The sequence below is a fragment of the Equus quagga genome, chromosome 18 (genome assembly GCF_021613505.1).
Source record: "Equus quagga isolate Etosha38 chromosome 18, UCLA_HA_Equagga_1.0, whole genome shotgun sequence".
Classification (NCBI taxonomy): domain Eukaryota; kingdom Metazoa; phylum Chordata; class Mammalia; order Perissodactyla; family Equidae; genus Equus; species Equus quagga.
The window spans coordinates 22,068,181-22,119,557 of NC_060284.1; the positions used below are offsets into that span (position 1 = coordinate 22,068,181).

The 51,377-nt window shown below is 36.6% G+C and overlaps 1 protein-coding gene across 5 annotated transcripts; it reads right to left on the reverse strand.

The window, feature by feature from the left end:
- Positions 1-2,232: 2,232 nt before the first annotated feature.
- Positions 2,233-40,375, reverse strand: ODF2L (outer dense fiber of sperm tails 2 like). 5 transcript variants are annotated; one of them, XM_046645783.1, is made up of 16 exons: positions 38,451-38,577; positions 33,199-33,368; positions 31,192-31,309; positions 28,602-28,661; positions 28,405-28,476; positions 27,721-27,837; positions 23,918-24,103; positions 21,280-21,389; positions 20,176-20,311; positions 15,331-15,441; positions 13,922-14,026; positions 11,614-11,772; positions 10,181-10,266; positions 9,934-10,096; positions 7,508-7,633; positions 2,238-5,178 (listed from the first exon to the last, which is right to left on the reverse strand). In XM_046645783.1, exons 1-16 carry the CDS (start codon positions 38,502-38,504, stop codon positions 5,050-5,052), a joined length of 1,902 nt encoding a protein of 633 aa, XP_046501739.1. In that variant the 5' UTR covers positions 38,505-38,577; the 3' UTR covers positions 2,238-5,049. The 5 variants fall into 5 exon arrangements, with proteins under 5 accessions (XP_046501742.1, XP_046501739.1, XP_046501741.1 ...); XM_046645785.1 differs by lacking the exon at positions 38,451-38,577 and adding an exon at positions 37,722-37,981 and having other exon boundaries at positions 2,239-5,178; XM_046645784.1 differs by lacking the exon at positions 38,451-38,577 and adding an exon at positions 40,218-40,375 and having other exon boundaries at positions 2,240-5,178.
- Between the last annotated feature and the right edge of the window lie 11,002 nt (positions 40,376-51,377).

A 51,377-nucleotide genomic window follows, 5' to 3' on the forward strand; every position in this document is an offset into this window, starting at 1 on the left:
ATGTGAAATATATCAAAGACACTAAGTTACACTTAGGATTTAAGCAACTTCCCCAATTCAACTGGATCAAATGAAAAGAAGACAACACATGAGATTTTTATTAATTCTTTAGATAAGAAAAAAAAGGGAAATTCCTCCTAAACCATCTGAAGCCAACAGCTGTAAAGTAACCCATTCTACCTTCCTGATCCACTCCCAAAGCCAGCTCCCTCCTGTTTCCCACTGTGGCATCTGGAAGCCGGCTGATTATAAACAGGTCCCCTGCACCCTGCATCTCTTCAGTCCCCAACTCCACCTGAAAGGAAACCCAACCCTTCACCCAGGAAACTGTTTCCCGCACAGCCCTCAGGAGTGAAAGCTACTCATTCTCCCAGACTCTCTATTTCCCTACCTTTCTTAGGCAAATCCCCTCTCCCTACTTGGAAGCTCAGAACTAATGGCAATATCACCATCCCTCCATCTATCCATCCAATAAATTTGTACTTAATGCCTGCTATGTGGTAGCTAACAGGCTCCAGAACAGTAAATCCTCATGGGGTTAAAATCTCCCGAGACAAACATGAAACAAATAATCACACAAATAACTAATTGCCAATTATGAAAGAAAAGAAGAGGAAGGTACACAAGATAATGAGTAGGATTTAGTTAGGCCATGAGTAGGGGAAAGAGCATTTTGAGATGCGAAAAATGAAAGGAATGAACTCGTTCTCAGGAAACCAGGTACAACTGGGCATAGTGGGTGAGGGGAGCGGTATGAGAGGGCAGGGAAGAGGTGGGCAGGGCCTTGAGGCCATGGATGTGAGGGCCAGAACACGCAGGGCCTTGAGGGTCATGGTGAGGACTTTGGATTTTACTCTAAATGCAATCAGAAACCATTGATAGAGTTTCAAAACTTCATTCCTTATCACAGTCATCTACTCCTATGCTCACACTTAACCAGGATGCTTGTTCCTCAGCTCTATCCCAATTCCTTCCACATCCTAGATAGCTTCAACATCCAAGCCTTCTCAGGGACTCAAGCTCCTGGACTCCAGTGACCTCCATCTCTACCTCCAGCACACTTCTCTTCACTTTTTCCTTGTCCGCAACCACTCCACCTCTGAAAATCAAATTCCAATATTTCATTCTCAGACCACGACCTCTCACCAATCCTACTCTTCCACTCCCTACACCTCTCATGCCTGTCCTCCAACCTTTTAACATTTTTTATTATCAGATTAGAAAAAAAAATTGAAAGCAGAGAAACTCATCAAAATAATTGAGAAGTTTTTACTATTTACCCCATCCCTACCACAGTATGTAGGCTTCCCTTTCTCCATGCTCATACCAACATATGTGAACTTACATACACAAATAGAGAGATGCTTGTTTTCATTACAAAAGGTGAACCATAACAAATACAAAATTCTGTGACTTTTCTTCACCTAAAAATAAACATCATGGACAATCTCAAGCCAGTAGATACAGACTGAACTAATTCTTTAAACTGCTCCACCTCATTCAAGGTACAGATGCTCCCTGGGTTCCCCTCCAAAGAGACTTTACTTGTTTTTTGCTACGACAAACTTGCTGATGCCAGAAAACCTTGAAGCAGGTTCTCCAGTGGAATGAAGTGTTTCCAATCTTTGTAGTTGGAAAAGAGCGGCTGCTTGTGACTGAAAAAGTCTGGGAGCAGAGTGGGTTCTCATAGCGAGCACTTCAGCAGAGGGTAACAGGTCCAGGCGCACAAGAACTGAAGCCCTCGTACCTTTCACCACTTGGCCTGCTACTGCCCAAGAAATGTGCCAGGCGGCTGGCAGGTAGTGAGGGAACCACGACCATGGGGAGAGAAGGAAAATCAACACTCACGTATGGGGTTTGGAAAGAAAGACTGTCAGCAGAACAGAAATAGGAGATGCCTAGTGAAGCAGAACCAATGGAAGAAGAATGGAAGAGAATTTTAATGAAAATATAATGGAATTTCAGTTCTAAAAGACAAAAAAATTGAGGACGAGCCCGGTGGCGCAGCAGTTAAGTGCGTACGTTCCGCTTCTCGTTGGCCTGGGGTTCGCCGGTTCGGATCCCGGGTGCGGAGATGGGACCGCTTGGCAAAAGCCATGCTGTGGCAGGCATCCCACATATAAAGTAGAGGAAGATGGGCAGGATGTTAGCTCAGGGCCAGTCTTCCTCAGCAAAAAGAGGAGGATTGGCAGCAGTTAGCTCAGGGCTAATCTTCCTCAAAAATAAAACCCCCCAAAAAAGCAAAAACAAAAAAATCCCACAAACCCCAACACTTTTAGGAACTAAAAAATATGATTTCTTAATTATAAATTCAATATCCAACAGAAAAAGAGAATGACTGCCCTTGAGAACCACATTAGTGGTCAGAAAAATCAGGTGGAAGAAATATCTCACAAGAAACCCTATGACAGGCACCCCGAGGGCAAAGGCAAGTTGCACAGAGGTCAGATCCAGGGGACCAAATGAGAAGGAAAGGAATATGTAGAGAAGTAATAATCACATAAATAATGGAAGAAAACTTTTAGAACTTAAGAAAGTCATGAGGCTCTGAATGTCAAGGATAGAAGGAAAATCCTGCCAGACTTTAGTACTGTGGGACAAGGGCTTTCTGGGATGGTGGAAAGCTGGAAATGGAGACACTCCTCAGGGACACCAGGGCACTGACTCTGGGCTGAGTTTGGTTCACACCCCAGAAGAGCCCAACGTCTGTGCTTAACGTCCACATGGAAACAGTAAGCACAGGGACTGTTAAAGTTCTTCTAGGGTCTAGCAAACTCCCTTTGTTGTCCCATGTCTCTAGCATCTCAGTGCCAACCTTAGGGACTTTGTGATAGCCTTTTCTTTCCACAGTCTATCTAAAACATTGCAAGTTCCAATTTTTAAATGCCATATACACAAATTACTGCAATAAACATTAAAAATATTAAAAAAGAGAAAGTATTCGTAGATGAGGTAAATGCATGATTGTTAAAAGTAACCAATACCTTTATTTATGAAACATATATGAAAGTAGTATGGTCAGAGTTAAGAGCAGAGGCTCTGGACGACTGCCACTTACTAGCTGTGTGACCTTGGGCTGTGTTTTGGTTTCCTGAAAAGTAAATGGAATTAATAGCAGCTGTCTCATCAAGTGTAAAGACTACATGGGTTAATACATGTACCATCCTCAGAACTTTGTCTGGCAAGTAGCGAGGACTCAATAAACAACAGCAATGTTGCTGCTGGGCTGCTGCTGCCACTGCTTGCAACAAGAAAACAGCCTGGTACACAGAACTTTCATTTTGGAGTCAGAAGGCATGAGTTCAAATGCCCACTTTAGTGCAGCACTGGTGGTACAGTGGTGAGCACAGTTGCCTTCCAAATGCCGACTTCTATACCATAGCCATGGTAGTTAATCCCTCTATGCTTACATTTTTTCCTATCTAAAACAAGAATACGAATACCTGCATCTTTCAACTTCTATTCATTTATCCCCAAACATCAATTGAGTCCCTACTATATACCAGGTATTGTGTAGGGGCTGAGATAGAAATATGAGTCAGACACAGTTCTGTCCTCAAGGAGCTCACAGTCTAGTAAGCAATACTCAGGAACCTGTTTCCTGTCACGTGAGTATTTGTTAAGGCTCCTTTCGCCTTAGGAGATGAAGAAAGGACCACAAGGGTCAAGAATGTATGTGTTTCAGTACTACAAGTACTATGATTTAAAAACAAAAACCACAGTAACACTAATATTGTTAGCTAGCAATCATTGGGCAGAAAAAAAATGTGGCCAGTTCCTTACATTATTATTTTGCTATTTTAAGAAAAATACTATGAAGCACATGGGTCATTGGAAAGTAGGCCCCTACAGATGATATAGCAGTCTTCACAGTGAGGGAACCAGAGAAAAGCAGGCCCCCATTTTTGATCAGAGAAGAGGATCAAACATCTTGGGGAGACTGGGTTTTGTTCATAGGCTGGACTGTGTAGTACACAACTTCTCTCTTGAACAATCTTTTGAGACCTGAGTGTTCCTTTGAATAAACAGCTCTCAGCCATTGTCCAAGAGGAGTCACTATTACTTGACCCCTTATCAACTACATCCATTGCCTTCTAGGGTATCCTGCCTTGGCACACAGCATAGGATGGGAGATTACAGGGAACAAGTTCATGGTATCTTCTCTATCTATATCATCCCAATAATAAAGACCTTATCCTAAAGCTTCTTGGTATTAGGAGTGCTTATTTTGATCATCTCATATGAGTTGGCCGTGGAAGGGCTGGGACCAGGTGTTCCCCCTTAAGCTTTTAGTTAACTCAGGAGCTTTAGAACATCTACACTAATTACATCAGATAATCACTAATATAAAATGAAGAACAAAGATACTATGAATTCACAGGAGAGTGTGAATGCCTATCCTTTATAAAGAAACAATGCATGCCAATATATTTTCATCTGTCACCATCAGTTGGCATTTAATAGCTATGACTTCAAATTCTATATTTAAAACCTCACAGAAATTATAATGGCATCTTAGCATATACTTGAAACAAGAGTAAGTACATTGAGACATTTGGTATCTTTATAAAGTATGTAATTATACCATTATTAAAAATTAATATCCAGAATATTTGCCTTTATTATATCTATATAGCACCACAATGAAAAACAATTATATACATTATTTACGATCGTGTATTTGGGTCATAATTGGCCTAGATTTATTACAAATTCATTTGAATGGTGGCTGCAGACAGTCACAAAGAATGATTCGGGCTTCTTTTGTGTGTATGTGAAAAATATTCTAAAAACCAAAATAATTTAAATAGGAATTAAACCAGAGCCAAGTGAAAATTATCCAGCAAAAAGGAATACTAACATCTATCTTGTTTTAAAGTTTCCAGTGGATAATAAAGTATGTTTCAAAATCTTTATATAAAAACTCTAACACTACCACTCATAAATCATCAAGTGTAACAACAGATAGTATACTTGTTTATTTTTTACCTGATCACTTTTTAGACTCATAGTAAAAACTCATTGCTTATAGAAAATAAGTTCAACAATTTATCCAAACATTGTTACATAAGAAGTTTTAAGAAACTGTAAATAATTCTTAATACTCTCATTTTGATTCTCCGACTTTTCAAGAGTCTGTTCTATTTCTTTCAAACATACTTCCTGATGTTGTGCTTTCTAAATAAAAAAAAGAAATAAAGATAATCAGTAATGACATTCTAGCAAAGAACAGAGTCATAATATAAAATTTATATATAAAATAATTTAATACACGATTTTTACTTTTTTCAAAGAATCCTGACATCTGATGTGTTCATTAACTTATCTTACAGTTCACTTGTCTTTAAACCCACAAAACTAAAGCGCATCCACGGCTACCTAGTGATCTATTTAGTGACAGACACATGATCTAGTCTGTGGTAATGCACATTCACTTAGCCCCAAATTATTACATATTTAACATGATTAACTTAACAAATGTGTTTATTTTAAACTGTCATAGTTTCCACTATTTAACAAGACATTTTAATACTAGTTTTTGCCATTTCCTCTGCCTAAAAATTCATATTCTATACCATAAAAATGACTTCCCTGTTTTAAAAATGGACAGACTTCTAGTTTTGATAATATGAACATTTTATTTTTAGAATTCTTAGAATTATAAAATTCTAAGAAAGAATTCTTAGAAAAATAAAAAGAACTCAATATTAAAGGTGTTCTTCATTCAAGGAAAAAGTAAAAACTTAATATATTTTTTAAAATATTCAGTTGCATTTAAATTCCCAAGTAGATCTGTTCACTGAAAATCATACTTTAGATAAAGACAGGCTGAAAATATCATCTGGCTTCCAAATGAAATGTAGGCACCTTATTTCCTTCTCTCAGGTGTTGAGTGATACCTGATAGGTTCTGAAACTGAGTGATGCCCCTCGGGGGAAGGGGGTGGTATGAAGCAATGTGCTAGGCCGGGCTACACACAGTCACAGAATTAATATAGTGAATCTCTGTGAAACATCAATTTTACTCAACAATTTGGAGGGAAAAATATTAATCAAACACACATATTGTAGGGCAGAATGCAAAACCTATATGGACTTTAGCATAATACATGACTCCAAAGACATTTCAGGCTTCAGGAAGGCTGGCCTGGGTTAAGCTGCTGAGGTCACTCTTGGGTCTGTGCATCCACTCTGGCCCCCACTGGGGCACCTGGGCAGAAAATCTGAAGAGGCCTGCTACTGTGGGCAGACACCAGGCTACAATCAGCTATGAGACAGGCCCTCAGAGTGCTTATCGCACAACTGGGCTAAGGCATGTATACAAAATAAATACTGAACTGCTCACTGAGCTAGCTGTTCCCTGGAATGGACAGAACACATGAACTCATTTTCCAGCAATGCCTAAATCTATGCTTAGAATTCTAGATTTTTACTATTGTAAAAATTATCAGGTTTAATAAAACACCAAATCTGAAACCTACGTATTTTGGTAGCTTTGGCAAAGTACTGGTAACACTATAGCAAAACCCACCTGATCTTAGTAAATTTATTTTATTTTTTCAGAGGCTTAATTACACAAAGAACATCACACATACTTTACAACATGAGAAACTGTGATGGTGAGTAAAAAAAAAAAAGTTTAGAAATAAAGGGAAGGCCTGTGCTAAATTAAAAGTGAGAAATGTTTTGTTCTGATTAAACTGCCATGGATCTTTTGATGGTAAATATTAAACTAATGTTGCACGCCAAAAATCATTTAACTTTTGAACCTGGTTTTCAACTTTTAAGACACTTAGGAATGAAAAAAATAGTTTTCATGGAATCTCTGGCTCCTGGAAAAAATAAAGTATAATTATATTCTACGTCACTGTTAAGTAGATAGTTTTAAGTAATTTAGTCACAACTAGTGCTAGATTTCATTGTATCTTATGCCAATTGACTATTTCATGAATATTTAGGAAAAAACATTAGAAGACTAATTAAACACAGCCAATTTGGTATTCTCATTTCATGGCTGAATGGACCAAAGCATCCATCTCATATGCAGATATAATAATACTGAGTATTTACTTAATACCAACTTACTACTTCCTAAAATATAATATTCATTATTCCAGAGAGATAGCAAAATCTAACTCATACTAATAGTTTAAATTGTGTTTATCTTCAAAATTGAAAAGTTCATAAGAGAAAGAAAATAAGTAGATTATATCTGTAATTTTCATTAAGCAGCTGTCATGCAAAAGTAATATGCAGGGGAAGGGCCTGACAAGACTTTGGGGGAAATGTAACAGAAGCAATCAAGGATGCAGGATAATTCTTTGACATAATCCTGACATTTTCATTTTTTATGATTTATATTATTTGTTATTTTTAATACTATCAGTAAAGCAATAGCCCTGATTCCCCTCACTTCGTATTTTAACTGTTTAACTAAGCTACATGGTAAGAATGTTAAATGCTAACTTATTTTTTATGAAAACACATTAAGCCATACTAATACTTACACTGTTCATTTTGCAAACAAGTTGTTTTTGTTCTTCATTTTTCTTTCTAAGCTCAGTTTCCAGATCTAATATTTTAATTTGTAAAGCCCTCTCTCTAGATGACATTTTCTCTATTTCTTCAGAAACCTGTAATTTTCATTAAAAGAGTAAAATAACTAAATGTGCTTTCTTTAAAGTATGATTTAAAGACTTGACATAGTTATTCTGGGCCTCTTTTTTCCAAACACACATTAATTGGATATTAGATAATTTAATTAGAAAATGTTTAAAGATGCTCCATCTTGAGGAAGCACATAGAAGTATGGATACTTCTCTTTGGAGCATAAGTAGCTGCAAAACTAGCTTGAGATAGAAGAGATGTACGCATTTGCACTGCTCTGTGCCAGGTAGGTGTCTTCTCCAATACTATATTTTTATATCCCACTGAGACCAATTGCCATGTTTTACAGTATTTATATTCACCATGGTGTCTAAAGCAGTGGCAGAAAATACAAAGTTCTCATTCAATGCTGATTATAGACTTGGATGGAAAGACTTGGGGGCAGGGCAGGTGATATATACGCTTCACATACACACACACAAAAGAGATTGGTTTTTCATTCATTCACCTCCAAAGTGGACTGAATTCGAGTTTTCATATTTTTCTGACTGCTTTGTTTAGCAGAAAGTCTGGCTCAGCCATGCTCCTCCAAAGATTCAGATGTGTGTGAGCCTATCTGTAGGAATGCTGGGTTGGAGCCACAAGAACAAGAGTGGAGGCAACAAGGAGCTAGTGGGAAGGATTGTCTTCTAACTTCTTTGGACTCAGTTCTAAGTTATTCTAAAGTGATTTACAGAGATTTCTTGTGCAGAAATTCCAAGGGCGATTGTGAGTGAGAGATGTTAGCAGGATCTGAAACTGTGGGAGAAAGAGCCCTCAGGACAAATACCCGTGCCCATGTCAATGTCCCTCAGTGTGGACAGTGGTGACAGTGTAGTGACGGCACTCCTCATGTGGTGGGAACTAAAATTCCACTGTAGCAGGAGAGAAAGGAGAGGGCAGACACATCTCTGGGGACTCCAAACACTTTCAAGAGGAAATCTGAGAGCACTTAGCATTTCCAAAGTCCACTTAGGCTGAAGTCGGGGTAAAGTCACTCTTATTTTCCTCCCAAAGGTTTGTGGAGCTGAGAAATCTGGATTACATTTCTACCACTGGCAGTGTATTTTACTACTTAGCTTTTATTCAATGATGTGTCTTTGAAAGTCTATTTAAATTGGTTTCCCAGAGTTAAAAAAATCAAAATATACACATATGACACTTGTGATGTAAGGAGGCACATTTCAAGGTATCAGATTTTATCTGACTCTTGTGAAATTGCCATTAACAGGCATGGGAAAGACCATAGGTGAAAGAGAGTTTAGAGGAAAAGATTCAGAGTTGGGTGTTGGACATGTTAAGTTTGAGATGCCTATGTTAAGTGGAGATGTCAAGTAAGCAGCAGAATATATGAGTCTAGATTTCAGGGGAGAGAAAAGTCTGGGGTGGAGACACACACCTAACAGTCATCAGGGGATAGATGATCTGTTTTTAGCATCATCAATCCTATGAGAAGACTCATCATCCCCATTTTCCAATTAAGAAACTAAAGTTTAGAGAAGTAATTTGTCCTGGGTCAGGGTATAATGTGTCAGAGCCGTAATTCAAATCCAGTTCCTGTTGGACTCCAAAGCCCACCTCACGTCAAGATTACATTTTCAAATCATTTGACAAATTTACCTCTTCTTTGAGATCTTCCTGAATCATTTCCCCTCACCCCCAGGTTGAACTAACCATGCCCTCTGGTGTACCCTGTACCCTCCCTCTACTGTAGCACCGACGTGCTGGATGACGTCTGTCCGCATGTCATCTCCCTACTGAACTGTGAGTGTCCTGAGAACTGAGGCCAGGGCTTACTCGTCTTTGCGTCTCAAGCACTAGCAGAGTGCCTGACACACAGTGAGATATTTATTAAATGCTAACCAAATGGATTTAACTGGAATTTAATTCTTGCAAATATTTATTCAAGCAATAGTATTTGCCAAAAGAAAAGGGAGCTGAGCTTTACAGCTCACCAGATCCTGATCAAAGCCAAAAGGTTCAATAACTTGCACATTCACTTTGTTTTTATAAAAGAGGGGGGAACTCCTTTAAAGTGTTTTCCATCTCTGCCCTTTACCCTGACACATCATCATTTATCTGGTGAAGTAACTCTGGACCAGTAATATATCTATTTAGCTCCAAAAGGGAAAAGTAGGTAAAAAAACAAAAATGTAATTGCTCCCTTCACCCTGTCATCAGGATAAAAACAATAACTGTAGGTTTCGCAAGATGAGATATTGTCTGTTTAAAAAGATGACTCTTTGGTAAACTAATTAAAAAGTTTCTAAATAAAGGCCATCTGTACCTTTTGTCTTCCTTCTTCTAAAGCAGCTTCCAGCTGTCTGGCCAATGCTGTATATTCTGCAGATTTCTCTTTAAACTTAAGATTGCTTTGCTTTAGACATTCTTCTTGGTTTGCCAGCTTCTTTTCAAGCTCTTTATTTTCCGCATCCATCTGTTCTAATTTTCTTTTCACAAAAAACATATATTTTAAAAGTATTGTGCATATAGAGAAAAGTGTAACACCAATTTTAAGTCACTTTAATACTTACTGTTTAAGATTTTCACACTTCAACTGAATAAGATAATTTTCCTCTTCCAGAGAAAGCTTTGTCAGAAGATTGTGATTTCCATCAACCTAAAAGAGAAAAAAAAAGTTTCCTTGGTTGTTTTCTTTATAATCAACTTTCAAAGAAATCTATATATGTTGTTAAAAAACAAGAGAATATAAATATTATTATTATTACTGATACACAGAGAGACACCAAGAAATATTACATTGTTAAGGCATAAGTTCTTAAATTCTTGGTTAAGTTGAAAAAACTATGTTGCCTCATGGAAAATCATCTACTAAAATTTTTTTGAAAGACGAAAGATGGCAATTAAAACATTCTGAACAATGTTTTATTGAAAAAGGGGATTTAGTAAGTCAATGTGAAGGTTTTAAACAATATTAATCTCCTATTGTTAGATACTTATTAGGGTTTCTCTTATAGTTTTCCGTTTCACCTAAAGATAGGGATTGATAATTGAATATCGGTGAAGTTGTAACTATGAGTAAAAACCATATTTGTGAGAAGCAAAATAAAATAAACAAGTAAATCAACCAAAGACACACTTGTCCATACTGAGACAATATTCTTCCCATTGCTTCAAAAGCTATACATAAATAGTTTTTAAACATCTTTGAAAATAAAAAAATTTTTTCTCATAATTTCAATTAGTAATTTAGGTTATCTATGTAATTTGACATTTTCCTAGAAAAATCTCTTCTCAGGAATTTAAATTCAGTAAAATTTTATTTCCATGTTTTTAAAAACAGGATATAATTCCAAATTAAAATCCAGAGTATGTTTTGTAAGCGACACGGAATCAGTCCTTAAATTGTTTTGTAAATGAACAAAAAGACTGACTACCATCCTTGGGCGCGCTTCTTTGGGAAAAAGTAATTAACTAAAAAAGTACTTATTCAGTGCTTACTATGTGCTAGGCATTGAATTAGGAGATGGCTATGTGGTGACTAACAGGGCACCCAGGATCCCTATTTTGATGAAGTAAAAAAGTGTTATGTTGAAAAACGTAATTTTTGTTCAAATAATAATCCAAATAAACTTGATGGCACAATTCTAATCAAAATAAATTCTAATTTTTGTAAGGTAAATTATATTAATTTACCTTATCTTGACATAAAAAAATACATATGTAAACACAGTATCACTTCTTTCATGCTATTGCCCTGTCCTCAAGTCTCTAAATATAGATTTGTATGGAGAAACTAAACCAGCGATTTTATTTACCAGTTTTTCACCATAAAATACTAGATTGCAAAATATTATTATAGTATCTGCATGAAACTGCTATTTTATCAACTGATTTAGATGAGAGTAAAAAAATCAACCCCTGACATGAGTGCCCTCAACTGGTGAAATCATTCCTAAACATTTCTTTACCACCTCTAGCAAAAATCAGAACGACAGCTGGACACCTGGCCCTGCAGCTCCCTAACGGTGTGGGCCTGGTCTGCACATCTCCCCTGGCAGTGCTGCAGACTCTCCTGACACTCCCGAAGCCTCTGCTCCGCCGTCGTCAAGGAATCGCGGATGCACTCTAACTCCTTCAGATGAGACTCCATCTGGCCTCTCATCTGAGTTGTGGCATTAAGGAAACAAGTGCAAGATCACACATTCAGCATTAACATTTCTACTATCTTAAACACTAGATATGACTGTAATATAATAAGTATTTTAGGTATAATGTTTTTAAACAAAAAGATTCAACTAAATAAATATGAATAAACATTAAATTAGACTCTGCTAAATAAGAACATATAACTCAAAAGTGGGGTGAACTTCAGTTTTCAAAAAGTGTGTTAAGCAAATGAATATAGTAATATTAGCTTGCAGGGAGAATGTTTAACCTACTGAGGAAAGCAAACTTTATTTCTTCTTTTTTTGAGGAAGATTAGCCCTGAGCTAACATCCGCTGCCAATCCTCCTTTTTTTGCTGAGGAAGAGTGGCCCTGAACTAACATCTGTGCCCATCTTCCTCTATTTTATATGTGCGACACCTGTCAAAGCCTGGCTCAATGAGCTGTGCACAGGTCAACGCCCAGGATCCGAACCAGTGAACGCTAGGTCACTGGAGCAGAGAGCACGAACTTAATCATTATGCCACTGGGCCGGCCCCAGGAAAGCAAACTTTTTGAATCCTGTCTTTTATATTCAAGCATAGATGTTACTAATAAAGCTGGTATGGCAGTTTTCTACTGTCCAGCCATCATTCTAAAGTAATTGTCCCTTTTTATCATTCAACCTTGTAACTCAGGTATTTCAATTACAGTAGCCTTGCTACACTCATCTTAGACCAAATCAGTGGGGTTTACTGTATATTATTTCAAGACGGCTAATATCATCAGGCATCAATAGATGTAATTTGATCATTAATGTTACTATGAACAAATCTCTCTAATTTTATCTATATTAATCTCTTTGGTTGCTGCAGTTTCTCAACGTGGCACTTTTGTGGAGATGTGACAAGAAACAACACTAAGAAATGCTTGTGCTGTTAATTAAAAAATTACCAGACATATGGCATTCAGGCTGCTCATGGAGAGGAAAACGAGAGCTAGACTCTAACACCTAGAGCTACTGTGCAACATCTGGCATTCTTGATCCCAAAGACACAACTAGGACAAAGCATCCCTCTGAGTCTCCCAGCACCTAAGAACCTGCGAGAAAACCAGGACTTAAAGGAGCGGAAAAAGGAGAGGAAGGCTTCATTTTAAAAAATGACCTTTCTGGTTGAAAATCAGTAAGAAAATATTGTGACCTCAAAGTATTTAAAAAACACAGGCTCCTGCCCCATCTGCTTTCAACAGGTCTCTTAATAGGCTTTTATTTACAGTGCTGCCTAGCAGAAAAGGGACATTTGCACTGGTATGTCTTCTGAGAAAAAGGGATGAAGAGGCATGAAATGATGCCTCCTCTGGTCTGCTAAGAAGAGGTGAAGAGAAATTCTCAGAAAGCAGTAAGTTGCATGATTGATGGGCTCTTTAGCTTTGTTTAACCAGCAGAACGCCTGCTCCCGCCGATCTCTTCTTCGCTGGTGCCTCACTTTGACTTCTTAACCCCAAGACACGAGGACAACCCAGAGACAGCCACCTCATTACACTCAGTCAGAACTGTCCAGTGACATCCCATGACCTCTCCGGCCGGGAGTTAGCATCCGACGACTTTCACTGCTTCCTTACCAAAACATGAAAAGACCCAAAAAAGGATACGGTTTCATTTAAAAACTTAAAAATATTCACAAAAACATCATAACCTGCCAATACTGGCCTTCCCCTCATTCTGTTGCAATAGGGTGAAAAAAGGAAACAATACTGGGTTTTTTTAAATGATGCTATTTTTCTTCCACAAAAACATTTAGCAGAGAATACTTGGTTTTTTAGACACAAAAGATTTACTACTAGGAAAAAAGGTGAGACTAAAAATGACAGGCACTCAAGTTTGCATACTTATGGTTATTCAAGTCTGCTCTTGTATCACAAAAATTAAACATTTATGCTATTTTCCAAATATTAAGAAAAAAAGTAAAAAACATTCACACAAACAAACAACATTTCAAGCCTGGAAGAAACATTATTTCCTCAGAAAACAAACTCCTACAGAGATTGACAACAGATAATTCCTAGTTCTAAATGAGATAAACTGACAAACATGAAAGAATTTGTGTAATATGCATAAAATACAAAACATATAAACAAAATACTATTATTTAAACGTCAAACTCACCTTCTCTAATTTTTTACTTTTGTTTTTTGTTATTAGCTTATTTTCATGTAGTAAATTTTCACATCTGCTTTTCACCATTTCAGCTGCTTCTTGCAACTTTTGTATCTGAAAATAAAATATATTATTAGAGTAAGATGTATTATTTCATTATTAGGACCATAACGAAATAAAAAGCCAAAAATTTGAATTTTCAATTTTAAACAAATAATTAGTTCTCTATCAATACCTTCCTTATGTTTATCTAACGTTATCCCTTCTTTAAGTATGGGAATCACTCAATGCTCTATGCTAATCCACAATCCTTTTATGATTAACCTGTCTTTTCCCATCAATACTTCTAGACTCTTCACTGGAACTCTGAATATTAGAGATCTTCATCTGCAGGTCAATGTCACTTTAAAGAATCAGACTCCCATACCAAACTAGCTCCTATAGCAATTATTTTATCTTCCATATCAAAATCTGCTCAAAAAATATCTGACAGAGCACTTTATACAAGGCCCAGAGCCTATAATATGGTAACTCATCCACAGAATTCTTGCCAAAGGATTAAACCCAAACAACCAGCTGGAACACCCAGATAACGTTCTTGTTAACACGTCCCACAGTCCACCACAGTCTCCATTCTTACCTCCTGATGACTGCAATATTCCAACTGGAGGTCTCAACTCCATTTTCCCATCTAAACCATCCAGATGCAGCCCCTTCCTATTTACCTACACTATGCCCACCTTATGTTTTTACCTTTAGTTCATTATTCTGTAATTCAAACACTCTCTCCCAATAAAGTTTTATTTATTGACTAGTTTATTGACTAGCTCTTTATTGACTAGTTTGTTACCCATCATTCAAGGACCTGCAAGAGTCTCATCTTTCTCATGAAGTTTTTCTTGAACACTATATTTCCAAAATATAAGCTTTTCTATAAATTAACATTGAACACATGTTCTATTCCATCTGTATTGTCATATGTTCTTTTTCAGGTCTTTCATGTGAGTAAATCTGAATTATACTTTCCTTATTTATTGGGAAATAGGGCATATGGGGCTTTAATGACCCTAGAAGGGAGTCACTGTTCCAAAACAATACCATTAAATATAGAAGATAACAACTTTAACCAAGATTAATGAGATTATGCATAAGGTTTACATTACACCTATATAATTAATTTTAGATCTACTTTTAGGAATATCCAATACATACACAGACAATGTTTGAATAAAGGATCAGCAGAATCATCTATTTATAAAAGTATTTGGAACATTAAGAAATATTTGGGACATATCATAGTCTATCACAAAATAATAGCTCTACTTTTCTTTATTTCTGTCTATTTAGATCATAAGCAAATGTGGTATTTTAAATTGTCTACCAAATTTAACAAACGTTAAAATAAATGCAATGGTTACCTGAGTTTTATACACTTCAATAAGAGTTTTCTGTTGTTTTTCTACTTCTTGCAATTCTACGAGTTCATTTTCAACAGAAACGATCTCGTCCTTCAAAGCAGCAAGTGTAGTCTAGCAAAGAATATATAAATAGATTTTATAAATCATTAGAACTCATTTGTACTTCATGCTATAGGATTATGAAAACATAACTCATTTATCAACAAAATCATAAAATACTTTTTTTGACTGTATACAATTACTAATCTAAAAAAAGAATTTCAAAAAGTAATACCTATGAACAACGTTAATAAGAATTATTCAAGAAATGTGTTTTTGAAACTTTTAAAATTTACTGACAAAAAAAGAGTTGGGGGGCTGGCCCGGTGGTGTAGTGGTTAAGTTTGTGCACTCCGCTCCAGTGGCCCAGGGTCTGTGGGTTCTGATCCCAGGCATGGACCTACACACTGCTTATCAAGCCATGCTGTGGTGGCATCCCCCACACAAAATAGAGGAAGACTGGCATGGATGTTAGCTCAGGGACGATCTTCCTCACCAAAAAAAAAAAAAAAGAAAAGAAAAAAGACTTGGAAAATAGGAAGACCATGTTTCTGGATGGGAAGACTCAATACTATTGACAGATAAGATTTTTTTCCAAATCAATAAAACTTTAATGCAATTTCAACCAAAAGATAACAGTTGGAGGAAGAGGGAATATGACAAAATTAATTTAAAATTCATATGGAAAAATAAATAGAAAAGATTAATAAAAATTTGAAAAGAATACTAAATGGAGAATCTCAGTATGTATTATATATTAAAATGTATAAAGAACTAAAATTATTAAAATACTAAATAAGAATACAGAGATCGATGGAACAGAAAAAGAAAAATACACACACTAAAATTATATTTAGTATATGACAAGGGTTGGATTTTTAAATCAATGGGGAGAATATGGATCAGTAAATAATGGTAATAAGACAACTGTTTACTAGGCAAAAAATAGATTTGCCTCTACCCCACATTATTTTTTTATATTTGTTAAATATAAAAAATAAAGCTTTAAAAATTTTCACAGAAGATCCAGGTAAAATTTTATTTGAGTTTAGGATAGCAAAAACCCTATTAGGCATAAAGCCAAAAGAAGATACCGAGAACTGTACGTGTCTGAGATTTTACCCTCCAAGTTTATAAGTTAGCCTAGCGCAGTTTCTTGGATGCTAGCAGAAGATATGAGACTTCTGGGTCAGAGACGCAGGACTTTATTACTCACTGCAATAGCAGTAGCCAGATGTCAGAATGTGTGTTAGTCTCCTAAGCCCCAGTTCCCACAGGGCAACACAAAGAGGGCCAGATGATACCTGTACATGCAGTCAGATAGATTACAGAAGAGCAACCCTGAGTTTAGGGAACCCAGATCTCTTAAAACAGCCAGTAAAGCACACCTATCCTGCAGTAGAATGAAGCATTGCTACCTTCCAAGGATGTTCATTATAGAAACACCCTTGAAAAGACAGTCTGGCTTATAGGCAGTCAGTGCCTCTGCTTGCAAGATGTGCAAAAATGTGAGAGACTCCCAACAGATGCCATAAAAGAAAAAAAATATGTCCAAAATTTCATAGCCCCCTCAGAAAGTCTGAAGCAATCAAAATGTGAAAAAAGTAACAAATTATGACAAAATATAATATACAGCAAGTTCTTATATATTAAGAAAAAAGACATACAAAAGATAATTAGTAAGTAATTAAAAAAGGCAGAAATGTAAAGGATCAATGAATACATAAAGAAATATGTTTACTAGTTATTAAAAAATGCTCTAGGCACTGGATATTTTCTAGTAGTGAGAAAAAAGCAAAAATTCCTTCCTTCATGGAGCTTACATACTTCATGCATAGACAGAAAAAACAAGGGATAGATGGACAAAAAACAAGAATAAGAAATAAAATATATCATACATGAAAGCAGGCTAGGAATGACAAGCTGGGGCTGGGCCAGGGAGGCCTCCTGAGAAAGAGACTTTGGAGCAAACAGCGAAAGGAAGCATGGCTCTTTGAGAGGAGAGAATTCCTGTAGACAAAGGCAATGGTGGGGAAGGCCCAGCCATTAGGAGAAAACAGCAAGAAGGCCCGTGTGGCAGAAGGGAGAAAACAAAGGGGAGAGCGCAAGGTGAGGTCAGAGAGAAAAAGGAAAGCCAGATGGTGCAATGCCTTGGAGATGTTTACTCTATTAACCAAGATATCACTGGGGGGTTGAGCAGAGCAGTGACACGTCTGACTTACATTTTTATAGGAACTACTCTGGTGCTACACTGAACGCTAACTGCAGGGGCAAGGGCAGAAGCAAAGGGAAGAGTTAAAAAGTCACTGTGACGACGAGAGATGGTGGCTTGAACCAGGGTAATGTAACGGCAGTGGTCCTGGAGAGAGGTGGTCAACTTCTGGATATATTTGAAGGCGATTTGCTGACAGACTGGAAGAGTGTGTAAGAGAAAGGAGTGAAGGATGACATCAAGTAACAGAAAGGATGACTGCCATTAACTGAGATGAGGAAACTGTAGCATGAACCATGTGGGGGCATACAGGAGCTCTACTTTGGACATGGTAACTTTGAGACACCTATTAAATATCCAAGTAGGCAGTAAAATATATGTCTGGAATTCAGGGGCAACGTCTAGGCTAAGAGACAGAAATTTGAGAGCCCACAGGGTACAGATGATATTTAAAGCCCAACATTAGATGAGGTCAACTATCAAATGTGGAGAGATTTGTTTCAAAATTGCCTAGTATGGGAAAAAGTATAGGGACCCATTTATGATAGGTAATTTGGAAATATATACCAGCAACATTAAGAATGGGTCTCCTTTTTGACCATATAATTCTACTTCTAGAAGTTTATCCTCAGATATGCAAGAAGACTCAAAGAAACTATCCACATTTTTCTTTATTAGCAAAAATTGGAAGTAGTCCAAAATCCCAAAAGTTATATATATGCTAAAACAGTCACTTTAGTTATCTTTCAGTTGTGAAGTTACAGGTGATTTTTTACTTTTCCTTTGTGATTTTCTGTTTCTCCAACTTTCTATAATCAACAAATAGAACTTTATAACCCTCCAAATAAACTTTTTTCGTTTTAATAAAGGAGGTCACTCGGCCTTGGAAGCAATATCAGCTAGTTTTTTTTTCATCTGTAACTTTAAAATCTAAAATTAATCTAAAGTAATTAAAAGTAACAAATTAGACCATCTAGGCAATTTTACATTGTAAATAACATATGCGAAACATATCTAGATTTTTTCCTTAAACAAAATCCATAGAATAATGCATTAAAAATACATGTTTCTGAATTAATACAACATGATAAGATGTAAACTTTAACTCAATGATTTTTATATCTATGTGATTTAAAATAATTCCATTAACATGTGATTAAAAACTAGACATAATTAATAAGATATCCTTCTAATCTTTTCTCTTTGAAGGATATCAAGGAAATTAAGAAAATAAACATAATAAATAAAATTGCTTCCTCTTCCTGGATAAAACATTTTAAGGATTCAGTCAATAAATATTCATTGAGAGCTAAATGTATGTCACACCTTCCCTGGCATCCTGTGCCTACAAAGATGGGAGTTTATAAGGAGAGACTCACCCTATTTGAGAAGACTTTGTGGGGAAGCAGCATTTGAGCTGAACTTTAAAGAAAAAGGATTTAGATACTGAGAAAAATAGCATTCTACACCGTAAGAATAGTAAAATTATAGGAATAGATAGAGGAAAACATGAACAAAATGCAGGAAATAATGAACACTCATATTTGGCTAGAGCTCAGGATAACTAGAAGACTATATTCCCTAGTCTCCCTTGCAGCAAGGTGGGGCCACATGCCTAACAAGTAGAAGAATCGAGTGGTATGGAATTTTCAGAAGTTTCCCTAAAAGAGAGGAGATGGAAAAAAAGAGGGAGATAATCCATCTTTTTTCCCCTCCATCTTGTTGCTTGAAACTTGACTATTATTGGCGAGAGCTCCAGCAGCCATTTTGGATCATGAGGATGGGGGTCACAACCTAGGAATGGCAGAGTAGAGAGGTAAAAAGAGGCTAGGTTCTGTGATGCCCTATCAGCTTTGAACTGTCGACTCTGGCCATCTTTTACATAAACAGATTCTTTTCCGTCTTCTATTTACTATCTGCCAAAAAGAGTATTATGGGACTGAAAATGATGCCATGAGACTTTAGTAAAGTCTCACCTGGTTACTTGTATCGCTGATTGAAAACTCAAATTTATCTTTTTTCTCAGAAAGTATGAAAGTTTCTCCCCCATCTTTTCTCTGGTACACATACAAACCAATCACCCCTTGGATTTGGTTAAATTGGAAAATTCTTTCTGGTTATGAAGCAGCCAAGAACATACTTTCTGGTTTCAAACAGATCAGGCCTGAGGTTATATTCTATTGTAACGATGACACCTAGAAATAATCTCATGCATTAAAGTTAATGTAACTGTGGATGATTCACTTAACTGCTAAAATTGGAGTCAATAATTTTTTTTGCATTGAGGTACAGTTGTTCAACTTCATAAATCTTACTTAATGCTGCTGAAAGTAATTTGAAAATGTATCTGTGTATACAACTATAAACATTTAAAAATCTAGTTACAAATGTGTGTATTCATGTGCATACACAGGCATGTACATATAAAGTTTTAGAAGTTACCTGTTATAATGATACTCTAATACTCTGAGAAACATAAAAGACAAAATGATATAAGAGCACTTTTCTAAACATGCTGTTATTTGAAGCTACTTTTACTAAGTAGACTAGGTTGTCATTACACAATCATGCACACACATGCAGACACAAAGTACCTCTAATTTTGTATTCTCAAGATTCAGAGTTTCATTTTCATCTTCAATTGACTGAAGTTTTCTAAGAATTTCTTCACATGAATTTTTTCCATCGTCTTCCATTTTCTTCAGGTCTTCCAAAAGAGTACTGATTTGCCTTTATAAAAGAAACGATATATTTTATAAAAGTCATAGAAGTTTTCATTCAACTTACACATTTTAAGTGTGTTTCTGAAATTATTTTGTTAGGGTGCACTGTTTCAAAAGTTAATAGAACTCATAGAACAAGTGAAATAGGAAGCAGTAATCTATACGGTTACTTGAGTAACTTTGATTAGAAATAATTACTCATTGATGATGCCAATGAAAATTTACACAACATTCTCTTTGCTATTCAATAAAACATCTAAACTCATCCACAGGTATGTCTGTCTGTCTGTCTCTCATCCACAGGGATGTCTGTCTGTCTCTCATTCACACATGTGCACAAACATATGCACAATTTCAGGAACAAGGTTAAATAAAAGGATCAAGTGAGACAATAACTAATCTTAGAAGCAAATTGTATATGCTAGTTTTCAATAATAAAACTGAAGAGAATATACAGAAGATAAATCATTTAAAAGCAAATATTCAGGTTTCATTATTATTAGCTTATTATTAATAAATTTCAAAGTGTAAAGTATATGCATTTTTACTCATTGATTTTCTTTGTTATGTATTTAAGGCACTTGAAGGAGCAATAACTTTAAGGATTTTGAAAACATTTACGCTTTTATTCTAAACTATGTTACATATTCTTACTTAGACATTCTTGTTCAGTAGAGAAGTATCACTTCCATTTTAAGACAAAGTTATTAACATTTACTGTAGATAGATGACACATACTCATACCAAATACTAACCTAAAAGTCCAAAATTTCAGAATGTGAGTACTTTCAACTGGTAATCATTTTTATTGTATTTTTAGAGTAAGAAAAGTTTATAGAATTAAAAATGTCAAATCATATAGACAATACCTTTACCACATGTAATCGGAAGAACCAAAATACAAACCACTCGAAGAGGAAAGAACTGAAAACACTTCTTAGTAAACAGTAAAAGGATTTTAAATTTTTTTCTTACTTTTTCACTGTTTCGATCTGAACTTCCAATTCAGTTTTTTCTACTACAATTTTCTCATAATGACTTTTCCAGGCATTGGAAGCTGAGATTGTTTCAGACAACCTGGCTTCCTAAAAAATACATCAAGTACTCATCTTATAATTGAGTAACACTTCGGCTTTGTTCAGGGCCCTAAACACAAATACAATATAAACAAGGAAACACTCATCCTACAAAGTATGGAACTTTTGTTAAAGAAAACTTCAGTGTACAGTTCTGAATATATGGAAGTTTTAAAGCAAACTTTAATAACAACATATTTATATTACTCATTTTATAGGCACATAGTGGCAGTTCCAACTTAACATTTTAAGGATGTTGAAGTAACTATTTTCAAACAATGTTTCATAATTAATGAAGATAATTCCCTATTTACTGAACTTTTCATTTTGCATTCTCTATATAGAAGATGCTAGCAACGACATAAGCATCAGAGGAGAAAGAAGCCCTCTATGGCATACATAGAAGCCACCTGCAATTCCACACTTCCACAGCATTTAATAATGCAGCCTTATTTATCTTTGTTTTAATGATGTCAACCTGTTTTGTAGAGGTCACCCTGTCGGCCTTCAAACACTGTTTCTGTCAGCAAAGAGATGAAAGTGGTAGTGGTTGCTTATCCACTTTGAATGTGAGCTCCAAGAGGCAGAGATTTTTATCTGGTTTGTTCATTACTAGGGCCTTGAATAATGCCTGGCATAAAGCAGACACTCAATAAATAACTAATTGTGAAATGAATCTACTCTTTGCAAATCCACCTGGTGAGCTGTGGCCATTATGTCCCCTATCTACATTCTACCAAAAATTAGACTCACTGGAATGGCAACAGTGCCCATAATCACTAACCAGAAGACCCAGAAGTAGTAATGACAACACTTAACACTCATTGGGTGCCTCCTTCTTTCCTTCATCATTCAGACACTCACTGATCAAGTATTTATTGAGTATTACTATGTGCAAGACATTTTCTGTTTACATTTTTTCCACAGTAACATTTTGATATATCGAAGACTAGTATTCTGTTTTCATATTTTATGTAAATGAATTCTAATATACACTATAAAGTGTAAGTTGTGCAATTCTAATATAAATTAAGATATTTAGAAATTTTATGAATATCTCAATAAAATTAGAGAAAAAGTGGAAGAAAATAAATTTTACCTATAAAGTGGATGCTATGAAGAAAACTTGATACACTGATATAATTAATTGTTGTGGGACTACTTCAAAAGGACTGGTCAAGGAAGGCCACTAGGAAGAGGTATCAATTAAAAAGACATCTGAATGATTTAAAAAAGAACCAGCTATTGTGAGCTGAGAAGAACATCACAGTCAGAGGCAACAGCAAACAAAACAATGAAAACAAACTCCATGGATCAGAGGAATAGAAAGGAGGCCAATATAGGAAAAATGTAGTATGGCCAGGCACTGTGCTTTGACATATATTTTCTCAATTATTCCTGCCTACAGTCATATAAGATAGACAATATTATTATCACCTATTATTAGACAAGGAAACTGACACTTAGAGAGGTTAAGTACCTTACCCAGTGTCACGAGGTAAACAAGTGGAGGAGCCTTCCCAGACCATGATCTGGGGCATGGATGACATGACACTATTTAAAGAGGAAAATCCCAAGAATGCTGACTCGATTAGTTTTTACCACTCAAGACTATTTTCAGGCGTAGTGCTATAACCTAGGTACACAACCTTCTAGATTTTGAACTTAGTCTTCAATTTTTTTATCTAGTTAAATTCCTCTGAACGTAGGTTAAATATTAAGGCCTTAAAATGTTAACAGGAGCTTATAAAATATTAAGTTGTTTTGTTTACACAAGTGTTTATGCAAGTCTGTTTTCACTTCTAAAAGCCTCTAATAATTCTATAAGCCTGAACACTGGTTCTTAAGAGGTGGGATACCAATGAGACATTAAAAACAGTAAATATTTTACTAATTGCTAATTGAATAAATATAATAATTTGTCAACAACAACAAAGCACTAAGTCCATTTTCCAACTTTGTACTACACTCAAAGATAACTTTCACATGGTGTGTTTACGTCATCGTATAGTTTTAAATGCGTTACAGAGTTTAATGAAATGAATTACTGAATGAAGGCATATGACCCAATAACATACATCAGCATTTCAGCGTTGCTCAGAACCAGTTCCAAGAGTTGCTTTGTGGGTGAAAGAAGAGTTCTGTGGTTAAATAAGTGGTGGGAAACTCCGAGTTCAATACCCTTCATTATACTGCTCTACTGAAGGCCCTCTCAGGGCCCTTCACATGCTAATGCGCACTGTAAACTTCCAAGGGGAATCTGTATACACTGTTACCCTTGGCCACAGAAGCTTTGTGACACACTTCACATAACCTTTAAGTGAAGTTCCCAAGGAAATGTTGATATAATTCAATATGCAAATTTGACATTTTATGTAATCTTTCAAAATAAAGACTAAAACAAAAAGTATGAGTAAAGTTTTTCTAGTATTAATAGTATTAAGAGAAGAATAAAACTATTACATTAAGCATCATGACATAAACTACACAAAGTAAATACATAAAATAGTCATTTAAGAAAGAATGTATATACTTACCTGATCTCTAATCTGGGAAGTAAGGTTTTCAATGTCTCCAGTAAAATGGTCAAGCCTTTGTTTGTAAATTTTAGATGCTCTTTTTAGAGCTACTGCTTTTTGCTTACTTGAATCTTTCATTGCTACAGTCTCATGCTTACTTTTTCTCAATTGCAAGTTCCATTCAGCTATCTTGGTTTCTAAGCTCTAAAAAAATATCGGCAGCAATTAAATTATTTTAGAACTCCAATGTTTATGTAAACATTGTAAAGATATGTAAATAAGGTTTAACACAGATTTTATCAAAAGGAGTAATCATAAGATTACTAAAAAGCAAAACAGTGATGACAGATGATTTCACCATTGTTTATCTGTAACCAGTTATAGAACACAAATTTAAAATATATAAGCCTACATAAAACTAATGCTACTTGTATTATAGATGTTGGTGATTATGGTACAAACACTAACTTCCCTAAAACTTTTGTGATTAACTAGGACTTACACAAATTTCTGATCTAGAATATTATATAGTACTAGTATTGCAAATCAAAAAACCATAACTTAGCCAGACAATTCAAACAACAGGTACACAAAGCTCAAAGGAGTCGGTTGCACCTCAAAAATATTAGGACTCTAGTTTGAATGATAAAGGCTTAAAGGAGGTAGCATAAAACTATAGATCATGAAGGGTATAGATGAGAGAAACATAGACTTATTTACCAAATTTTAATTTACTAGAATGAAGAGACACGCCTTGACACTTGAAAGAGTTACATCAAGGACAATAAAAATACTGCTTTAGGGGCTGGCCCGGTGGCGCAGCAGTTAAGTTTGCACGCTCTGCTTCTGCAGCCCAGGGTTTGCTGGTTCGGACCATGGATGCGGATGTATGCACGGCTTATCAAGCCATGCTGTGGCAGGCGTCCCACATATAAAGTAGAGAAAGATGGGCACAGATGTTAGCTCAGGGCTAATCTTCCTCAAAAAAATAAAATTAAAAATAAAATAAAAAATACTGATTTACCCAATGAGTAGTAAGTTTGTAGAAGTTGTTATTCTAAGACCAAACAGGTTTAGATAAATGAATGACTCCCTCATCCATAAGAGTGAGTAAGGGTAAAAAGATGTTTGAGGGCATATTTGTACCAACTGTGTTTCATGGTGTTCATTGGCATGACTGTTTCCTTGACTTGTCTCTTGGTGACATAACGAGAGACAGAATATTAGGATGGGTAGATGACAGACATGATTTAGTGTGATAACTCTCATGTTTTTATTTCAAATTATTTTAAGACTTTGTAATTAAAATATTTGACTATTAAGTATCTAAGAACTTAAAGATTTAAGATTTTAATGCTTTTACATTTTTTTGAAAGTTGTGTATATACTGAAAAGAACGTAAAATTACTACAGAATATAGGTTTTAGTCTCCCATTCACTGAACAACCATTTTAATTAAGAAAAAAGTCAAAGAAGTCACAGTAAAAGATAGGATGCTTTTCTACTTAATTCTATGATGAACAAAAACTATGCAACTTAACTTCCACTAAAATTGAGATTAAGAAGTACATCTTAAATAAGATTTAAAGACTTGATCTCTTTGAAAAGTAATTAGGTAGACTAGGAAAAGAAGCAAAACATTCTTAAATTGTCTTTAAAAACCTATCCTAACTAAAAATATCCCAGGAAACACTTTAATAAGTAGTTGGGGAAAACCAAATAAGAGCAGTACAGTAATCCTACTTAAGAGAAATGAAGACCCACAGGAAATACAGCTGTCATTCCTCCACACAACCACAGGGTGTCACCATCACACAGTGAATGACTGCTACACCTTAAAAAAACCTTTTTAAACACCAAAGGTGAAGTAAATTTTTCTGAACAAAGTTCTAGTAACACTTTCTCACTAGATTTATCAAATCCCACACTTTAGGACTATTAGGGAGTGTACTGAAACTATCAAATTATTTTTAAAGTTTCAAAATAATTAATCCCTCACAGTCATTTGCCAAATGAATGGGCACCTATTTAAAGTCAACTATTTGCCTTTTCCTATTTACAAAGAACTATATACGCTGCATGTTAGAAGATAAGTATTCTCTATATCTTCTAAAATGTGAAAATATTCTAATTATGATTGCTATATTATAAAGAGAGAATATATTATAAAGAGAGAAAAAGTGGTTCAAAGTATCTTGGGGATAGTTCTCAGAGAATCCTAATGTAATTTAAATTTTTACAAGACCCAATATAATGCACTGACTCAACAATATTAAAAAACTGGATTTATGTTGCCAAACTGAGTTCATTGTGTTTGTACTCTAAAAAATAACTTGTTAAACCTAAATCAAAGAACTAAATTCTGACCCCCAATTACTTAATGCCTTAAATTCCAAAGGGTGTATGTTAGAGGGAATGTAGAAAAATATCAGTAACCTAATGCAAATTCTTTTAATCGTTTATAAACAGGTGAATTTTTGTAAAGGAATGTCAACTCAAAGTACTAGACAGGAGAATGTCATCACAAAATCCTAGGATTTTAGCCTTATATTCTTTCTCCAAATTATCATGGATATAGAAAGTAACTGTTAAACTTAATTTTAAAAAATCATTTAATATTTCATTTTTAAATTGAGGAGACTCTTTTCAAAAACTTCCCTAACTGCTGTTTGAGCATATAACTAAAAATTGTGTAAGTAAGATGTACTTGTGTAAGTAGATGATTATCTGAGATGTTCAATCACATGAATTCTCCTGCTTTTAACAGAACAGAGCAATGCAGTACCAACTCTGGTTTATCTGCTGTGCCCCAGGACACCTATGCAAAGGACACAGGGAATCTCTGGGGGAAAGTGCTTAGAAGCACATGTTGAGGACACAGGACAAAATTTACACCCCCTCATAAGCCTGCTTAACGTCCCTTTGATGGGTTTCTTGTCACTGAAGGGAAAAAAAAACACCCCAAGTGCAGTCTTGAAACATGTGCCGCAGGTTGCAGACATCTGCTATGACCCAGGAGTGTAAAAGCAAACAGAATTTAGCACAGAAGTCCTCACACACAGTGGGGTTTGTCTTTGTACACTTATCTTCTAAAGATGGGAACGATGCTTCTTTTCCTTTGGCAAAAATGACAGTGGGTCCAATTAGCCTATGTCATATCATAGCATCCTCAAATTCTTTTCCCAAAGTGACTGTGAGACTTCCAAAAGAATATTTAAACCACTCAATTTAAATCAAAAAATTCCTCTTAATTATACTGCTAAAAAACTGTATAGCATAGAGATTACTCGATTATCTAAACACTAACCTAAAACCCTAGGTTAACCGATTTTAAAGTTGTTACCATTAGTAACAAACACAAAAATAATAAACATTTATTGACTGCTTACTAAATATGTGTGAGAATACTTATATGTATGTATGAATGTAAAAAAAAGACTGGAATACTATCTACCAAAATGTTAACAATGGTTTCGGTGTTTTTAAGTTATTTTAATTTTCTCTTTTATATTTTACAAATTTTCCACAATAAACATAAATTAACGATATAATGGGAAAGATTTTTTAAGTAATTCAAGCTCTACAAATCCTTCCTAGATTGGCACAAAAAAAGACACAGCATTTTTATATTGGGATTTGGAGACAAATCTTCAGATGGGCTAGAAATCTTAAAATTAAGATTTGCCTCAAATATGTATTTCCCATGGCAACACTCAAACTGAATTCTTTCAAAACCACCAAATTCCAGAATTAAGGAAAGGCTTTATAGTTGTTCATTAATTTTATCACTTCAAGTGTTAAAATGGATGGATTTTTACAACCTTTATGTGTTCTTTTAATTTATCATTCTCTGCTTCCTTTTTATGAATTTGGAGCTGTAGTCGTTCATGCACTACTTTTACTGATTGTGAAAAACGGTTTGCTTTCAAAGCATTTTCCTAAAACAGAGAAAACAAAAAAGTGTTATTTCATGTATTTCTCCACAATCTTTAACTTTACCCATATTTAGACACGGACTAAAAAGCTGATAAAAAGCGAAGTACCACTTTATATAAACCACTACCCCCCCATTACAAATGTATTTTATATAAAACTATCAGGATGTTTTCTCCTCCCTCCTTTCATTTAATGGCTCCTGATAATTATCTTTTTAAAAGTCCCATCTATCCTCATTATCCTCATAAGTAATATTATGGGTATGTCTAAAATGCTCCTACGAACACTGAAATTCCTCAATTTATACTAAAATTAAAATACGATACAAATTTACACAGTTCCTAATATATAGTGATCTATGCCAAGTACGCTGAGTGAAACACCATAAAACTCTTAAAAAAAAAACTTTAAAAAATTAGATGTTTGATACATAAAACTTGCAAAATATCCAAATAATCTAAAAACCTTTCTGTTTGTATTTCTGAGGATATGGGGGCCAGGATGGAAAGAAGGGGAAAAGGGCGTCAATATTAAGAAAATACGGTGAATTAAGCTCAAAACTTGCTTACCTTTTCATTCTGAAACAGACAAGAAAGTTCTTGGATATAGGTCTCCTTTTCAAGTATCTTGTTCTTAAGATCCTTCAGCAAATATAATGTAAAATTTAGAAATATCAAACTTAGATATACTGGCTAATTTTATAAAACCAAGCAACATACAAACAAAAAATGTCAGAAGAACAGACACAAAGTTTGAAAAGACTTACAGTGTTCTCACTTTCATTATCAGTTAGCTTTTCTAACATGCTGGATAAACTGTCCCCTCTCTGTGAAAAAAAGATATTACAAATCAGTGTTCACAAATTTTATTTCTCTACATAAAGTAGGAAGTGGAATAATCATCACTTAAGAAATTAATATGGGGGCCAGCCCCATGGCAGAGTGGTTAAGTTCGAACACTCTGCTTTGGTGGCCCAGGGTTTCACCGGTTCGGATCTTGGGCGCAGACAAGGCACTGCTCATCAGGCCATGCTGGGGTGGCGTCCCACATAGCACAACCAGAGGCACACTCACAACAAGAATACAACTGTGTACTGGGGGGGCTTTGGGGAGAAGAAGAAGAAGAAAAGAAAAAGAAGAAGAAGATTGGCAACAGTTGTTAGCTCAGGTGCCAATCTTAAAAAAAAAAATTAATTAATATGGACAACTACTATGCACAGTTCAGATTTTTTATAAAGTGTACCATCAGAAGGATTTTTGCCGAAGTGTTCCAAATCATTTTTTGTCCATGATTTACAAAATTACTTAATTTACTAAATTAATCTCTAAAAAATGCCTCAGAAAGTACAAGCTAATGACATAAAAATCACAAAAATACTGTATACAAAGGAAGCTCACAGTGTTTATAAATAGGTAAAAATTAAAAACAACCTAAATTTTGTAATATGAAATTTTTTAAAGAATTACAGCAAATCAATAACAGCATTCTGACATTTTAAATGAGAACACAGAAGAACGTTTATTCATTTTGACGGTCATACTCCTGCTTGAGAATGTGAAAAAGCTAAGAATTCCTTTCACTCCAAAGCATACATGCATGTACATATAATGCAAAATTGTACACACAATTTCAGAGGGCTCATGGACTTCACGAAACCCATCCTTGGACTCTGTAAGGGTACACAGCAGAATCACTTGGCATACATATATGTTTTCATTTCTCTTGGGTATATACATCTTATAAATGAATGTTCACAGCAGCTTTTTTCATAATAGCCAAAAAGGAGAAGCAACTGAAATGTTCATCAACTGAAGAATGGATAAATAAACGGTTATACCCATACAATAAAATATTGTTCAGTAATAAAGAGGAATGAGGTACTGTTATGTGCTACAACACAGATGAATCTTGAAAACATTATGCTAAATGAAAGAAGGAAGTTATGAATAACCACATACTATATGATTCCATTTATATGAAATGTACAGAATAGGGAAATCCATAGAGACAGAAAGTAGATAATGGGCAAAGGAAGGGTGGGGGGGGAGGGGAGGTGAACTTCTAAAGGGTGTGGTGTTTCTTTTTGTACTGATGGAAATGCTCTAAAATTTATTGTGGTGATGGCTGCAGAATTCTATGAATACTCTAAAAATGACTGAATTGCCTACTATAAATGGGTGAATTGCACAGTATGTGTTTATAATTAATAAAACTGTTACAAAAAAGAATATATGAATGTATAAATACAATGTACACAAGAGCTTAAATTCTAAGAGTATTCTACTGTAATCAGCTGAATGAAGTATGACAAACAGTGAAAGTTTTTGAGATAGAGAATAAAAATACATTTTCTATTAAAAACATGCTGTTCTCATGTAGAACTATTTATGAAACATTTAAAAAGTAGAGATTAGTTTAAGATTGTCATTTCAAACAAAAATTCAAGAATTATTTCCATTTCAAATCTACCAGTATTTTAACTTCTATAATTTGAGAAATAATACACCCTCCAAGTGACAAATATCACTATTAAATTAGTGCTTAGTGTTCCTTATGTGTTGGTATTCTGTCTTCCTAAGAAGATGTTCTAAAGCTTGTTTCACATGTTTAAAAGTGTCTAATTCTTTCGTTAATGTTTTCTTCTGTTTAGAAAACTTCTTCAAATTGGCTGCAGAAAGATTAGCCTGACAAAACATAAGAACCACATACACATTGTAAGACATAGCATTGACACTCTAAAATATAATATTATTATTATCAAAGAATACTTTTTCCTAGTAACGAAATCATTCTTTTGCAAATAGTAAATTTTACCAAGTTTATCAATAGTAAAGAGGACCTGTTACATAGTCCATTAAAGTAAAATGAAATCAAAATAAGGGCTTAAACCCTAAAATGTTTTTTGGACACTTATTTTAATAAAACGAATAGAATATAATCTATTTTTTGTCCCCAACTCAAACTTTGGTACAATGAAACTTTAGAATACAGTTTTCTATTCTGCATAACACTACAGAAAATAGATATTTTCATTTCTCAGAATATTTTAGTTTTAAATTCACTCGAGAAAAGTTGACTCTCTAGTTCAACTCCAGATAAGTCAAGTACCAAGGTACACAGTTTCCAGCTCAGCCTCTTCTCAGGTGCCTGCCTGAGACCACCTTTGAGGAAAAGAATTGCAGTTAATGACACAGAACTAAGGAACAGTGATAAATCTGCATTTTTCGGTATAAAATACCAGTACCGCCTTAACTACTTTAAGATATGAGACCTCAGTTAATGCATTCCGGGTATTATAAAAGCTTTTCATTTTATCAGATGTTCACAAGTCAAATACTCACATTTTCAAAACTCACCTCTTCAATAGTGTCCTTAAATAACGGCAAAAGTAATTCTACAGAAAAGGTTGCCAACTCAGCTTCCTTAAATGTTGCTTCCAATTCGGTCTTTTCATTTAGGATGTCCTGCTTTAGGCTAATTACATATGCACAAATAAAATTTAAGTTAAATCTGACATATAAACTAGTTATACTTTTTATGCAAATATAGCATACTTTGACTAAATATTACAGTTCCATAAACTGTTGTGCAAAATGTAACAGTAAATTGTCACTGAAACTGTATGAATTTTTTTCCATACATCCACATTTTTTCTACACTTATTATACATGGAAAAACAGTTTTTAAAATTTTAAAATATGTAAAACACAAACCCAATAGCAGTGTTTCACGTGCTATTTGACAATTATTCAATATCCCTTGTCTGGTTGGTAAACGATTTGTTTGAATGTGTATATGCATTTTTTTCTTTCCTTCCTTCTTCCTTACTCCAAACCGAAAAGATTTGTTTTTCTAAATCCTAGTCTCAAATCCTTTCTTGAAACTTAACTGTTTTTCACAAAAAAATTTCCTCTAGAAGAACGAATAAGCTAAACAAATGGAACAAAAAAAACCTAAAGCTCTCCAGGTGTCTAAAAGTCCTTTACATTCGACTTTAGGATACGTTATCATTCAGAACAAAACTGGTATTTGCCTTCTTGATTACGTTTTACCTAGACACTACTGTGTAACACTGTAAGATACATTTCTTTTTTTTGCCCACATTTTTACATCCTGAAATCAGGATGCTTCTTACAATCTTTGTCAGTCAGGAGGCAGTCCTGACATGTCTTTCCTGCACAAAACCAAAACACACAGAATGGGCATCCAACGCTGTGGAGGATATCCCAGGGCTAGGGAGCAGCACCTTCCTAAGCCCTGGGAACGAAGGCTCCTAGAGAGGGGTTGAGGGAGTTGGTGAAGTAGGAATGTTTAGCAACATTCCAGAAGCAAGACTCCAATGTAGGCTTGCTGTATGTTGTAATTAAGAGCTCAGCATAGATAAGTTTTATTTCATTTAAAGATGCTCCTGAGAAATGCCATCTCACCAATACTCAATAGCAAGGACAACTCTGAGTCAAAGAATGACTCCAAAGAGTTGGACTTTGAGTATAAAGAAGTTTTGAGAATACCTTAACTAATTTATTTCACTCACATTTTATTTTTATATAAGTACAGAGTTATTTGGATTAAAAATCTATGTGTAATTATGTTTGAAGGAGCTTTTTCAAGATTTATAAATAAAATTTCAAGTGATAAGATATAATTTTGTCTTTAATTGGCAGCTCTTTTCTTTCTTTATGGAACATAATGGCTCATCAACAATTGATGGCGTCTGAGTGGTTATGTCAAATACTAGATTTGGTTCTTAAACACCACCGACTTAAAGTGATGGGCCTAAGAAAATATTGACTATAAATGACACCAGTCCATTACTAAAAGCCAAGGGCAGAACATCAAAAATGATTATAGATGACAAAATATCATTTTCATTTATAACAAGCTAAATCAGAAGCTGGACTACACCATCCATACGGACAATAATGGTATTTTAAGATTGGCATTTTTGGGGGCAATGAGTCATATAAATAACAAGTGTTATTCTCCATACTAAAGAAGCAAAATATGATAGGTATTTGTTATACAGCAATACACCAAAGGACAGTGACTGATCACTTATTAACTACATTTCCAATATTCCAAAGTATTTATAGTTTAATTTACCGTAAAAACCTTTATACATTACAAATTCTTAATAGGTAAGGTTTTCATTTTTAATTGCTTTCATTAAGATTCAAAAAAACTAGTCAAATTCTGCTAAGCGAGTATATTTGTAATCAGATTAAATGAATATATGAATTATTAGCTTTGAAGAAGATATTCTCAAAAGAATGCTGTATTTGATTCAAACAATTTACAATATGGACAAAACATGAAACTCTGAAATCAGAAAATGAGATATCCCCTGTTATTGTTGAGAATACCAGCAGACTTGACTTTCACTGGCGTGCTGTGGTAAATGTTCTTTCTCTCGTCTACTTTTAAAATGGGAAAACAGTTCTTCTGAATGACTTCCATCATTTGAGGGCTTCTCCATAAATTCAGCAAATGGATTCATAGGTGGCTTCCACAACTTCTCCACATAAGCTGAAAGCTAGGAAATATTTTAGTAATTAAACATTATTTCAGTAAAGATTCTTTTTTTCTGTCATTATAAATAAAGATCCTAAAGATGTCTAAAAGAATATTTCACAGACAAAATTGAAATTATAACTGCTATTCATTGTGATATTAATGCAAACTAGTATCAAAATTGCATAGCACACCCATTCAACAATTTCCAAACACAGTTTCCAAAAGACCCACTATTTTCTACATAACCACAAGAATGTAGAAATTTTTATTAGTCTATTTCTTGTTTTTTTTTTTTTTGTCCTTTTTTTGCTTAAGGAAGATTGCTGCCAGTCTTCCTCTATTTTATGTGGGATGCCACCACAGCGTGGCTTGATGAGTGGTGCTAGGTCTGAGCTCAGGATCTGAACCCGCAAACCCAGGCTACTGAAGCAGAGCATGTAAACTTAACCACTATGCCATTAGGCCAGCCCCATTATCAGTCTATTTCTTGAAGTATTATAGTATTACCTTAATCCAATCAGACTAGAAAATGGATATTAAAACTATGGGTTGATTATGGTCCTCAGTTTCAACAGATCCACCCAATAGGAAACGTACATTACTTATGCCTAGAACAGTAGAAATTTAACATACTTTTGGAAATATCTGGCAAAAGTAGCTACAAAGAAAATAGGATATTCTTTTTTTTTTTTTTTTTTTAAGATTTTATTTTTTCCTTTTTTCTCCCCAAAGCCCCCCGGTACATAGTTGTGTATTCTTCGTTGTGGGTTCTTCTAGTTGTGGCATGTGGGACGCTGCCTCAGTGTGGTCTGATGAGCAGTGCCATGTCCGTGCCCAGGATTCGAACTAACGAAGCACTGGGCCGCCTGCAGCGGAGAGCGCGAACTTAACCACTCGGCCACGGGGCCAGCCCTAAGAAAATAGGATATTCTTTTGAAAGTAAACCTTTCAAACTTAAATTCACTTATTCCTATTTCTGAGCTCAATCTGGGATAGTCTTTGGTGATAATGAATAGACAGATGATATTACTTCTAAATTTTACTAAATAATCTAATTGTTTTCACTCAAACTTAGAGATGTCACTTAAAAAATATGAATGTTTATGAATTTCTTCAAAACTGTTTCATTTTAAGTAATGAATTAGAGCTTTAGCGATCATTAAGACTGTATTTCACAAATCTAATACATGGTAATGTGTCTCCCTGACTTCATGTTTCTACAAAACTAAATGTTATATTTAAAGTTTCCGGCATTTTTTTCAGAGCTATTTTACCTCTTTGTAATTTATTTTCATATTTCTGTATTATAAAATACATATGTTTAAGAATTTTCAATACTTTAGGTAGATGCTGAAAATTATTTACAACATTTAATTAGCAATTCAGAAACCTTCCAAAGTGTCTGTAAAAATGTGTTTATTTTTGTCTGAAGGTTCTATATACTACAGAGACAAATATTTAGGATATAGGCCAATGAAAAGTATGCTCATATTTTTGAAATACCAGCAACTCATGTCCAAAAGGAACTGCTGAATAACCTACAGATAATCTAGGATGATCTTCTTGAATACTACAAACATGTAACATCCGTTATTTGGACATAACATTTTGAGCTATCTGTAGTCTAGAAAAATTAAAAATATACAGATACACAAAATCAAATGGAAAACTAAGGGTGAAAAAGAAGATGTCTGGATAAGTCACTGCAATTGAGAGAACTGATTGGTTCAGCTGCAGTAGCCACCCCGCTCAGAGAGGGACAGGTATTTATCTTTCATCCATTCAGTTGTTTAAATATTTGTCTTTCTGTACACTAGAATCTCAATAAAGAATGCCTTACTGATATTTGAATCCTCAGCACCTATAAGCCTTGTAAGAGCTAAGCAATACCTGAAGGAGAGGACTCAAGGCTTAGAGCAGCTAACGAATATGATGAATGAACACTGCTGCTTTTTAGTCATCCCTTGATTCATCATTAGAAGAAAAATGGCTCCTATATTTGGAATAAAAGCTCAAAAATCATTGTGAGAGGATAAGGATCCTCAATTTGTAGAAAATATTTTATGAGATAAGACTCAATTTGGTATCAGTATTTTAAATCAGTTCTAACTTGCCTTTGTGGACTACTGCCAGCTACATATACAATTCTTCTAAAAAGTTTGTCACAAGATAAAATCATACAACATTTTTCTGCTTCATCACCCAAAATAAGTAACTGTGTCTTATCTTAAAGGGTAAACAAATAAAATTAACAAAGTGGAAAAACAGGGATTTTAGTGATTCTTCAAAACACGAAGCAGAGCACTATATAAATCAAGTTTCAGATATTTCCATAGAAATTATTAGCAATCATATTCTTACAATCTAGAAATATTTTCCATGATAAAGATTGTTCAGAAGTTTCAAGGCACTGTACTATTTTCGTGTTGTGACAATACTATAATCAAAAGCATATGTGTGCTGAACAATGTAATAATTTTCTTTAGCTTAAAAAAATCCTGCCTTTATAAAAAATGCTATATTTTAGTCAGCAAAATGTATTCTCGTATGGAAAAGCAGATATTTCACAAGAAAATGTTTTCAATTATGTAGAATAAACTGCCAGTTGACAAATGTATTACATTTTTGTACAACTTGCTAGTGGTGAAACGAAGACACATTTTCCGCACACATACTTAATGATCAAATCCAAGATGACCAATTTTAAAATACTTTAAATGTTTAAAGAATTAAATTTCCTATACAGAGATGACTTTACCAGTTCCCTCCCCAAGAGGCATGTACTTAAAGCTTCTTCCAAGAGTGGTCATGGGCTTATGCCGATCCCGTTACACTCACTAAACTATGTTCAACTTTGGCCCACAACAAGCGTTTGGGGGATGGCTGTTCAGGGACCATGATGCTGGCCATGGTCAGAGAAAAGAAAGATCACAGTCCATGACCCTCCTTAGCACCTAGATTGTTCTAAGTAAACTAACCAGCTGCAGACAAATATGTATCTAAAATTAATCTCTCTGAAGAGAAAAGCATATGAATCTCACAGGTTTCAATTTGTTTTGCCAAACACTAATTCTTGGAAAATTAGCTCCCTATGGCTTCAAACAAAAGCACAGAGTTCTACTGAGAAATTCATCATGAAATATTCAGCAAGGAACACAAAGCAGATGCAGTAATGCTGCACGCTCCTCTCACTATTCCAGACACTAGTCAAAAATTCACTAGAGAAATAACTGTACGGCTTTTGAGACTCCAAAATGAAAAAATTGTATAGAAAATTTGGAAATAGGTAAAAAGTAAAAAAAAAACACAGGTGGAAAATAGATCTCACAAGTAAAAATTACCAAAATTGGAAAAAACATGTTCTGATATAGAGAGGTTAACTTAGATAAATAATTAGCTAAAGCTTCTCTCCAATGAATACAGAGAAAAAGAAATTTAAATTTAAAAGCCGGTTGCAGATTGGATAATATGGAGAAAAAAGTCGACAGCAAGTGACTGATACGTAAATACAGGATATCTACTTCAAGGCCCAAGTTCCCCTCCTGCCCAAAATAGTCCCCTGATTGCTCCAGCGCACCAAGAACCCCAAACATCTAATAGTATTTTCAGCATCACACAGTTGAGAATTTAATTACTCCATAAATGCTCATATTTTAGTTTTCTTGTCAACTTGCTACTAAATCTGTGGGGGCAAATATCATACCCATCATCCTTTGCCCTCAAAACTCAGCGAACACAGTGAGGGCATAGGTTCGGTTCTAACAGACAACTTAGGGTGACCAAATAATTTATTGTTTAAACTGGGACAATCACCCAGAAGAAGACTGGACCAAAGACATTCAGAATATTGCCTAATCACACAGTCAGTATCCTTTACCACGTAAACATAAAGCATTGTCCTTTCCTTCAACATGAGGACAACAACTGCCATTTATTAAGAGAGCACTGAATGACCTTATAAACATCATCTCACAAAAAGCCTTATGAGTTTGTTATTAACATCTAAAAGCTACGGATGGGGAAACCAAGTCTTAGAAAGGTTAAGCAGCTTGCCCATGATTACAAGTAAGGAAGTGGTGAAACTCAGTTTTGAACCAAAAGTCATCAGATATTAAAATATAAATAAATATAAGAATCTACACAACATACAAACTTGCTTCAATTCAGTCAGGTTTTAACAACACTCTTACAGATTCCATTTATATTCCAAAAATGAAAATTGTTCTGTGCAAGGAAATGGAGGATGAATAAGACTGAGCTCCTTCAAGGCACAGACTACTATTCTAAAGAGAGCAGACGGTGAACAGATCACTAAAATCCAGTGTGCTAAGGGGCTGTGACAGGGCACTCATGGGGTACCAGGAGAGCATACCTAATGCCAACTGGCAGGATTCTGGGAGACTTCCCAGAGGACGTGGAACCTCAGTAGAGTCTTGCAGAACAAGTTTGAGCTTGGCAAAAGGGAACCGGAAAAGGCGCTCCAGGTAGAGGTACAGGACCAGCAAGAGCCAGGAATTGTGAAAGAACATGACTTGCAAGTGCAAGAGGCAAAAGATGAGACTGGACACTCTCAAAGCTGTCACTGTCTGCCAAGCTCAAGAGCTTGAATTTTCTCCCAAAGGTTAAGATAGACCATTAAATAATGTTAAGCAGAGGAATAACAGCTCAGAAGTGCATTTTTAAAAGATAAATCCAGTGCTAGTTTGGAGAATGGGCTAGGAATATGGAGAGGAGAAGGGTAGAAGCAGCGAAACTGGTTACTAGGGTCCCAGAGAGATGAAATTTCAACATTCTTTTCCTATAAAAAATTTTGAAGGAATCAAATAAATGCTGTTTCCACTGGTGATAAAAACAATGAAGGAATTAGAATTAAAATGCCAGAATAAAAAGAGATCAGTACTGAAAGAAGTGATCAAATATAACACCTCATTTACCCATGACCATATGAATGGATTGCTCCCCATATAAATTCCACATAATAATAGTTTATTCGTTTAAGTACCAATATTAACTTAGACCAGTTTGAAAAAAACCTTTTAAAAATATTTCTTCCTTCCTTCTTAATCAGAGCATAGACAGACTGAAGATAATTTAACCATACCTTGATGATCCAGAGGCAGCATATTAAAACGAAAGAATATTGGGCCAGACTCATCCATTCTTAGTCTTTATGAGTCACCTGACATGGACAACCCTTAGCCACAAGGAGCCTAGGTTTTCTCTTCTACAAAATGAGAATAATTTTTGCAAGCCAAAGCTGTGGTGAGGTTTCAACAGAAAGAAGTAGAAGCACTTACAGGTGGGGTTTTTTGTTTATTTATTTTTTTTAATTTAGGGCCCCTATGGCTCACTCTATTGGGGCTGCTTTCCGACCAGGTCTTCTCTTTAAAATTTTTCATTTCTTTAAAAAAAAAAAAAAATCTTGAGTCAATCACCACTCCTGAAATTACCTGCAGACCTGAGTTATTCGTATAGAACCAACTCTTATCTTCAAAACAACACTTTCAAGAGATATTCTTTGCAGAATTGTTACAAAGCATCTTCAGCGTAGTCATAAATTGATAGTACTACTAAACCAAAGCCCAGGGGAAAACAATCATTGACCTCCAACAGAAGTGTGCCCAGTGGGTAAATGTTATTTCAACCTTATAGTTATGCCCAACTCCTTGGGTCTCATTCATTTGCACAGACCAAGCACAGTGAATAAGAGCAATAGAAACAAAGCCATTTGCTCATACCTTTGGGGGTCTGGGATACAAAAACTATGTTATTAATACACACCAATTGTGAAAATAGGAGAGAAAGAGAAGCAAAAAATGGATATCCAGCTGTTATTACGAACATGAGCATGACATTCTTATTGCAAGGTATCAAACTAATTCTAAAAGCAGAGAGCCTTTCTGTGGTTTGTTCCTTTAACCACAACTAACCAAGCGGGGCTTAAAACCATTCCAAGAACCTCATTCACTGAGTAACACCTGAACCTGACCATGCCTGTCGCCGCAATACTTCAACCCCAACATCAGCCAGTCCGGCTTTGGTCGTCTCAGTGAACAAGCACCGCTTAACTGACCACCCATCCGCAAAACCTAGCACTGCGTTTACTTAATCTCTTTTATTACAGCCTCTCCAAAGAGACTATTATCGTCCTCATTTTACAGAACTGAAGCCAAGGTTAAGTGACCTGCCCAAGGCCACACACCTGGTTCACTGGCAGAGCCAAGACTGAACCCAAGTCGGCCTCCCGCCAAGGACTGAAGGGGTCTCCTATAGAGGCTGGAACCTAGAAGGAGCCCGGAGGAGTTATTTCCTGAGGTTTTATGGAGTATTCTTCAAACATGGAGCCCCAGGGCCTACCACACTCTAGGATATTAGGTGGTGGGCCCAGTACGAGAGCACGATTTCGCTACTTTGGAAAGGAATGCCGCCAGGCGCCGGGCCGGCTCGGTCAGGGCTCGGTTCTGAACAAGCCCACCTCGGCTAAGATCCGCCCTGCCGCCCCAGGGACCACCCCCTTCCTAAGAGTCCGGGCGCCGCGGCCTCGTTCTAGAGCAGGCCGTCGGTGTGGGGGAAGGGGAAGGTGTGGGCAGAGGGGGGCTGAGGTGTACTCCGGGCCTGCGCGAAGGGCTTCCACTTCCGGGACCCACGCCCCGCCCCGGGCCTCCGCGGGGCGCCCCCGTAACCGGCCAAGGGCAGCCCAAGCTTCCCACACAGACCGCGCCCCCGGCCTAAGGCGCGCCTACGCCCCCGCCGCTGCATCAGCACGGCGCCGTGACGTCAGCCCGCCGCCGCTCCGCTATGAAAGGGGTCCGAGGGGCCGAAAGGGCTGAGGCTTCGCAAACGTTAGCCGAAAGCCCGGAGGGCGTACCTGTGCTCTCCAGCCCTGGTCGGTCGGGAGGGAGCAGGACGCGGGGGGCAGTGCAGGGGGCAGAGCTAGGAAGGAAGGCGGATTCCTGGACCTGCTTGCGGTGGAAGGGGGCGCGCTAAAGTGCACCGGGAACAAAAGCAGAGCTGGTAACCTGCGAGCGGCTTCTCTGGCAACGGGCGCCCCGCCCCTTCCGGCGCGGCGATTGGCCGGGTCGGGAAAGTGAGCGCCGGCGCCTGTTGCTATTGGCGGGAGTGAGGGGGCGGGGCCTGGGAGAGGCGCTTTGTCTCTTGCTTCTACGGATAAACTTTCCTTCTGCAAACCTTTTGTTTTACGAAATGGGCAGTGCCTGTATGTAGTTAACAAGAATCTTACTTGTGCTCAACCAGAAAGGGAAATAAGGCAGATAGATTCCGAATTTTTTGACACTTCGCCTGGAAGAGCCCTGGCTTTGCTTTTTAAAGGGGAGATTTGAAAAGGCGAAGGCAAATGCAAGAAACCTCGTTTTAGGTGTATGGGATTGCTCTTCAGCTGAGATCCTCCCCTGGGCCTCTCTTTGCTCCTGTTAAGTGAGGGAGCCTGAGGGTGATCGCCTTTCGGGTCTCAAATTCTTTGGATCTGTGCTATAGCCAGCTTGTATGGTTTATAAACTCCTGAACAAGACGAGATTTTTATTCGGAAAAGTAAAAAACTTTATCCAACGCCTCAACTTAATGTTCATGTTAAGAATCGTACGCCATCGTATCAAGTTCACAGATAGAGCAACTATCAACTGAGCAGTTAACCATGGTGTACCTCCTGATTGATTTTACTAAGGAATAGTTTCCAGTGATGAGTCCAGCAATGCTTTTTCCAGCCCAGAACTGTGATTGTCCAGCAAAAAATTCCGGAGGGTTAAAAATTCATTCAACTGTTCTATATATGCAAATGCTAAAAAGCCCAGGGGACTGAGGATTTAAGTACCTACTCGCACTGATGAGGGATTATGACCTCTAGCAGGCTAACTAACTTCTCTGGGCCAGTCTTCTCATAGTGGGTCCAGGCCTGGGGCTGGGGGTGTGTTGGCTGGTTAAGGGACAGGTGGAGTTGGGGCAAGGAACATAATTCTGAGGACCTTTTCCAGCACTAACCTAGGATCCCAGTTAACCTTGCTAACTTATCATAATTAGAAATAATTGTACACGGACGTTAGGCTCCTTTTAGGAAAAATACTTAGTTTGATTAAATTGCATTGGTATTAGGTGTAACCACCTTTATAAGACATTCAAGAGGAAACATTCACAAAATCTCAAAGCCAGACTTCTTGAAAATAATTATATATGATTCTCATGTTGACCATTTTAACCGACTTGTCCAGGTAAAGTAAATATGGCATCCCTCATCCTCTGAATCTAACTGTTCCTGAAATCTGGTTGGATAGTCAAGTTTTGGATAGGAAAATCCGTTATTCCATTATTATTTAAAGGAGAAAAAATAATGCATTCCAGCCCAACCCCAAACCCCCAGTTCTCCAAATATTATTAAACATTTGACCACCTATGAAACAATCCACCAAAGATTTCTGCATAATTTAAAGCAGGGGCCAGCATACTTTTTCTGTAAAGGGCCACATAGTAAATATTTTAGATTTTGTGGGCTGTGCAGTCTCTGTCATACAGCTACTTAACTCTGCCATTATTGTACAAAAGATGCCGTGGAGGATACGTGAACACATGAGCTTGGCTGTGCTCCAATAAAACTCAATAGGTAGCAGGATTGGTGAGGCCACAGGACATAGTGTGCAGACCCTGATATAAATCATTTAAAATATCAAGCGCCTAATAAACATTGAATTCATTAGTGGTACATTTGTCTGTAGGATGCCACGATACAGTATTGGATGGAAATTGTGTTTCCCTTCCTCATGGTGACAAATATGTCTTATAATGTAAAAATAGCAAACAATGAAATAATAGGTTAAAGTTACCCGATGAATACAAATAGTACTTAGCAAAATAAAAAAGCAATTTAAAAAATGGTTTGGTGTCATGGTTAACTGTTTCCAAAGATGGCCTCCAAACAATTCTCATCGCTGTACACACATCGAAAGTGGAGCCTATTTCTCCTCCTCTTGGATTTGAACGATAAATATGGTGAACGTGATCTTAGACCAGTTCCAGACCTGGCCTCAGGAGACCCAGTAGGTCTCTTGGACGTTTAAAATGTGACTAGTCTGAATTGAGATTTGTTGGAAGTGCAGAATATACACCGATTTTGCATATGAAAAAGAATGTAAAATGTCTTAATTTTTATAATGATTACATGTTGAAATGATAATACTTTGGATATATTGAGTTAAGATATATTAATAAAATTTAATCTTGCCTATTTCTTTTTACTCTTTTGAATGTGGCTACTAGAAAATTTTGAATTACGTTTGTGGCTCACATTGTATTTCCACTGGGTGGTGCTGGTCTAGAGGTATAGAGAAGTAATAGTGAATTATAAGAAGAATCAGCAACTCCTTACAAGGAGTAAGGAGATGAAGTTATTTCAGAATTTTCAGAGAAGACAAGACCAGCCTTAAAAGACAAGGAAGGAGTTCTTCAGAAAGCAAAAAGCTCTGTAGGGTCTGTCTATCAAGATGATACAATTATCCTAGTCCACCCAAACAGCTCCATTATAATTCTCAAGATCCAACTCCTTCTCAGTCAGTGCATTAATTGTTCACCTAAAAGACCTGGTGAGTCTGTTTATTCAGGTTTCTTTGTAATTCAGCTGTGCACAGGATTAATAGTTGATTGGATATATCATCCTTGCAAACCATAGAGATACCTTTTTAAGGCAATATAGAAGCTCTCTGGACCTCTGAGCTTATTACATTTTTCTTTAAGCATCTTAGTGCAGTTAAAAATAGCAAACCCACCCCACAATTCCTGTATTCTTCACTTCTGCCATTCTCATCAAAGGCTTGCCTCCCAAACTACATACTTAATCCCTGATGACTACAGGCCATTTTTAAATCAAGGTATAATTTACATTCAATAAAGTGCACAGATATTAAATGTTCAGAATATGAGTTTTGACGACTATATACAGCCAAGAAGCCACTACCTAAAACAAGATCTAGAACATTTACACGAACCCAGAAAGTTTATTTGTATTCCTTTCCAGTCCATTAAGCAAAACTATCTTCACCACCCTCACACACACACGCATACACACACCAAGGCAATCACTTTCTAATTTGTCACTTGAGGCTAATTTTACCTATTCTTGATCTTCCTATAAATGGAATTCCTATAAACTATACAATATATATTTTGTGGCTGGCTCCTTTCACTCAATATATGTATTTTTAGATTTCTTCATGTTGTTGCATATGTCAGTAGTTTATTCTTTTTGTTGCTGAGTAGTATTCAGTTGTATAAATATACTGTAATTTGTTTATCAGTTCTGTTGATAGACATTTAGGTTGTTTGCAGGTTTTGGTTATTGTGAATAAGGCTGCTATGAACATTCTTTTTTTTTTTTTTTGGTGAGGAAGATTGTCCCTGAGCTAACATCTGTGCCAATCATTCTCTATTTTGCATGTGGGATGCTGCCACAGCATTGGTTGATGAATGATGTGTAGGTCTGTGCCCAGGATCTGAACCTGCGAACCCGAGGCACTGAAGCAGAGCATTCAAACTTAACCACTATGCCACTGGGCCAGCCCTGCACATTCTTGTAAAAGACATTTTATGACCATATATTTTCATTTTCTTACCTATAAGTTGAATTGCTGGGTCACGGGATATACACATCCTTGACTTTATAAGAAAATGCTACTTCCATACATTCATACCAGCAATGTATGACAGTGCCAGTGGTTGTAAGGTGGCATCTCACTGTGATTTTAATTTACATTTCTCTGATAGCTAATGATGTTGAGCAATATACATATTGACCATATGTCTATCTTTTATGAAGTGCTGTTCAAGTCTTTTGCCCATTTTTGTGTTGTCTTTTTATTATTGATTTGTATTTTTCTTTATATAAAGTTCTTTATATTTTCAGAAAAAGCTTTTTGTCGAATGTGTTTAATGGGTATTTTCTCCCAGTTTATATCTTGCCTATTCATTTTCTTAATGATGTCTTTTGATGAGCAAAAATTTTAATGTTGATACAATCCAATTCATCAATATTTTTCCTTTTATAGTTTTGTGCTTCACAATTCCACATTTGTGAAGATATTGTATGTTTTCTTCTAGAAGTTTTACAATTCTAAGCTTTTATATTTAAATGTACGATCCATCTTGAATTCATTTTTTGTCAGGAATGAAGTAGGGGTTAAGGTTTACTTTGTTGTATACAGATATCCAATTGTTCCACCTTTTATTTAAAGGACTTTCTTTTCCACATTGAATTAACTTAGTGCTTTTATTAAAAATGATTAGACTGTATATGTGTGGGTATACTTCTCGACTTTCCATTCTATTCTAATAACCTACAATCTAAACATATGCCACCTTTACATTCTCTCAATTTCTGTAGTTTTGTATAAGTCTTAAAATTAGGTGGACTCTGTTTACCAACAAGGATGGTTGTCCACAGGTTAAGTCATACAAGGACTGAGCAAAGTCTTAGGGAACAGACAGGCATTACTTTTACTAGATAGTGTTAGCAGGTATCTTAGTCAGTTCGGGCTGCTATAACAAAAATACTATAGACTGGGTGTCTTAAACAAGAGAAAGTTATTGTTCACAGTTCCAGAGGCTGGCAAGTCCAAGATCAATATGCCTGGTGAGGGCCCTCTTCCTGGTTTGCAGATGAACGAATGCCTTTTTTGCTGTATCCTCACATAGGAGAGAGAGGCAGGAAGCAAGCTCTCTCACGTCTCTTCTCATGAAGGCAATAATCCCATAATAGGGGCTCCACCCTCATGACCGAACTGCCTCCCAAAGGCCTCATCTCCAAATACCATCACACTGAGGATTAGGGTTTTAACATGAAGTTTGAGAGAACACAGACATTTAGTCTATAGCCGTGGGCAACATGCCACCTGTTGTTGAAAGGAGGTGCTTACCAGAAACCACCCAGAAAGGCAGCTATCCCAGTTCTGCACTAACTAACTAAACCATTGGAAATTGGGCTGGGCATAGGCATTGGGTGAGGTTGAAATGGATTGTTACAATAACGTAGTGATTAGCAGCAAGGGCTGTGGAACTGTACCAACCTGTATTCATGTTTTCTAGCTACAAGTCTTGGGCAAGTTACTTTACTTCTCTAAGCCTTGTTTTTCTTTTTTAAAAAAAGAAGAAGAATTCTACCTATCTGATAGAATTGTTGTGATGATCAGCTTCATATTTGTAGAACACAGAGCCCTGTCTCTGATAAATTTTAAGTGCCTTATCAGTGGTAGGTATTAGTAAACAATGATTGTTTTAAGGTTCAAAACATATGACATAAAATCAAGAATGATTATCTCTCTCTTTTCTTTTTGACATTTTTTTAAGAAACATTTTTAGGTTCACAGCAAAATTGAGGGGAACGTACAGAGATATACCATATATGCCTACCCCCACACATGCATAGCCTCCTCCATTATCAACATCTCCCACCAGATGGAACATTTGTTACAGTTGATGAACCTAGATTGACACATCATGATCACCCAGAGTCCATTATTTACATCAGGGTTCACTCTTAGTGTTGTGCATTTGACAGGTTTGGACAAATATATAATGACATGGAGTCACCATTGTGGTACCTTGCAGAGTACTTTCACTGCCCTAAAAATCCTCTATGTTTTGTCTATTTCATCTCTCACTCCTCCCAAACTCCTAGCAACCACTGATCTTTTTACTGTCTCCATAGTTTTGCCTTTTCCAGCATGTCATATAGTTGGAATCATACAGTATGTAGCCTTTTCAGATTAGCTTCTTTCACTTAGTAATATGCAGTCAAGTTTCCTCCATGTTTTTTCATGGCTCGATAGCTCCTTTCTTTTGAATGTTGAATGATATTCCATTGTCTGGATGTTCCACAGCTTGTTTATCCATTCACCTACTGAAGGACATCTCAGTTATTTCCAAGCCTTGGCAATTACGAATAAAACTGCTATGAACATCCATGTGCAGGTTTTTATGTGGACATAAGTTTTCAGGTCTGGGTGAATACTAGGGAGAGGGATTGCTGGATCTGATTATCTTTTTTCATCTATATATTTTCCACAGAAGTTGTAGTCTGCAGACAGGAGCTTTTTTAAATAGAGTAATAGCATATATGAATCTACTTTTCCCTCTAAACCACAAATGATTCCAGTAATTACCATAACCTGCAAAAGTCTAGAATGTTTGACCAGTTAAATAAACACTGTCAAATTTAGCCCAAGTTGTAGCCAGAAGCTGAAAGCACTTTTTGGCTGCCCTCCTCACTGTTCACCTGATGGCCACAGAGGCTCCTTCAGCTCCTGGCATTATAGTAGGAGGAAAGAGTAGGGTTGTCCTAGACATTTCTCTTTTTTCCAAGGAGGAAAATCTTTTCTATAAACCAGCTCAACACCCCCACCTGCTTCTCCTCCGCCTCCCTCCTGCCTGTGGACTACTCCTTAGATTATTGGCTGCGATCAGGTCGCATACTTGTGCCCTAACATGAGGGGGGCATGGAAAAGTGATAATCAAAACTGAGCATTTTTGACCTCTGTCATGGAAGATGGGTTCTGCCAGCAAGGAAGAGCAGTAGGCTGACTATTGGGTAGGCAACTAACAGTGCCGAAGCAGGTGCCACACGCACCACAGAAAGGTCATAATTAATATGGATTAATATTTATTAAACTCTCACTCTGACGTAGACATGGTTTTAATCACTGTTTATTAATAGTTTCATATACTATTTTAATTTTACACCGATTTTACAGATGTAGAAACTGAGGCATAGAGATGTTTAATAACTTACCTAAGGCCCTGCAGCCAGTAAGAGGCAGAGCTGGGATTCCAATCCAGGCAGTCTGACTTCAAAGTCCGGTCACTTAACCATTTAAACCACTGCTTCTGCGTGATTATTGCAAGGCAGGGTTAAAGGTGAATGCCAATAAAAAATTATATAATTGAAAATAGAAGTGGCAGAAAATTTTAACATATTCTTAGACTCTGGAATTTTAAAATTTTGACTTTAGTCCATTCTTAAGTAATCTACAATGTGTGTAATTGCCGTAATCTACATTGCTGTAATCTTCATTGCTGTAATCTACATTGCCGTAATCTACATTATGATAACTCATCCAAGTAGAGATAAAACATGTATGTGATATAATGACATTTAGGATAAATTATGACACGTTAAATAGAAAATGTTCATTCCTTTATTCTTGGTTGAAAAAGGCAAAAATGCTCCCTGAAAAGTTTCTTTTAAAAAATTTGTTAGTTGCTCATAACCATTGCTTTTAAAATACTCTTAATATTTTTATAATATGAATATTTGACCTTGCTAAAATGTGTCATCCATTGTACATTTTTTGTTTTTAAAATATTATATTTTTAGTAACCAATTATAGCATTATATTAAAGAATTGATTTATTTTTCCTTTTCCCTGATTATGTAACTCTAAAGAATCCCTACTCAAAAATCATCCCATTACTTTCTAATAGAGAAAAAAATAAAAACAGCTATGTATTAAAAGATACATACTAATAATTTGTTTTAAAGAGGAGAAAATAGACATATGGGAGACACAGAAAGAATTGGTAACAAGGAAAAAGAAAGAGATCAAAGACGGTCTCAGTTTAAGCAGGGCCTTCATTGGGACTTTTGAGCAGGCCACAGCTAAAACTCTTGAAATAGTCACAATAGGAGGTTATTCAAGAAAACTGGGATCCAGACAGGGTGTTAGGCTCTGTAGGATACGGGAAGAACTCTGGAACCTTGGCTGTGCCCAGCCAGTTAAAGGAGAAATAGCAACTTTAGGAAATAGCCACGACTGTCACAAGAAAAGGAATGGGAGAAAAATAAATATTTTGTCTTTGAATTTAGAGGAGGAGAAACAGAAATGAGCTGGCATGGCTTTTGAAGCCAGCCAGGAAGACGAGCACCTAAGCCAGAGGAGTGTTTAAAATCTCTTACTGGTCAGAATTTCTGTCGGGGGGAACACTTCCTGAATAAACGTCTGAGGCTGGAGGGGAGCCCTTCTAACCCTGCCTGGTTTCTGGGGGTGCCAAGGACTCAGAGGAGCAGGGCACTGGCTCTGTCTGAGGCCAGGCAGGGATTTTTGTTGTTGTTGCTTAGTGGGTTAATTTTGTTCTTGAAAGTTAGGAAAAGAGAGAAAAGAAGTGAGGTGAAGATTTCTCAAAATAGAAAGAGGCTGAGGGAACTTGGGGACCAAGGGAGCTCCACATTTTGTGGGAAATTATTTAAAGAATGCTAATGCCTTCAGTGACTGGTAAAAGTTTTGTTTTATTTTTTCTGTGACTCATACCTCTTTAGCTATCTCTATGAACTCTTCAATGAAGCCTAAATTGTTCACAAACACAATATGTACGTGTTTCTTTGGAAAACTCAAAACACTACATATGAGACAGTATAGTCTCAGCACAGAAGCAGCACATGTGGATCTAGGAAAGAGGAGTTTTAAGATGTCCAGTGTTGGGGCCCGCCCGGTGATGCAGTGGTTAAGTTCTTTGTTCTGCTCTGGCGGCCCAGGGTTTGCAGGTTTGGAACCCCAGGCGCAGACCTACACACCACTCGTCACGTGATGCTGTGGTGGCGTCCCACATACAAAGTAGAGGAAGATTGGCACAGATGTTAGCTCAGGGACAATCTTCCTCTCCAGTATATATATATACTGGACCAGTGTCCAGCTAGTTGCAGAAATCTAGAAGGAGGGCTTGGTCTTCCATAGGCGATGGAATTGACATAGAAAAAAGCCAATTATATGTAGATCTCTGAGGAATAAGGGTCCCAGATGACAATAACTGATAATTATATTAATAATAATGACTATAGCTACCATTTTTGGACCAGTTACAGAGGCACAGAGAACCATGGCCTTATCTTATAAACTTAAACTTGGACTATATTTTTACATTATTTGACAACAGACAACTACAGATCTCAAATTATTTTCATGTCATTGTTTCTCACTTTCTCTCTTCTGTTGTCAGTCAGCATTGTGCTAGGCACTTCTGGGAAGGTGAGGAAGTATTCCTTGATTCCTCTTTTAATAAGCTTACAAGCCGAAGGGCTTTTATTTCACCCTCGCAGAAAAAATGTTTGATAGAGAGAGGAATGAAAACCCCTAGAAAGCTGAAAGAAGGCTAAAAGAAGATAGTCAAAACTGCTGTCTGAGATCTGTCCATCTCCACTGTTTCACCTGCATTCAGCAAGAACTCCCTCACTGACCCCTGCTTCCACCCGTGGCCTCCTCACAATAAAGAAGTCTGAAAGTCAGAACGTGTCACTCCTCCACATCCACCATTGGTTTCCCATTTCACAAGTAAACTACAGCCTTTGCCATGAGCTGCAAGCCTTATGTGATCTGTGCGCTAGACAAGGCCTCCACGCCACAGCTGCTTCCTGTCCAGGGACTCTCCATGGCCTCTCTGACCACTCTCTCCTGTGCTCACTCCACTCCAGGCACCCTCCAGCCTCAAGGGCTTCCCACATGCTCTTCTCTCTGCCTGCACTATTTCTTTCTCAGGTATTTGCATTTCCCTCGCTCCTGATAATCTTATCTGTGAGACCTTCCCCGATCACTGATGCAAAATAGCAAACCCCAACCTCCACCCTCTTGTTGCCTCTCTCCCTTCCCTGATTTCTTAGTCTCCATACCACTCTCACTAGATACCCCATTATATTTGTCTGTTGTCTCTCTCCCTTCTCAAGAATGTCAACTCTGTCAGCACAGGGATGTGATCCTGTGTCATTCACTCATGCCCAGCACTTAGACCACTGCCTGGCATCCAGTAGGAACACAGTTTTAGATTTTTAACAGCTTTATTGAGGTATATTTGCCACAATTTTATTCTTGAATGAGTAAATAAATGAATGAGTAAGTGAAAAAAGAGTAAAAGTTAATGAAGCAGTCCCTGTTTGAATAAGGTACATCTTTGGGAATTACTTGCTTGAAGCTATATATTAGAGATCATTAAAGAAATCTTACCATGGCACCCATAATGATCAGTGAAAAAATAGAGATTGAATTTGAGGCAGGGCCTTTAATAATAGAGAGGAGACTATGACTTTTAAGAATCTAAAACCTACATTTCTGTGTGTTGGTTTTTTTTTTTTTTTTGAACTCTGTACTCTGTAGTTATTTCTTTACAAGGTATATTTAAACAATGGTGTCACCTTAAAAATGCACAATTAATGCAATGTTTTTCTCCTGAGTTCTGAAGAAAACACAGGCTTTTCCCATAAGAAGGTAAAAAAAATATGTTTAAAGACTAGGTAGACTGCCTCTTTTCTGGTGTAAGGGCTGTAGTCATGAAGTAAATCCCCGGACACTCCCGGGAGCTCTTCTGATGCGGGCTACTGCAAGGGTGGCCCAAGGACCAGCAGCCTCAGCATCACCTGGGAGCTTGGTAAACGTGCAGAATATTGGCCTCAACTTGACCTACAGAGTCAGAATCTGTATTCGAACAGGTGATTCTTAGGCACATTAAAGTTTGAAAAGCACTACTCTAAATAGCTTTTGGTGACTCTGAAAGGGAGGTGTGTGCCGGTGGATTCTGTCTGCGGAGAATTCTGTCTGAGGAAATTCGGAGCCCCAGGTACCTGCACCCTGAGAACAGAAGGGGGAGCCCTAATCCCCCAAATGCCAGATCTTTCAACTGGTTGGAGTTGCTTCCTGTTCTTTGCAGGTCTGCTGGGTGAAATAGAGTCTTAGAAGCCGCAGAAGGAGCGGAAGGAAATCCAACAGAGCTGCCCCCCTTGTTAGCAGAGCAGGAGCCGCGGGAGAATCTGGAGGAGCCCGGGAGCATCCGAGACGTACTGCGGACAGAATCAGAGTGGGAAGGAAACAGGGGAGACCAGGGAAGAACAGGGTCAAGATTTTGTGCTTCTACTTCCATTTATCGTTCTCTGAGCCTCCTTGGTTATTTTTCTTCTCTTTAAAAAATTTCCCCTACATTTCTGCTTTCTCTTTCTCTTTTTTTTCCTTCTCTGGAAAATAATGTATAATAAGTAATAATGTAAATAAGTAACAAT

Bases quoted from the DNA above. Each gene is read 5' to 3' on its own strand.
- ODF2L (XM_046645783.1), bottom strand. From the start codon at position 38,504: ATGAGTCTGGCCCAATATTCTTTCGTTTTAATATGCTGCCTCTGGATC. The intron at 31,310-33,198 runs GTATTCTCAACA...ATATGTAATTAG, and splicing joins AGTGAAAGTCAAGTCTGCTG to CCTAAAGCAGGACATCCTAA. The intron at 11,773-13,921 runs GTGAGTTTGACG...GCCACAACTCAG, and splicing joins AAAGTAAAAAATTAGAGAAG to ATGAGAGGCCAGATGGAGTC.